Here is a 69,577-nt window from a genome sequence, read left to right on the forward strand (position 1 = left end):
TACTGCAGGAAGTAGTGTAATTCTCAATGTTATAACCTTTGAAGGTGGATTAGTTTCTCTCTCTCTGCATCTGAAGTGCTTTAAGAGTATATAAAGGACATTCAGTTTCACTATCACACATTAGCAGGTAGATTACATTCAAAACTTAGCTGGACACTTAGTGTGTTCCTCTAGCTGCTGTCACTAGCATGCCCTACATTTTCTGCTGGTATAAATGGGACAAACTGTCATGAAAACAATAGAACTAGCCTAGTTACGGTAGACGAGAATTTGACTGAAAGCCTGGATTTTTTTTCCTTGCATCAGAATGAAGAAGGAAAATAATTCTTGTATTATCCATTCTGAAGAAAAATGCTATGGCAATTTTTCTATTTTTCTCAGTCTCCTAGGACACAGAAAGACAAATCACTTACATCAGACAGGTATCCTGGGCCTCATGGTAACACAGGTAATAATAAGTAAAGGAACATTATTTGCTAGTGTGGTTACAATTTTATCGTTGTATAAAAAGGCTTTATTAACTTGAACAGAATATACCAAAAATACAGTTCACCGTGAACACATGCAGGTGTCTTTACATTGCTATAGCTATTTCTATATCAAAGGTTAACTTCGTTTAAAAAGAAAAAGCAAGAGCAAAATTTCATCTCTACCTACTTAATTTATCATAATATGAAAATCACATGGGCCAAGTGTTAACAGTCGGTAACCTCCAGGAACATTGTCTTGGTCAACGCAGGCCTGATTCTCATCAGCTGCCGAAGCTTCTCCTGACTTCTGCTGAGATTTCAATCACAGCACAAAGATCTATTTAGTAAAAGGTGTTCATTTGCACTCCTGGTGTATTGTAGCAATATACATAAATCACAAATTTTTCCTAAGATACCTTGGGCTGGATCCTTGCCTGGATCCATGCCAAATAATACTGGTTGAGGGTTGACGGGTGAAGGACATGAATATAGCCTTTTATCTTTGCCCCAAATTCATATTCCAATGCAGTCTCAGTAGTGAGTGTAATGAAATCAGAAGTCTCAGTTCAGTCCCTAGTGGCATTAGTTCACATTATAAAATCATTACACATCATTTGACAATGTTGTGCACTGTTAGCATAGAGAAGAACTTGTTCTGTATCTCTGAGGGTGGTGGTCCCTGCAAAAATGATCGGTGTGATGAGGAGGTGCAGTGAGGAGTGCAGCTGGCTGGTTGATAATGAGGACTTTGATGTTTAGCATTTTTAGTCCCTTAACGCTCATCAAGACCAATATTTGTCAGAATAAAAAGAGAGAAAAAAGTAAAACTGTTGTCTTCTGAAAGGGCAACTGAGTAACATTTAGCTAGCACAAGTTCAAAGGGAAATCTGATGTTGGAAAATATATAGAATCTATTAAAACACCTTTGTCTATTGTTGCTCTGGAACTTCAACATAGAAAAGTGGACTTTTTTTTTTCTCCGCCCTTCCTCCCAATTTTGAGCACAGATTTAAGGCATAACCCCTGATTTCACACACTTGTGATGATATTTTCCTAAGGCCTTGGAAGGCAAAGGAGCTTTGCACAATTTTCAAGTTAAGCAAAGGAGCAAACTTGCAGGTCTGAGATCTAACTACATATCCAGGGAAGCAGGAAAAACAGACAGAACATACTTTCAATTCACAACTTCCCCAAAGGACAGTACATTTGTAGCCCACTTACACAACAACTTGCAATAGCATATCTTTAATTACTAGCAAGGAATGCTGTTGTTAATTCTAGTTCAAGAAATAGGTCTATCTGCAGGCCACAGAGCATGTTCTTTCTCAAGCGAGATGAGCTGCAACTGTAACTGGAATATAAAGAAGCAAGGACAAATCACTAAGCAGTTAATTATCTCTGCAGTTTTAGTTAAAAGTTACATTGGCTTTTCAGTCACAGAAAAATCACCAGTCCCAAGAGCACAGGTGGAACTGTCTGGACAATTGGTTAGAAAACCCAGCTCCCAGGGGTCACCCAGCATCATGACAGTAAAAACTAGAAGTAGTGAAGTCAGGTGAAGCTGAATGGAAGCCTCTGATTAGCTATAACTATGGCTCCCATGGTGGCTCCCTGAAAGCTTAACCGAGCTGAGTCTGGACCACTGCTGTCCTGCCTGAGCCACAAGTTCCTGTGCTCTCCCAGATGGCTCACGTTGTGGTCAGTCAGAGCCAGTACCCACACCACCATTGGCATCAGCGCCAGCACCAGCGCCGCTGCAAGGAAGGGAGCAGGAACCATGCTGTAGTAGAGCAGGAGTCTCCTGTAGCAGAGTACAGGAGAGGCTGTAGTACGAGAGGCGAGAGAAGCACAGCAGCTCTACTTGACCAGCTCCAAACCACCACCACAGACACACCATCTTAGGTAACCGTGTCCTGTAAAATCCAGGGTCTGGACTACCGTAAGCACTGCAGTAATAGAAATACTGCACAGCAGGCCACATGGCCTGTTGGCAGATTCTTCTGCCAGAAGAGAAGACTTCCCATTGGAAAGCCCAAGTCTTGAACTCCACGTTAACCTGCTGCAGCATCAGCCAGGGATGTGCAAAAGCCATAGCTCAGGCTTTGAACATCCTTTGCTTCTGGATGTGGAAGCATTTCCATAAAGCAGGCTGCAGTTCCTGGTATGTCATCCAGTTCTGAAGTTCTCATATTATTAGGAGGTTTTGTCTTTTACGATTTTCTCTGCCATGTTCATTCTTATTTTAAGGCTAATTTTCTCATGCCGTTTTGCTACTCCACTATCTAGGTGTTTAAACAGAGCACCATTTAAATTGGTACAATAAAATCAGAGGAACTGACAATGCCAGATATGTTTTAGATAACTATAAGCAGGTTTCTTTGCTGTTCACTTCAGTGAAATGCTTTTCAAAACAAAATTACAGAAATATATTAAAATAAATGATTGTTCCCCATTGTGGCTGGACTCGAAATGTGTCTGCTTTAAATTGGTCTGCTGGCAGCTGCAGTCTGGGGGAGGGAGGGGGACGGGTCCTGCAGATATCTGGCTTCATTCACCATTCACTCCTAAACGGTGTAACAGTTTTATGGCCTTTCCCTAATGATCACCTATTGTGCGGCGGATTGCCAATCAAGGATCACTTAATGACAAAACAGAATAATTTAACCCCTTTTCAAATGACAATGCCCAGGATTGCCCACGTAAGTGTCTCGACACAGCAGAGGCGTACAGAGAGTTCTTCAGCTGAATGGGTGAATAACGCCAACAGGCCGCCGCTCTCCGGAAGGCCGCCCTGCCCGAAAGGCCGCCCTGCCCGAAAGGCCGCCGCTCTCTGGAAGGCCGCCCTGCCCGAAAGGCCGCCCTGCCCGAAAGGCCGCCGCTCTCCGGAAGGCCGCCCTGCCCCAAAGGCCGCCGCTCTCCGGAAGGCCGCCCTGCCCCAAAGGCTGCCCTGCCCGAAAGGCCGCCGCTCTCTGGAAGGCCGCCCTGCCCGAAAGGCCGCTGCTCTCCGGAAGGCCGCCCTGCCCGAAAGGCCGCCTTGCCCGAAAGGCCGCCGCTCTCCGGAAGGCCGCCCTGCCCGAAAGGCCGCTGCTCTCCGGAAGGCCGCCCTGCCCGAAAGGCCGCCCTGCCCGAAAGGCCGCCGCTCTCCGGAAGGCCGCCCTGCCCGAAAGGCCGCTGCTCTCCGGAAGGCCGCCCTGCCCGAAAGGCCGCCTTGCCCGAAAGGCCGCCGCTCTCCGGAAGGCCACCCTGCCCCAAAGGCCGCCCTGCCCGAAAGGCCGCCGCTCTCCGGAAGGCCGCCCTGCCCCAAAGGCCGCCCTGCCCGAAAGGCCGCCGCTCTCTGGAAGGCCGCCCTGCCCCAAAGGCCGCCCTATGAACTCTGAACTCCTCCTTTGACTGATCCAACCCTTACAGCGCTTGTGTCAGTCACTGAAACCCGCAGGTGTAGCCACCTAACAATCCCCAATAAAACAACTCGCAGGAGCAAAACCACGGGAATTAGCAAGGGCATTTCAAAGGGATTAATGCAGCGTAGTCGCGAAGGATGGGCCCAGCACCGTCTGCCGCCATGCTTCGCTTTGCCCCCCCACCAACCGCGCCGCCAGAAGAGCGGAGGCCGCCCGGGCCGCTCGCGGGCACCATTTGCTCACGCCCAGCAGCACCCGGCTGCTCTTCCATCTTCCTCCCAGAATTACTTGATTTTAGTGTCCCAGGTATGGTTTCTCAAGAAGAGCCTGGTTCTGAGGCTACTTTGAAAAATGTAGCTTGGGTTGCTAAATCACGTAGGTATTTCTAGAAAAGGGGTGTTGCATTGCTGCCTGCAGGCTGTGCCCAGAGGGACCCGGCAGGGCTGTAGCCAAGCATCCACCCAGAAACAAGTGCCCCTCTGCTGCACGCCAGGGAAAGTAGCGGTGTCGCTTCATCTAGATGACCAGCCACAGGCTTATGGAAATGTCCATATGACGGTTAGAGATGGGAAACCAATGGGCAGGAGCCTTTACGTCCTGAACTAACTGTAGTTTCCATGGGACTCCTTAGAACGGACTTCACAAGCCGGAGGATGCGCTTGCAGGTCGGCTGCGCCCTCTGCGATGGCCCGGTGGGCGCTCGGAGCTGTGCGGAAACCAACGCCTTGCTTTCCCCAAACCCCCGGCTGGGTTACCGAGCCGGCACGGAGCACAACGCAGCTGCTTTGCACCTAGTTGCCTGCCTCTGAAAGCGAGCGGCAAGACTGCTTGCACAGAATAAATACAACGCGTTGTGTAGTCTGGGGACAGCACGGTAATCGCCCTGCAGTTTCCCTGGATTTTTTTTTCCTCTGAAACCAATTAAAGCTAAGTGCAAAAATAAGTAATGAAAAATGTGTTATTAATTTCGATTTGATATTGTAAATAGAATCACTTCTGTCATTTTATGACTCTTGTGTTCACTTCCTAAACACATTCAAATGATTTGATTTCACTAATATTCACAGAAGGTGAATTTAAAAGGCAAATCAATATAATATAACCACTTATTGAAACCAGATTTTAAATTTGCACACTGCTTATAAGGTTTGCCTTATAAGAACAGGCACAATATCTTGTGATTTATTTGGATAGTCAGAAATAAGCCATCTACATTCCAGATCAAAATTTTAAAATTATGATCAATTCAGTGAGAAAAATGTGGACAATGTATTTGTTTAGTAATAAATTTAAAGAAATTTGAATATGGCTGTAGATATACTGCAATTACCAAAAGAAGGTAGGTTGATCAAATAAATTATTCATTGTGAATCATTCATGCAGCTCTATTTTAAATAATTGAAATAAAGGCTTTATTATTGTTTCTGGTGGAAAATAATATCTAATTATGTAATAACATTTTAGATAATTAGTATGTAATGGGAGCTAATCTAATGTAAGAAGAAAATTGTAAAATAGATAAATAAAGATTGATTTTGAACTGCCATTGAATGTCACTGAGCTTAAGATAAATTTGGATACTATAAACTTATATTGTTTTAAAAATTATATACACATCATTGCAGATTGTTGCCATTTCACAGACTATGGAACTCCAGCCATTTAAACATAATAAAACTAAATCATTTTTTGAATTTTTTTTCCATTAAATTGCTCAGGATGGAATATTCCAAGCAAAATGGATTTTAAATAGCATTGAACACTTTGGATGAAAATTTGAAGGATCACTGGTTCTGTGGACTAGAAACATTTTTGATGGACAACTAGGTAGAGGCACTGTTGGCCAGGATTGCTCAGCTCCCCGCCTAAGCCCACTGCAGCTGGGGAGCTGAGACAGGCAAGGCCCAACCTAGCAGGCTCTTAGAGAGAGCTGGCTTGAGCTGTGCAGGACAGTGCTGCTCCACAGGACTCGCAGCTGAGTTGGGATAATGAAAGGCACTAAATAAGATGCATGATTTTGGGATCCTGCTCTGACATGAGGGGCTATCTTTAGAAACCAAATTTTAGTTCAAAAAGATGAAATGCTGAGTCCTTTCTATTCCAAGGATAGCTTTCCCAGTGCTACTGGACATGTTATCGTCTTCCCTGGGTGACTTTCTAAGGAGGCAGAACCACTGAAGAGATGCTCTCTTTGACACTTAGAGCTAATAAACTCTCTACCAGTACATGAATTATGGAAGAATTTGGTTTTAATCAATGAAATCAGTATCAGAAATGTGTTAAGCACAACACAATATTGTCTAAAAAAGGTCAACTAAAAAGTAGTGTCAGATGTGATTAAAAAAGTATCTTTTACTTCACTTTCTTGCCTCAATCTAGTTCTTCAGTTTCACTGCAACTGATTCTGCCCAGTCTATAATTAGTTAGCAAGTAAAGGAAAGTAAAGTTTAAGGAAAATGAAAATGAAAAGTTAGCAAGTAAAGGAAATCATCATCACTTTAAACACCCTTTGGTAGACTAACCTTAGATTGCAGGAGTATTAAATTCTTCTTCATCTTCCCACTTCCCCAGAATGGCTGAGGTTGGCCATAGGCTGCCACTCTGGCACCCCAAGCTCCTCAGTAGCCTGCACGCTTGTTCTATGCTTCACACTATCTTTATAAGACAAAAACACTGGATCCTCTGATCCAAAGAGTACTCTAATCTGCAGAAAGTTCTGCTCTAGCTTTATGAAGTCACCTGATCTAACTTCAAAGCTGGCCATGCTTTAACTAGACAGCTGGACCAGCTGACCTCCAGAATCCCTTCTGACCAAAATTATTCTAAATTATTCTCTAATCTTTCAGTCTTCTGTATGCTCATTCTTTAACCCTCCTTTAACCCTCTTCACTGACATTCTTTTTTATTGCAACCAGACTTTGTTTCTATATCACATTGCACAGGAGAAAGAGAGAACCTCATCACCCTTTTGTCTGCCATTTTTTCTAACAATGCCTCACAGAAGCAGACTGCACACTGGCCCCATCTAAAAGGGCACATAGCTCTGCTCTCTTAAGTAGCTACTGTAGTCACATATATAGAAGTATGATGAAAAACTAGGGCTTCATCCCCAGTAACCAAACAGATAAATCCTAAAAACCTAGTCATGGTAACCCAAGCCAGAATTGGAGGTGGAATTCCTGTCTTCATATCCTTCTTCATGTTCTTCTTCAGACATATTCCTGTCTTCAGTATTGTGTGTGAAGCCATAGGAAGCCACATATCTGTAACATCAGAATGCCCAGGGATCCAAAAGGAGATCAGCAAACCTGTCCTTTGTAGTCACCAATTTAAATACAGGACTACTCAAGAGTGTCCAAAAAGTCTACGAATCCTCACCAGGTTATCTGAACAGCATGGTCTTTCTTATGCAAAAATGACACAGCTCCACCTTCACAATAAATGCCTTTCTGACAAGGTCAGTAGAGGTGACAAGAAAAGGAGGGAAGGGAAAGCAATGATACACCTTTTTGAGAATAAGTAGGACGTATGTTCCTAGGCAGGCACGTCACTGCCCCTGGGATGCCTTTGCCTGAAGAAAACAACCAAGTATGAGAGCTGCCAAGGCAGGCAGGTTCCCAGTGCAGAACCTCCCAGCTGCAATCACACTGAAGTAAATCTGCACCTCGCTGATGCATCACACTGATGGAGAGAAGAAAGGGCCACACTGCAATTGCTGTGCCGGCTGTCTCAAGACAGGCACTTCCCACAGTTTCTGGTGTAAAAGTACTGATCTCAAGTAAGGAATAGAATCCTACTGCCAGGGGTTTCTTCAAGTTTTTGTTAGTTCTCTTGTGTTTAACATAAAACACACTTGCACAATCTCCTAGAAACAGTTACACATCTTGCAAACTAGATTGGATACTTCAAATAATTGCCTAAAGTGTCCCTGATAAAACTAAGAAAGAGAAGTGAGAGAGGACAAAGAAATTTTTGAAGAAATCTAGGTAGTCCTCATTTTAGTTGTCAGTTTTGGACTAGATATATTGGATGGATCAACACACATAGCATGTATGTTACATTGAAGAGCTCTTCTAGAAAAAAAGAACTGAAAGAGAAGAAGTTAAGGCAAATATAAAATATTTAAAATATTTTCAAAATGAGTCCCCAGCTTAACTATGAGATGTATGTAAGGCACCATCTTTCCCTGCAGGGAGGGCTCTCACCATTTCCCTGGGACCCTACGGTATGGGTCATTTAAACTATCAGCCATCAACCACAAACGAAGCCCCATGATGTAAGGTCCTAGCTACTGCAGCACAACACACGCATTGCCAAGGAAAAATCTGCTGCTTGTCTTCATCTCGGGCCTTTTGCAGCTGACATTTGTCACCATTTCAAAACGTACTACAGCGAACACCTCAGTCTAAATTTGCAGATACATTTTAATTAATGAGGGGAAGAGCGTTTATCTCCTTTAAACAGCGCTTCCATCCCGGGCCCGCGTTACCTCTGGTGCGAGGTCGCAGTGGCCGAGGGCGCGCGGAGGCTGCAGCAGGGCGGCACGGCCCACGCCGGTGCCGCGAGAGCGGCAGCCGCAGCTGGCAGGGTCTGGTGCCTCCTGAGAGCTGCCATGATGAAGCATCCCGCTTTGCGCTGTAATCAGCTTGCTATACATGCATTACTTCCTAATGAGAGCCGTGTTTAAACAAGTGTATAGAACACATCTGTCCGGGCTCTGGGATTTGAATCTGTGTGACCAATTCAGCATCTGAAAGTTAAATTAATGGTAAAGAGTTTAATTGTGAGTAAACAATACCACATTAAGGAGCAGTAAACACAGCAGTAGGGACTAAAAGACGGGGTATTCAATCACAGATGTGGCTGCTTCGGTGCTTTCATTAATGGTCTCCTCCGTCTGTACCTTATGACTGCTTTTGGCACTGTTATTCATTTAAACAGACTGTTTCCTTTTCCAACTCTTGCTTCTACTTTAACATCCTTTCAAATACACAAACTATTGGCTTGGATATGTCATGTGTGCATAGGGCTGTGCGCGAGTGAGCGAGCTGCAGAGAGAGACTGTGCCCAGGTGTCTCAGAGACAGCACAGGGCCATTTTGATTGACTCCTAATGCAACAAAACTCCACGCAGAAGGAAACAATGTCCATGCCTGACCAAGAGCACACCCCCGGCAAGGGACCAGGACGGAGCCTCAGCTCCAGGAGCCTGAGAGGGCAGCACAGGGGCTTGCGAGATATCTACGCTATTCTTTCAAATAAGGATGTTTCTTTCTTTGAACGTGTTATGGGACAGACGTGCACAGAGCTGGGCAGCCTGCTCACAGGCTCGCTTGGGGAACAGGGGCTCAGTAGCCATGGATGTTCAGCCAGGCTCCTACGGCCCTTGAGCAAGTCACCTCATCTTTCTGGACCTAAAACTGAGGGAGTCTGAGCAATTACTATCAAGATCGTGGTGCCTTAGTTTCCTCCTTCACAAAATGGGAACAGTCCTGACTCACAGCCCTGGGGATTAACTGCGGGCCGCAGAGTCCTGTGAAAGGGTAGGAAACACAGAACAGCTGAGCCAAAGTGTACAGACGGAGATACACGATTCCTGGTCAGCATTTTGTTTCTTTGGTTTGCCTTTACTCTGCTTCTCATTGCTTACTGATTTTTGTTTCCAGGTGACATATGAGCAACAACCTGTATTAAGACAACAGCAGCTGAAGCATCGCTAAAGTCAGCATCACTATGTATCATTAAAAAGGAGAAAGCCACTGTTTGATGTGCCTGTTTACCCCTCCAAGAAACGCCTTTGAAAAATGCAACCATGTTGAAACGGAACTAGTACTAGGTGGGTGGGCTTCAAAAACACTTCTCTGCATGATGTCCAGTAGGAGATTCCCCATTCAAATAGTGAGATGGATGAGCTGTCATCAGCCCCCTTCATACCCTGCTTTGTAGGGCACTCATAAAATGGGCAAAGGACAGTTCTGGTTTGTTCAACACAACACAAAGCACAAAAAAAACCCACAAGATGCACAAAAGGTGATTCATGTGAAGAAACTGGAAGTGCAGTAAACTACTTGAAACATATATTTCTCGAGCACTGAACCACTGAAATAACTCAGTCATATGTATCCTCTGGCTGCTGAAAGACTAACTACCACTTTAAAACAACAGAAATTCCCATATATTGTAAGTATAAGCTTTTAATTAATTTATCATATTGTATGTATCAACAGTAAGACGGAACTAGAGCTTAGCAGCAATTTATCTTCAACCTGGTTTTGAAGCCAACACAAATATTTCTTCATTCACCCTGCTTTTGACTCACAACAACATGTAAAAGCAAAAAGGCCAAAATCACTGCAGTCATTAAGTTCACTAAAGGTGTAACTTGGTTTAAGTCAGTGGCACTGACTCCTCTTGTGCCAGCAACTGGGTTTCCTGTCTTTACTCGTGATATTCTGCCATTAAAAGAAAATGATGCAAGGATAATTATCAATGAAAATACTAGTTTTGAACCCGAGAGACCCAAACTTCTACACAACATGACATAGGCAACAGGCCTGCATGGTTTTCTGAGACTGTTTTGACTGCAAGACAACAAGACCTTCCCCCTTTATGGTTAAGGGAAAAAAAAAACTCTGCTCTCTCATCAAAACTACAAGCACACACTACACAAACAGAGCACAAAGATTCCCACCCCAGGCACTCACATTCACTCAAGTCCACAGCTGCAATCACAACCTCTGTTTTGTGCTAACACTAGTTCACTGCAGCAGCCATGAAGCAGGCAAGGCTCCAGCTCGGTTTATCCTCCTGCCTCAATCTGACATTCTCACCAATTGGTTAATTGGACTGAGAGAGTTTTCTTTTTTAAGCAGAAAAGAAACAGATATGCAAAGGAATGCCTTTCCTATCCAAGTTCTTCTGCTGAGATGGTTACCAAGAATATCACTGGGGTTTTGTGCTATATACAGCTATCTGGCAGGGCAACCACAGCCACCACCTACTTTCATTTGGTCACTGCATCAAGATTACACAGACAGTGGTAAGTCACAGGCCAGGAACTCATGGTTTGGGCTTTATGCGAACCAGTAAACCAGGAAGTCCCAGCATTTTCACCATTCAGCCTCCCACAAGTATTAACAAGGTGCATCTCTAAACCTGGACACATGAAGCTTGAGGAATGGTTCCAGGAGGGCAGAAATTGCCAACAGATATCCATATAAAAGGAGACATCCTTCCTGAGACAGGAGGTCTGTATTTGTATTCTCCTGTTTACTCAGTCTTCCTCTGATTATTTCATTAGCTCTTCACTTTTTAATGAGTATAATCCCACCACTCCCCAAGCACACACACACTACACAGCCTGTCCCTAGAAATGACCTCCCTGCACCCTTTTATAAAAGCTCTCTCACAAACAGACTGATCCACCCTTTACACACATATCCATGTAACTAACACAATTTTCCAATTTGCCAAAGGGCAAAAAACTCTAAGCTCCATTTATTTGCCTCGCTGCTGAGTGATCTCCACCCCAGTGGCTGGGAGTCAAGCAGAGAGCTGAGGGGAGATGGCATGCTTCAGCTAAACTCACCTCAGCTGCAAGCACTGGAGCTGCCATCTTGCTAATCAGCTTTAATTTAGCTGTCTCACAGCTTCATAAGTAAATAAAGACTTACTTAGTGTCAGAAATATCAGTATTTAACTGCAGAGTTAAAAAAGTATGGTAATTACCAGAGTGCCACAAGTCACAGCTCTGTACAATCCTAACAGATTGTAGGGTTTGCCTTTTTGAACCTCTCAGCACGTTTAGAAACTTGAGTAAAACAACAAAAGGTGTTAATAGCTTTAAGGGGAGCACCATGCTGATAGATTACCCATTATGGTTATCCACTCACAGTGAAATGGCAAATAGGTTTGATCAATTCGATTTTAATGTAAAGTGGAACTTGAAAAAACAGCAATGAGCACAGAGAAGACCTTTTGTTGCTAATGTGTCTGAAAAAAAGCACTTAATTGAGGTCGTAATAATATTAGCAGTTATCGCCATCAATAATTCAGCTTTATTTATTACTACATGGTAAAGTTCTGTCAAACAGGAATCGTTCAGGCTTTGTTATACATGTTAACATGAAGCTAGCTGTTGGATGATTGGTATATATTTCACCAGCTGCTCAAAACCGCGGGATAGCAAGAACTAATGATATTCTTTCTTGGTCCTTGCATTACACAATAGTTAATTTGCTGTATGCAGAAATATATGTTACAAATATAATAGCCCCACATAAAGTATGCGTAATAAAAAAAGCATTATATCTGAAACAGTGACTGACTAATCTTGCCTGAGCTATCTGTCATAAGAAAAACAATTTCAATTCCTGCATGATTTAGTACTCCTACAGCAGAAGAAACATAAATTCTGCCTCTTCACACAGTTCTAGTCACCTGTGATTAGTTATCTTTAAAAAATCTAAATGAACGTATAATTGTACAATTATAGATGCTAACTCCAGTGTTAAAATTTAAAATGTATTAGTCTCATAAAATGCCTCATTAATCTCTGGGTCTTAAAGGACATACTTGTCCTGTAATGAGCCAAATGTAGGAAATATGTGTGTGACGGTGGATGGGGGAATTTTAGCTGGTATTTTTTTTTTAACCTTAGAATCACTTTATTCATACAAAATCTGTTTATCAAACACAAAGAAGTTGTCAGTGACAAAGTCAGCTGTAGTTCTCTGGTCATTAACTATGGAAATAAGCTGTTTTGAAGAGATTAGTTTTTCCTTATATTCATGGATTTATAACAGCTATATAATTACTGACTGGAACTGCAAGCAGAAAGGTTGGGCTGGAATATTGATCTCGCCCTGTCTATTAATGACTGCTTCTCCCACCGCGCTGATCACAGGAAGTGCTCCAACAGGGTTTTAACACCTTCCTTAAAAAAAAAAAAAAAAAAAAAAAAAGCAAAGGAAAGGAAGGGAAAACAAAGATCATAGGGGCACCTGCGAAAAACAAAGCTTATCCCACTTAGAGACTGTCAGGCTGTGGCATTAGGCACTGTAGCATTTGGTGATGACAGTTAGAAAGCCCAAATTTGGGGGTGGAGCGAGCATCACGGCTTGCAGGGCAGCAGCAAGGATGCTCATATGGAGGTGACAGAGTCTGGCGCTGAGCAGGAGGGAGCCAGAGCCCCTTCAGAGCGCTAATCCACTTGGCAGCCCTGTGATGGCTTCTTGAAGGAGCTAAAGTAGACTGACACAATGGCCTGCGAGGCATTAAAATGTAGGAATTAAAAACTGTTAAATCGCACAGAGGGATTCTTAACCTCAGCCCTTTGGCAACAGAGTGATGTTTCTTCCCTTTTCTCCTTGGCCCTTCTTTAAGGCACCATACACCTTGGATTTATTTTTTTCAAGATGCCTCACTGATCAGCCTTCTCTAACTCTGGAGGCCAATTCCTTGCCATACTCAAACCCCACTAATGATGGCCATAAAATGCCTAACCGACTGCCTCAAAAAATAATCTTGCCTTCTGCTCGTCCCTGTACTGCCTCTTTGTTGCTCCCTTGCAGCCTGCCCTACTCGATAGCTGCGTTGGCCGTATCACTCAAAAGCACATCTGGATTCATAGATTTGAACCTTTTGATCCTGCAAATGTAACAGCTCCAGACAAGCCCTACTTTGCAATTGGCTCTGTGGAGATCCCCGACCCAATCTGAATGAGAAAGGTGAAGCTATGTGTTGTTTAAATGAACAGGCAAATGTTCAAAACGATTTTAAACTGTGGACCATTATTATTTGCCCTGAAGCTTAAGTGGATGTGTTTTTTTCTTTTTCTTTCCTTGAAACACAAGTTATCCTCAGGCGCAACAAACTGACATGTGGTTCATGACAATAATAGGGTATCACTCAGCCAGTTTGCAGAGAGCTGCCAAAACAGACTCTTCTTCCTTCCCTAGCTAGTGGGTTGCTTTGGATTTTTTTGTTATTTTTAAACAGCGTGACAATTTAAAAGTTATTAGAGTATTAATGCTGCCTTTTAATGAATGATGCTTTATTAAACCACTGATGGGGAATTAACACAAGTTTACTTCTGAATGCAAGTCTCTCTTTTTTTTCTATTTTACTATCCATTATTTCATTAAATCAACACTGGAAAAGACCAGCCTTGCCAAATTTCTCACTGCACATTCAACTGTTTGCCCATGACAGTATTTGAATGTGCTTATTATTTCTAGTAAAGCCCTTATCATTTTCACTGTGAAATTTAAATCACCCTGATCCAACTCTTCTTAGCTAAAGTCAGCTTTATCAACCACAAGAGATGTGGGATTTTAAAAAGATCTGAGTAAATTCACATTGTTTGGATAAACTCATTCAGGGGGTTCAGCAAATGGAAGCTGAAATAGATACGTATTCCAAGGAGGCTATGGGCTGCTCAGAAACAAAGAAGTTAAAGCATAATTAAAAAAAAAAAAAAAAAAAAAAAAAAAAAAAAAAAAAGAAGAAAGGAAAAAGTTAATGGTATCAGTCTCTTTTTAATGAGGGCATTTGCAACCCAGGTTTCCAACTGGCCTTTCTGTCCCTCCACACTAATTCAGGTGAAAAGTACAAAAACCATAATATTGTTTACAAAAGATTTAAAAATGTTCTCTGAAATCTACTTTGCCGTGCTGTCTGGTCAGTGTTGTGCTATCAAAAATGTTAAGGGCTGTATTTATGCATTATCCCACAATTTAAGTAACTGTGTATCATGTATATTTAAAACCATCTCTCTGTAGTTTTAATTATCTCAGTCTGCAGGGACAAAACGCAGCTCCCATGCCTGAGACCGAAATGAAAGTGCTGCATGCTGACAGCTAAGATGTCTGTCCTAGCTTGTTGAGATTTCCTGTAAAATTTGCATTGAAAAGGCAGCTTTAAAATACTTAAAATAAAAAGAGCATTTGCATCTAATTTGCTACACTTGCAGTATTAGAGTTTTATCTGAATAAAGACATGTCAAATGGATTTATATAGTTAAGCTGATAGCTTTTAAAGTCAACACAGTAACATCAGCTAAATTCAACAAAGTAATGGCATCAGCTAATGGCATTTATTAGTTTATCATCATTTACTTAAAAACCATAACACAGATCATTTTATTTTCATATTACTGTTTGTGATTCTTTGACTCAGTTTGTATTGATTCCACAAATTATGGCAGAAACTGACATTTATCTAACACAGTTTTCCAAGCTATGAATGTTGGCTTTAGCGGGAAGCAATTGAACTCTTGCCACACAATGGTTTGAGCCACGCTAGAAACAACCATCTTCAAACAAACATGTTTGGCAACCATTTTAAAATACGATTGTTGCTTGTCTGAAGATGACAGAAGGGTTTTTGTTATTGATAAGACTCTTAGTACTAACCACTGCCTATGTAATCTACAGCTTGATCAGAGAAACTGCTAGGCACATTCACCCTAACCCTACAAAGCACTGAAGTGTTATGCTTTATTTTAAATATATGCATAATAGCAACCAAGCCTTTACACAGCTCTTCTTCAGCCAGCAAAGGACCTCACAACAGAAATCATCGTTGTTTACTCAGAGGGAAACTGAGGCACAAGAGAAGTGAATCCAAATGACATCCAGCACTATAGTGGTCCCACTGCACAACTCAGTCTTGTGAGTTCCAGTTCATTGTCCTGCACATTATGTTTTACTGCCACCTTACACTCCTATTGATTTCAAGAGCTCCTTGCCATAAGCAGATGCTTATGATAAAGATTGCTAGAGAAGGGAAGGAATGAGAACAGTTTCTGACTGTGCAAGGCTTATGAATTATACTCCCAATTCTGCTATAACTCTCTGTTTTCCCATCTTCTTAACAATAATTACTCAGGCCTAAAAATTTACCAATACATACTAAGTAATATTTTATTGCCACCATAAAAACTAGGCGCCCACACAGTTTGATTTGTAAATATTCTGGGTGTGGACACCTGTGTGTCATCACTCAGTTTTATAACTTAATTGAAAATGGCTTCAAAAGTTTCCAATCATGAGATCAACTCTCCTCCTCAGTGACGTCTACGCCTGTTCTGTAGTGGACAAAAAAACAACTGAGGTTGGAGATGGGGTTTATTTTCAGAACTATGCACGGAGGTCAACATTCTCGCTAATGGGAGGCCCATGTCTAATTCCCCATGTCATATCCTAAACCTTTAATTCCTAAGAGATCACCAGCCCCTCTCTTTTTCTGATAGCAAGGCCATATTCCCAAGAAAAGTGACAATCACAAGTCACACTTGGCAAGAATTTGAAACGATCGTGCTTTGTTCATGCGATTTATTATAATTCTCCCATACCAATGGGCTTTGTTCTGGTGTGTCCTCACTCTGAACTCTGGCTTCTATTTCAGCACACATTTTTAATTCACTGTCCTTGGGCTAGAGAGCACAAATCTCTGGCTCCCCAGAACAGCCTGATACAGCTGGGGCAAGGGATTCAGAGGCACAGCCCTCCTTCTTGAATCGCCATCCCACAGCTGGCCAATGTTCCTCTGTGTAACTAACAGGTCAGGCAGAAACGAGTCAGACAACTAAAAATTGTACTGACCTTTATTTAGAGCCCCAGTTTGACCTCATTCAAGTCAATGGGAATTCTGTTCTTACTGTAACAGCAGCTGGATCAAGTATTTATGAGGTTTTATTTTATTTCTTAGAAGATTACTAACGAAAACCCACTGCAAAAAGTTATGCTGAAAAAAAATGTTGAGAAAAATTGTTATTTCTCTTGCAGTATAGGCTGTGCTCCTTTGGCTCAAGTAGCATAGCTGCAACCTAATAAACGTGTATAAAAATCTTATGGCTATTTCAGTCATGCAGGACAGAGTGACAACCCCAGAATGACAATCCCAGAATCTTTCACTGTGCCTGGAGAGCAAATGCCTCCTCCTGGGAGCTTGAGGAAGGCAGTGCCTCCAGCAAGACTCCTCCTGAGGAGAATATTGTGCCACTGGTCTTCTGAAATGAAAGCAGAAAACCTGGTAGCTACAGCTCTGCAAGTAGCAGCAACATTTATGATATAGGGCAGCTTAAGGGAGGAGACAGAGCTACATTCAAAGTCAGAGAGAGAAAAAGCAATCCCTTGATTTTCATCCAAATGCAAATAGAAAGCCAACAGAGCTGCTGAAGAACTAGTTCCTGCCAGCTTCACCTGAGAAACTCTTTGGGCTTTTCGCACAGTACTAGTTGGACCATTCCTACAGCTTTGGGGCACAGCCCTCAAGCAATCTGGTCCAATCTGAAAACCCCAGGGCATGGGAGAAGTTTCCCATCCCTGATCACAAACATGGACTAGAAGAACTACTCTGAGCACAAATCCCACTGCAGCAACATGAAGCAGAGCAATCTCACTAAGTTTACATCTTTTCAGTTATATCTACCTATGTAATGGCGAGTTTGTGTTTTTATTTCAATCTTTCGGTATTTCAAACAGCTCATTCGTAACTTGCACTAGCAATGGCCATTCTCTATCTTCATTCTCCCCACTGAGGCCCTTCCTACCCCACACAGGAATGAAACAACAGCACCACAGCTGGTCTTCACACTGTAGCAGCCGTGACAATGTCAACCAGATATAGAGCCAGATCCTCAGCCGACGCAAATTATCATAACTTCATTTACTTCAGTGGAGCTTTGGTGTTTTCCATCAGATAAGGATGTGGACTTTAGCATTAATCGTGTGCAGAGTGAAACCCCACCATTTCAAGCTTCATTATGAAACAAGTGCTACATTAGCACTGAGCATGGAAAATCTCAGAATTTCCCATTAATGATCTTGAAGATTATGTGTAGTAGGAAAAAAGAAGTGGAAAATCTGTCATAAATATCACTGAATATGTTTAATAGCTAAAAGCCAGGCTTTAATACTGTGGCCTGAAAAACTGAACACTATTCTTTAGCTTGGAAGTAGGGGAATTGGTTTGTCAGCATACTATGCCTGGGAGACGGAACACCAAGGAAAGACACAGTTCTCAGGCCTAGAGACAGCATAGGCTAGGGGAAAAAAAAAGATGGGCAAGCACAGCCATATTAAAATATAATACATATAAATATGAAAATGGCTTTGAAAATTTCATTATATACATTAAACATTGATTGTTACAGCCTGTTCTTCTCTCATCCTTGGAATCCTTTCAGTCATTATGCATCATTCAACGGAAGCAGAAAATACCTGTGATGGTGATTTGCTTTTCGATATCTCTGGTGACAGCTAGAGAGTGGAGTCTGAAGCAGACTCCCCCTACTCCCTGATCATGTGCAGGAGGGATACAGAACATTGTAATCCTGAGAAAGCATCAGAGCTCTTCTGCCTGAATTGATTGCTATGGCCTTAACTCTATAACCACAGAAGATATTCCTCAAATCAATCTTAACTACATTTTTCATGGCCCAACCTATACTCATGCATTCCCCAGTCTGTCCTAGCACATGTGGTATCTCCCAAGAATACCTGCAGTTGGCTTTGGCTTGAAGAAAGACTTCTAACATTGTTCTGATCTGAAAGCAAGATAGAAGCCCATTTTCTCTCAAAGCAGCTATGAAGATGTTGATTTGACCACTGTGTCCAGTGTCTCAAAATGCTCTAATGAGTCTAATCCATACAGACACAAAACCTTCAGAAATGTCCATGAAATGAGAATAATGAATGTAAGGAGGGCATAAAAAATAGTAAAGAAGGCTGTAGTTGTGATAGGTGTTCTACAAGATCAACTTGTTTCCTTAGATGTGAAGACTGTGTGGAGTAAAAGCATCCCGTCTTCTTCCTTCACGGGAGATGGAAACTTCTATTGAAATACATGGTATTTGCAAACAAACAAACCTGCGAATACATTTTTCCTTCACTTTAATTGCATTGGGTGATGGGTAGAGAAGTTCTTTGTTTTGCTAATTTTCATTACACTCCCAAATCATGTTGCCACACATAATTTCACCTGCCCTTGTCTATAAAAAATCCTTATCTATTGCCACGGAAATAGATCTCACATTCTACCCTTCATGTTCTATCCTTCTCTCATGGTAATCCTTGAATGTGAGGAAGATGGCCTTTTTCTTTCCTTCCCATCTTGCCTGTTAATGTTACGTTTGTACTCTTTTTGGAGTCAAACTTTTACTAAACAAAAAAACAACAAAACCCTCGTGACAATTAAAGGAATAAATATGCAAAATACATAAACCTCAAGCAGCCAAATAGGAAGAATAACAATAGAATAATAATTAAAACATTACCATTCACCTTATGGAATCATAGCATGCTCCCCTTCCCCTCTCCTTTCTAAATTAAGTCTTTCATTTAGAGTTGGAGGGAGCAATAGAAATCTCTTGGTTTCTGCTCCTAACCATTAAGGCCTCACATTTAGAAAGTATCTTCTGTCCATGCATGGCTTATGTGAGCTCCCGTGTATGTGTTTACTTAAGGATGGTTCCCACACAGCCATTATATTGCATTTTTAAATACCAAAGAGACTGGTCTTGAGAAACAGTTTTGCTAGCTTATCACCAAATAATGTGCCAAGTTTAAAAAAGTATCTTCAGTGCTAATCAGTCTTTCCTACTATGGCCGACTTCTATTGTCTACATTTGAGATAATGAATATTAAAATTGCACAATTCATCCCACAGGGTGTTTTTCAAATTATACAGTGCACAATAGAATCCCTTTTCTTGCTGTTGAAATTCCACCTTCTTTAGGGTGGAAACAGAGAAGATATGGATGTAGAACACAACACTCTGCAGCAAAGAGGGGAGGAGAAATCCACGCCAAATGTAACAGGGCAAACCTTTAATCTTACAGAAAAATGAAAAGGCCGTAGGATCTTTGCAGCCTAATTTGATATCATCAGCCACGGTGCACAAAATCAAACATGTCTGTATGCAAACCATAGCTGGCAAACCGCATGCAAACAGAGCAGGTTGCGTAAACAACAGCAGTATCAGCATGCAAGCTACTGAGGCTCATAGGTATATTTTAATGTCTGTGCACGGCAGGATTATTCAATACCCACATGAAGAGAACAAGCACTTACTTGCATGTTCAGATCCAAAAGCCAATCCTTCCCCTGAAGTATGGAATACAATCCCAGAGAGGTCAAAGGCAGAGTCAGCCTGGCTAGGTGCTGACTGTGGATCCATACTGTCTGGGAATTCCTACCGTGGTGCTTAGACTGCAAGGCTGTCTGCTCTTTGGAAGCTCGGGAATGCTATAGGGTTTCACTGTAGTTATCTGTGTAATAAAATTATATTTCTATTTGTTAAGTAAATAACTATTCTTTAAAATGGTGTAAAATCACGTAACAAGTTATTTTGACCAAAACTTTTGAAAGTGCCCTAATTCCCAGAAACCAGCAGCAAAAGTCCTAGTAGTTTCAGTGCAAGAAGAGGCCTACACTGAAGATGTCTTCAAAGGTTTTAAAAATTTTGCCCTGCAAAAACTGTAATTCCAAACTGAAAATGCTTTCCAAAACCCTAAGCCTAAGCCTCCAGTCCATTTATAACTAGACAGACAGAGTATTTAGCTCACTTCCTTGCCCTTTTCAGACAAGAAAAACTCTCGTTTTTTATGTAACAAACCAGAAACGTAGCAGCAGCTGCCAGTGGGGTAGGCCTGGAAGCTCGGTACCTTCCACATCCTGCAACTTCAGTGGTAACTTGGCACCCCTTTTCCTTCCACCCAGAGCTCCTCTGTACATTGCAAGATCAGGCTTTTTAAAAGAAATGGGAAAATACAGCATATTGTGTGAGTTTCCTCTTTTAGATATACTGTATAGGTCATAATTTATCCTTTTTAATAAAAAAGAAATAAATTTACCTTTTGAGTGTCATTTCTGACCACTGCTGCCCCTTTGCTAAAGCCACAGGGCTTCACAGTAGACAGCCTGATGGAATTCCAGTTCACAGCTTAATTTTCCTCCTGATAAAAGAGACAAAAAGTTCCTTTCAGTAAAAATAAAATTTAATACAGTCCGCAAATTTGATATATTACAACCTCCAACCTCAGCTTAATTGTTCACAAAGGGCTAACGGTACCGCTGGCAAGTAAATGACTTCTACAGAGTGTTGCAACCCTGATAGCTCAAGAGAAAGGGAGCAGCAGTCTGACAGATAATCAAAATTTTTAATGTGAACCATAGTGAGAGAGGTTATTCAGAGCACACCCAGACTGTAAGAGCCTTCCACAGCTGCCATGGTAGCTCCTTAGGATGAGAAATGCTTAAACATCATCCTCACTCAACTTCGTTAAGTGTTGCTGCCATTAGTTACCAACCAATACAGAGTCTGACACTTTACAGCAACAGACAGCAACAGTCTGGGATCTACAAAGATAGAAACATGGTACTTAAATTTCTTTGAGGCCAAACCAGCCCCCCACCCTGTGGCCCCAAAGAGCTGTTCTTAGAGTTTGACAAGGTACCGAGAAAGAGTATGAGGACAAAATGAAAGGAGTCATGCAAGAATATCCACCTCTGGCCCACAGTGTCTGACCTTTTAAAGAGTTCTGCAGAGAGCAGGATTTCAGCAAGGCAGCTGGGTCTGCCTGTACATATACAGGTTTGAGAAGGGCCATGCAGGTCAGAGGGCAGGGGCAGAAGTGAGGCAAGTGGGGTCTGTTTGTCCTGGCTGTTTTGGCTGGAGAGTGTCAAAACTGAATGCTCTGCACACTATGGGTGGACACAAGGATATCAGATCTCTGCTCCTTGGTTAAAGTATGTTATACAACTCAATTTCAGATCTCTCTTCCTACTCATGCATTGTGCACTACATGGACTATTTAATAACACAGTTCTGCTCCCCTGTTAGCTGTTATTCTGGTGAAGCCAACAGAGATCTGCATCATGCAGAATCTGTGTGATGAGATAATAAGCCTGTGAAGCTTAAGAGACCAAACTGACAATATTATTAAATAATCCCTTGTACCAGGAGTGTGCAAAGTAAGTTACTTTGTGGTTAGGAAGACAGCATTACCAGTAGACAGATGTAGCTCGTTGTCTTTACCAGATTGGACAAAAGCAGGAAAACCACAGGCCTAACCCAGCAGCTGGTTTGGTAGCTAAAAGAGTGATGGGCTATGGGGCTCATGCAGGTATGCAGATGCCCACCTTCATAGTCTAAAGCAAACTAAAACCAATAATTTTCTTGTCCCTCCAGGATATCTAGAAGCCAGCAGCAACAAAACATATTTATTTTCTCACTGTTAATCCGGGTAGGTTTTGGAGCTGTATAGTATCACAAAAATAGCATACCTAGTAAAAATACAGGTAGCAGCTTGCACATATTGTCTATAAAGGGTGAGCACTTGCTAAGTGCGGAATTATGCATAAACTCACACCTTACTAAGCATAGGTCATTATAAGAAGTACTTATAGTGCTGAACACCATTCCCTCATCTTCTCTCTTGGTTCAGTGTGGAGATCAGCTACGCCAAACCAAGCTCCTGCAAAGAACCCCTGCAGTCACCAGAGACCAGGCACATTTATACTTGCATTTGCTCTAGCAACTGTTACTCATCCTTTTAGTCTGCTTTTTGGTGGGCTAGCCTTGCTAGCCTGCTGCTCACAAGACAAAACAACGCAACTACTATCTTAGCAAAAAAAATGCATGATATAACCCACTGGTCAGCTGGCAGGGTTAATGCCTAATGTTTTCCTCCTCCTCCAAAACTGGAAAAAACCCTGACCTCTGTGTTACCCTCCACCTCACTTCCGAAGTCAGGGGACGAAGCCCATTCTCTGGGATTATCCATGTGAACACTCATCTGCAGAGGCAGAACCACAGACCCAGCACTGTAACTCTGTTACATTAACATAACCATGTTGTTTGGCTTCCTGATAGCAGGCAAAAGAGGTGGTGAAAACTATACCTGCCTTCATGTCAGTGAAGGTCAACTGAGCTACCACAGCATTTGCAAGCCGAAAGGGAAGAGCATTTTTAGATGAGAGTGGCTGTGGCTAAACATAGCCAAAAATCACCAGTCTCTTCCTAAATTAGGGATGCTGATATATTCAGCAACCAGTATTCGTATTGGTTGTCTCAGTAGCATTGGAAAGCAACTACCAAAGCCTTCAGAAGTTCATATTTCAATTTTAAAGCTGAGGCTATTTTAGCTAATGCCCCCAAGGAATTGTCTGGTCAAATGTCAGAGTTTATATTGCTGAATGAAATCTCTATGTTTATGAGATCTTGTCAGTTTGGCAACTACATTAGGCTCTAATTTGAGCTTCTCAGATCATACTACATGGTGGATATTTTGTCTTTTCCCCTCTGTTTGGAACATACCTCAGCCTCATCATATTCCTATGAACCACTGAAAATCTCTCTCTCTCTCTCTCTCTCTCTCTCCCTCTCTCTCTCATGTTTGAATATCAGTTGAATTGTTGTGGGATTTTTCTCCCACTAATTCACTTATTTAAAAAAAGAATCTTTCCATTGATGCTGTTTCTGTATGTGTCCAAATCTAATATTGAGCAAATTAGCCATTTATTCTTTTTTCTTTTTTAGTAAAATGATGCCTAGATTTTGCTGTCTCATGACGAATGCCTAGCTTCAAACTCCATTTTAACTCTTTGGCCCAAGGTTGGAGTCTCCTTCCTGTTTATCTCCCTAAGCTTCTGTGGTTTTTTTTTTTTTTTTGTTTTTTGTTTTTTTGTTTTTTCCCCCAGTCACTGCACTACTTACACTAGGATTTGGCTCTCTTGTTTTGACATACAGACAGTACAAGCATTACCTGTTGCTACTGTAGCTCTGACAACTGGCTTACATGTCAGTTGTGCCCTGCCTGCTTTCTGGGGCTATCACTGCATTGATCACTCTCTAGTGACCACTGCATCCAGAGCCCTACATAACAATTTCATTCATTTGGCTCGAAGGCATTTTCTTGACCCGCGAACTTTAGAAAAAGCTTTTTCAACTGCAATACTAGAGCACCTGCTCCTCTGCCAGACCTGAACCATTAAATCTTTTTCTCTTTTTTTCCCAGCAATGCATTTGCACTAATGTTTTCATGTTTCTGCTAGTTTGGGGCACCTGTATTTCTGAGCGTCCGGCTTGTGACATCTACAATCTAGTGTCAGTATTACACACACCACTAATCCCAATGAGGTGCACAGGGGCAGACAGAGCTTGCTGCTTCAGAAGAGCTGACATTGGTTTGTTCAAGATGGACACCAGAACTATAGAAATGTGTGAAGACACTCTTGATTAGACTTTTACGTGGCCAAAAAAGCCAGACTGCTACACTTTATGGAAGACAAGCACTGATGATAGTGATGGACATAAATGTAAACATACCTGTTGCAGAGTATTTTCCTGCCAAAACATTTAGTCTATGTGCCCTACATTGTGTATGATTAAGCTGTCAGCAAGTTGTGTTAAATGCTCCCCTTTACAAGTGGGGATATAATACACTCAATCTAATGAAAAGCTACCTCTTTAAACAGAGCAAATCCACAGTCCTGTTTCCATGAAAGATTGTGGCTGAGACCTCCCTCCCTCCCCTTCATGTCCCTGCTCCCCTAAGCACTGCTGTGTGACCTACGATGGCACACAGCTGCAGCACCGCTGTGCCAGCCTTGCTCACCCATAGCAGCTACTATTGCTCCTTTTACACTTGTAGCCTGAAATAGGACAAAGCAAAAGGAGTATTTTAGTTGCAAGTGAGAGCAAAAAGGTTCACAGTACACCTTTTCCTTCTATAGTCAAGGTGTCAAGGTTTTTCCTTTTTTTTTTTTTTTAGCTTTGTTCTTCTCATATTTCTGCTAGATCCTCTCCGTCCTTGGGAAAGCAATGGGTGCCAGGCGCTGACAAGACAGCACTGAGCCAAGCCTAGAAGTTACATTTTCATATTATATTTCACGTAATGATCATCTGTACTTTTTCCATTTATTTGTCTGAGTAAGTTCCTCTATTACCTGTTTGTTTGGGTTTTTTTAATTGCTGGCTGATACCCAAGCAAGTAAAGTATTTCAGTTCCATCCCAGCTCTAGGTTCAAATAAAAAAACATGAAAGAAACAGTGTAAGGTTGATCACACACTTGTTATTAAGTCAAAGCTGGATTCAAGTGTTCGTGTGAGGTAGAATTATCTCATTCTTTTTGTCTGTGTCTTTCTGTGATCTACCAGTCAAGTATGTGATTGGATTTCAGTTCAACAAAATCTTAAATTACACACCTATTGTGCCTGAGCTAAGCCTAGTTTCACAGCACTGGAGAAGGCTCCTCACTGCTCTTTTGGCACTGTTCGATCTGGCTTCTGCTATCATCCGCAGGTTGATGAATGAGTAATAGGATTAGAAAGTCTCATCTCTGAAATGCTGTAATTGTCACATTTGGTGAATTGACAAAAGGCCCGGGCGATGGAGAGGTGCTCCGTAATGTAAAGTCATATGTTCAACCTGCACTTACTAGCCAACACTAAGAGAACAGGAGGAATGAAAAGAACCCTTCCAGCTTTCCATTTGCTCAACATACACAGACATCCACACACTCTAAATTAACCTTTTATGCATGAGTTTGTTGGAAAGCGGAGTGCTCTACCTCTTCACGGATCTTATCTCACTGTAAGGAAGATGATATGCTTGTTGATTCTTTGGTTAGTGCAGGTGATTAAAAAGTCTGGAAGGACCAGGGAGAAGGGAGCAGATCTTCCCATCGACCCTGGGAGTCTTACATTCAAAACACCAGGGGAGAGATTTTCACGCAAGTTGGCCAAGCCATCGCTCAGCAGCCAAGGAGCTGAGCCTCTCTATCCACAGTGACTTCCCTGTCCAGCCAGCACCACGCAGGGTCAATGAAATACTGCTTCAGAATGCCACACATTTCTCTCTACAGACCACCGTACACTTTCAGTGGCTCCCATCCTAAGTGTAATTTCAAAAGGGCAGTTTTACAAAGGGATTTACAAGCTGAACTCAGGTAGTCCCTTTAGTAAGGCACACTAGGAACCTGCCTGCCAAAAGAGCTATGTGAGTATAGCAGTGAAAAGCCTAATAGCAGAAAACAAACCGAACAGATAGGTAAGAATTTTCTATTGTTTCTTTCTCCTGTTTTTCCTCTTTTAATTCCTACTGCCTACATGCAATGGCAGAATCCCTCTTTTCAAATAGAAGGATGGAAAATTAAAAAATATAGTAGGGTAGCTCTCCATTCTGAAGTACTATCGGCACTGCCTTCTCCCGAGAAATGGCTTCATGCAGTGCATACAAATTAACAGAGAACTTCATTCTTGTTCACCTTTTATTAAAAAAGAATTTCAAAAACCAACATCATTTTTGCTAAAAAAAAAAAAAAAAAAAAGAGAGAGAGAGAGAGAGAAAAGAAAAGGTGTCCCCGAATGCTCCACAGATGCAGCAGGAGAGGTCAGTATTCACAGTCCCCTGTCTCTGTCAGTGTCAGTTTCATTTTAATTACAAGTGCATGTTTTGCACATTGTAAAACTACCCCAGCTCTGACCACCACAAGAAAAGGAACATTTAGCTCAGGAAACAGTAGCTGACCCTGTCTGCTCTTTTTCTTCCTTGGCATCAGCTTAGACTATTAACACCTTGTGTGTGTTGCCTGTGTGTCCCACATATGTGTGCTCTGCATCCATTTCATGCAATACCTGTCGTAAGTGCATACCAAAAGCTTCCTTCTGGGAATTCTCTGCTTTGTTTGACTCCTCTTCTTGGTGGCTTGCTTAGCTACTGAATTCATCCGCTTGACAGAGAAGCCTTTCTATGTACGAGAAGCTTTGTCCTTGGAAAGCTGTGACATTAGACTTAAACACATAGAGGCCTTTTTCACCTCCCGGTTCACTTCTTAATTATTCATTCCCAACAGAGGAAATCAGGAGAAACCTCGGCAGCCAATGTAAACATTTTGTAGTGGAAGGCAATTTTTTTTCTCCCCAAGAGCCCAGTGTGACCATGATAGTTAAGTTTCTTACTCAGAAACTGGTCTATTTTTTGTACAAAAAAAAAAAAAAAAAAAAAAAGGAGGGGGAATAAAATCCCTGTATTTTTTGCAGGAAAGAATTGATCTAGAGCAAAATACTGCCCATTTGACAGTGACTGCTTTTCTCTGAGTAGCTTTTGCTAATCAGCTTCAGAGAAAAGGGCCAAGTCAGTCTCCAACGTCATTCATTTACAATTTTCATTGTTTTCCAACTCGGCTCAGAGCAGCAGTCCTACAAGGCTAACTCCTACAAGGCTAACTAGTACCTTGTAACACAGGATAAGAGCACTCAATGGCCATTGCTTTAGAGATCTTCCACCTAATGTGGCAGCTACTCTAAAGAATTACTTTCTTGCACAGGGTATCTCACAGTGGGAGCACTTTCCCTAGTTTCTCGTGTACAAACCGAAATGGCTGCCTTTCAGAGCACTCCGTTATTAACAGTAATAGATGCCCTGTGCAAAAAATTTGCAGAACCAGGGCTACAGCCAATATTTTTCCAGTCTCACTGTAACCTTAACTGAAACACACAATATTGGCCTGCTCCCAGGAACCATCAGTGGTAAGCGCATACAGCAACGGGCCACCCACTTGCTGTTTTCTTAGAGGAAGTTTGCCAGGAGTGATATGTAGCTTGCACCACCTTCCTGAAACATTACCACACTCCCAGAGCCTGCACAGGTCCGCCCTTACCAACATCTCTCTTTTCAACCTGTCCTGCTCCACCTCCTGCTTCTCCGCTCAGCCCAATCTTCTCCTCTGATTGCTTCCTTTTTCTTCATCACCTTTTCCTGGCTTCGTGCCTTTTTTCATGTTATTCCTAATGCCTGGGACAACCTCTGATTAATGTTCAGCAAACAGCCTCCTCCGCAGATCAGACCGCACCCAAGCGTGCTCTGTTTTCTCTTGTTCGGCATTATTCTGACTCGTGCCTTCCACCTTTTCAAAGCAAAGACTCTTGCTTTCTCGACAGGGAGCAGCATCAGTTGCTTCTTCCAGTTTACGTAACAGTTAGTGGCTGGGCTGTGCAAGTCCCACCAAAGGTTCTTACAGGAGGACCCAATAGGACAGTTTATGAAATTGGCTACTATTATCCATAAACAAAGCCAAAATACAGCATCATTCTAGACCATTTAACTATCCCCCAGAAATTTGCCAAGCACAGGAACTTGGGTACCACTGCTCTCTGCACACTTTGGGAAGGGGCACAAATGGCTCCACCATCTGCTCCCACCTGTTCTGGGCTAAGGTTTGGATGCAGAAACAGAACTCAAAATGCAGCAGTAAACATGGGCCGACTGTAGACCTTGCTGGAGGGTTGTTTCACTTGTGCTATCAAGGACTATTCTACTGGCCAGAAACACCGGAGACCAGCAGCATCACATCTGCAGTAGGTACAGCCCTCACAGCACTGGCTCCGTAACCCCACTCCTAGCTGGTCAGGCAGAAAGGGATTCAAGAGCACCCTGTGCTCGGAGGCCCTTGCAGGTGCCTACAGACGCACACAGCTCTCCTTTTGTCCCACATGTGTCCCTAAAGCAGAATGTGTCAGAGCCTCTTAAAGCAAAAATCAGTTCTCTACAGACATCATCAAACAGCAAGGCAGGACCTCAAACCAAAAGATGCCCCAAATCTCTGTGCTGTGTGGCAGCTCAGCCAGGGGCAAATAGAAATGATGGTTTGTCCAGAAGTTAAGAAGAACAAGCTGCCTTCAGGAGATACTCTAAAATCTGGAGAGAACACTGAAATGCCACAATGACAGGTATTTCAGAGTCATTAATACAACAGATTATTTTAAGATTATTTAAGTCTTCAAATCTCACTAATGACGTATCCATGGATATCAGAAGCCAAGAAGCCCATCTTGTGTTTTAAGAGTATTTGTATGACCTTTGATGACTACATATCACCTACATCACCTGGTCACTATTTTTTGGAGAAATAGTGGCATTATACCTTTTTTCCCTTCACCAGTTCTCTTAGGAGTCATTAGGAAGTGCAAATATCCTAACAGCTACTTTGCTAAGCAATGAATAATGCACTTGAAAAGCAGTCAGTTTTATGGTCTGTTGCTATATGTCTTTTTCCCTGCTCAGATTTTTATTTTATTTTTTTTCCCAGCTATTTAGGTAGGTTACCAGGATAGCCTGGTTTGGTCCAGTGTGCCATGCATGTGGTATAATCTTCTGAAAAATTTGTCTCCAGTAATCATGGTCATTGGTGAGGCAGCATATAAAATAAACTGAGAAATAAGGGTAATTTCTTTTAAACTCCAATGTCTAACAAATACTGTATCATTTTTTAGCTCTTTTAGAATGCTTTATACATACTTGACCTTTTTGGCAAAAATGAACTTCCCCCTTTGAGAAAAGGTAAGCTAAAATGGAAAGCAGTTGGGTGACTTCTATGTTTATACATATTAAATTCAGTCTTCTCAAGAACAGCAATGCTCCCAGCATTACACTGTTTGTGTATTAAAATCTAATTCTGAAAGTTTGACAAAGCGCACATTTAACACAGGTCAGCAGTATATTGACAGGATGTTAATTTTAAATTGTGTCAGCATTTCCTGTCTTGAGTGTTAATGTCAATTAGCACCTTGCTGCATAACCTCCAAGTCCTACCTTATTACAGGAAAGTAGCAAAGCAGGCAGCAAAAGCCGTCCTATTCAAAACACCACTCACTATCAGCCAAACAAAGAGCTGTCATAACAAAACCGGAGAGGTGAAAGTGCCTAAGCTGCTATGGATTTGAGGTTAGAAGCCTTAGTCTTTTTCCTTATTCCTGATATTAAAAGTGTAAGTGTGTCAGCTTGGAGGGAAAGGCTAATTACTTTGAGGCTCTTTGAAAAGTGTGTTACCATTCAAAATCTCTAAGCCTGACATAAAGCCCTTGGCTTTAGATTGCACAGTGTATCGCTCACTGTAGGTCATCCGCCGGTATCCTTAACACACTCTGAAATGTGCAGTCTTACTCTGGGAAACGTGAGCATTCCTGCACATCTGCTTTTCTTTCAGTATTTCACACAGGCTATGGAAAGCAAGCGTTGCAGTTTCCAGCATCTCACACTGTGGTCTCATTCCCAAGGGTCCAGCGAAAAGGCCTGGTGAATTTGTACACATTTTACTAAAGCACTGTGTAAGGCTTCCTTAATGAACTTCATAAAATTCCCACTCTACTTTGTGATTTGACAGCAGCTCACAATATATCTGTGTATATGAAGGCCTAGATGCACATATAGCTAGGCCTGGTACCTTTTCTTGTGCTTACCTACTCTAACAAAATTCAGCAGTGTAGATACCCAGGGTAAAAACCTGACTTTCCCTGAAGTCAAGCAAAAGCCCTGACACAATTTCACTGCCTTCTCAGAATACAGATGTGTTCCCTGAAAGACAGCACAAATCTCAAGACATTTAGTCTAAATTTTGAAGAGTGCTGGTGGTATCATTGTCTTTTATGAAAATTAAATTTTCATAGAAAACAGAAAATGTAACAGTATTTCCAATCAGCTCTAATCCTAGGTTGTTGCCTGTTCAGAAAAAAATGAAGACAAGCATTTTCACCAACAACTCAATGTAAAGCATAGTGTTGAATGTTTGGAAGCTCATGTTAAAAGACAGTGGGTGCTCACATTTTGAACATAGGTTGCTTACTTTTAAATCAGACCCGGACACTTTTCTAAGTATTAGTTATAACTAGCTGGTGGAAACTTTCTCCCTGTGCTCCTCTGTGGTTTTTGTTCCATATACCAGGAAGCAAAAAATTCCAGCGTGGGCCTTGTGGGCATGTGATCCATTTTCATGGATCTGAATGCAGAACTGGGACTTTAAACTTCGGTGCAGCTGGAGAAGAAATATTTTTCATACAACTTGGGAAAGTCTATAACCATCCATTTGAGCGTTACGGGAAAACAAGAATAATAGGGAAGCATCACACAAAATTATATAAGGTTAGAACCAATAACTTCCATAAAAATCAAAGGTTCAATAGGCACAGCATTAACAATCCACAGTGAGCTATGCTGGCACACACTAATGCATCACTTTTGTTACTATATTTGTTTCTTTTGAGTCTGGATTCAAGGTGCGGCCAGGCATTATGCGGATTTGGTGTAGAGATGACAAAGGCATTATGCCCAGACATTGCGCTGGGTGCTTACGCTCTGCCAGATTCTAAACAAATTGGCCAAACAAATTAATGCCACACACCCTAAATTGGCTGAACAAATTAATGCAACACGCCCTTTGCACAAGGGTGCCTTTGAAGGCCAAGGACTGCGCATGTTACAGCGAGATGCATTCTACTAAATAGGGTGTTTCAAACAAATGTGTTTTGAGAGAAGAAAAACAGCACATTATAGTTTCAAGTTAGAGCACGGCTTTCACCCGAGAGCTTTTCAGACACCAACACCACGTGTTGACATTTAATTACTAAACTCTTAAAACAAATAATTTGTATGAGCAAATGCTCCTCAATCATTTCATAATAACACAACTAGTGTTTCTTGGCAGTTAGAACAAAACCAGAAGCATGTTGAAATCACATACACAATGCCTTGTTCTGACATGGAGAGAGGTGCCAGATAGAGCAGTGTGAACCCTCCAGGCTGTGGGAGCTGACGGGAGTCAGGAGCTGAACGCTGCAGTTTTGTTCCCAGGGGCTGGCAGCAAATCAGTCCCAGCAGGTTCACTCCAAGGTTGCAGTTTACCGAATTTCATTCTCCAAACAAGCCTCCCTTCTTCTGCTAAAGGTCTTCTCTTCCAACCAGCCCCAAGCCTCCCAGCAGAGGATTAAGGGAGGGTGCATTCTTGAGGCTTGTTAGGTGAGAGAGGGAGCTGGCAAAGTAGGAGGCTGACAGAGGAGCTGCAGGTATGTACACTTTGCTGCTGTGTGTATACCAGAATCTAACCTTCAGTGAGATCCACAGCAACACTTCGCATAGCTTTGTTATCAAGCAGCTAAGCTCAAAACTATCTCTAGTAGAGACATAAACCCACAGCTTCGTCATCTCCCTGCCTTTGTTACAAGGCCTATCTCCTCAGTGCGGCAGAAAACACTGCTTTCTGAAACCATGCTGGTCTTCTTTAAGTCCTCCTTTTTCTCATGTTACTTAATGTTATTTTTCATCACGCTCTTCAGGATAACGTCTTAGACTTGTCAAGAGGTTTTACATAAGAAAGAAGAAAAATTACTCTCCTAGAGTGGGCTCCAAATTCTGAGGCTATCTGTTTATCTATGTAATCCCTCTGTATCTGGGATTTCTTGTAAGACCAATATTAGAAAGATATTAAAGGAAACAAATCACTTTCTAATGAGACTTAAAATAGGTGCAGTCTCCTGACTTTGCCAGTAGGAAACACAGCTTCAGTTTAAATAACAGCTGCTGTGTTTCTCCAGGCCCAATTCTCATGAGTATCTTTCTATACTGAATCTGCAGCTAGAAGATGTCTTTTTCCAAACACCATGCAAGTGGATTTTTTTCTTAATAAAGCTGGAGTTCCCCAGTTTAACATGAAATGATTTTTGTGTTGAGTCATGTCACTAGAATCCGCTGGGCCAGCCCAGTTCCATTTCCCCTTACCTGCATTTGCAACCACCTATTCACATTGTCCTTTCTATCTTCCTCCCTTTGCTCACTCTTCTACTCTGATCTTTTTGTACCTTTCCCTTCACTCAGTGATCCCACCATTCCCCAGGCCTCTTCTTCCATGTGCCCATATCCCCCAATACATTACCCTTCCAGCACTGCTAGCAGTCCCTTTCTCCTGTTTCTACAAGTCTGTCCTACCTCTCTTAAGTTACTGATTTATAGTAAAACAAATGAGAGGAAACCCATGAAAGCAATGGCCAGAAGCATACAGATTTCAATGGCGCAGGACCAGGCCAGAGCTTGACATGCAAGGTTTCCTTATGAAGGTTAAACTGAGGAGTGCTTGATTGTGAAAACTTCAGCTGAAATGCCTTTTTGGATATTGTTTTATTAACAGTCCACGTTTGCATCAGCGGTCTCAAGCTCACCATGCCTTCAGTTAGTGGGCCTCCAAAATTCTGAGACTGTCCCAGCACACTGCCCTCCTCTCTAATTAGGAGCCACCTATTGTGTTCCATTTTTCTCTCTGAAAATTGCCATTGCAACCTTGCTATCAGCTCAGTATCATACCATTAGTCAGGAGGGCAAATGTGTGGTGTCCTTGACATGTCAGCTAGAAATGTCTGGCCCCTCTTTCTCCCTAGGGAGCAAGCCTATAAGCTCTGTAATGCATTTAACCTCTATCACCTCAGGGAGTAAGTGTCTCCACAAGCAGTCTGCTACCAACCCATCCCTGAGCTAACTCATTTACTTTATTTTTTCTTACAATGTTCAATAAATTACACTCCACCCTTTAAAAATTATTATGGTTAATATATGACTTGCTAAAGAGTTGCTTATAATTCACATAACTCTATGTTATAGCTTTAATCTCCTAACACAGAACATTAATAAATGTGGCAAGACTCCCTGAATTAATAGCCTGGCTTGTATTCACATATTTAGGCATATTTGTATTTGTGTATTCTTCTTACGATATTACAACATATAGGCCAGATTCTGATCTCCATGTCAAAGAAGAAAAAAAGAAAGAATTAACATTATAGGTCATCAGAAGAAATATAATGCTTTGTTAAAATTATTAATTTCTATTGCAAAACAGACAACAGCTGGCTTTCACAATGCATCTACGAGCAAGAATTTGATCTGAGTTTCTGTTTAGTTTTCATTTTTACAGCCTGATTTTTAAAGACAAGTGTATTCCTTCTGCAATCCTCAAAGGTTTATTAAATTTGAAAAAGGCCATATCCCCTGGTTCTTGATAGTTGGTTCAGTAATGAATCCAGCTGCTCAAAAGAGCATGTTTAAAATAAGACCAATTGTTCAAGCAAAAGCAGAGGATGTGCAAGAGCCAGTTCTGGGCAAATATTGGGAAATTCCTTGTAACATTCATTCCTATTTTTATACTTATCAACTTTTCACCTCTTTTTTTCTGTTTGTTTTACCCAAATATTCAAAGAGCAAACCAAGAATGTTCACCCTAACATGAAAAATGTTGAGGACCCATAGAAAACACATTCCAAGTTTGCAAACCCAAGAACTCACACCAGAGAACACTATTATTCTTGACAGGAAATTTTTACACATAAACCAAAAAATATGAAGTGCCATGAGATTTTCCTTAATTGAGTTCTGCCTGAGAGAAATGACAGTTGTTGCCATTGGGAAACCGCAAGTTTGAAAATGTATGTTTTTCAAAGCAATACAATGCAGAAGATTAAAAAGCCAGCCCCTTCAAATTCGCTCAGTTATTCACAGCATCAAATAATTTTCATAAATACAACAAGGAATGTAAAAGCCTTTGATGCTGGAACAACGGAAGCCACAGTTCTTCTACAGTTCAGCCCCCATCTCCCGTATTAAATCCAATGCCAGAGTTCATGCAACTTCATGTTGGTAGTAGTGTCCATTTCCAGGAAACTACTAGCAGCACCAAACCTACGTTTCAAGTATTCTGCGCAGAGTACGCCAGCTTCTTACTGTACATCACACATTTCTCAGAAGCACAACCAGCTGCTGAGCTAACTTTACTCATAGCAAGAAATAGACAAATAGTTTCCAGATCTACTACTTATGCAAAGGTCTTAAAAAAAAAAAAAAAAAAAAAAGTAGTATTTCATGCTTCTCACTTCATTTTCCTTGTTTGATTGGTAAAACTGTGTTAAAGTTCCAGCCATGTAGGCAGGTGGGCTTACGTGGGAATCTCAGTTAACACTTAAACAGAGGAGGGTACTGTTAGGGCCCCAAGTAGTAGAGAAAAGCCTGAAACATGAAAGCTCCAGAGCCACATGACACACAGAGAAAGAACCTCAGCTGTAATCTTTTGGGAGTTTCACAACCAACTTCCTGATTTTCATTGTGTGCACAGTTGGGAACAGTACCCAGTTACGATATTTGCATGGTGGCACTGGCGATACATTGTGAATATAACGAATATATATTTTTAACTGAACTTTGTGCTATTTATTAATTAAATCAACTCCTCTCAATTTACCCAATATTGTATGTTAAGTCTCAACTGATTTGGAAACTTCAGGAAACAAATAAACTACCTTTGAAAGGGAAAAGAGGTGAGGTGCTCTGAAGATATTGACAATCTGAGGAAAAGGATCTGCATCAGATCCTACTTTAAAGCATTTGGCCTCAGGAGGGAGGGTTCAGCAGTTGAAACTCATCCTATTCCATCAGTAGCTTAGTCCAGAGCACAGGATTCTTTTAAAGCCACAGTTAGCATATATTGGCTATAACCTGTTACCAGGAAACATCCACATATATCTGGAAGTAACCTTGTTCACACTTGCAACCAACTGTAGGCTTTTCTTGACAACGTATGTCCTCTAACCACACATTTGCTCTCTTAACAAAGACTACAATCCCACTGAAGTTAATGGATCAGTTCTAAATACAAACTACAAAGGTTTTAAGTGAAAGTCTGCTTCAGCCCAGAGGAGGCTTTGCCAGTGTACAGGGAAGGCTGGCTGTCTTCCACAAGAAGAACTGAATGAACTGGAGAGCCGGAAATACTGGTAAAAAATGGGGCCACAAAAAAGTGAAATGCAGTCCTAGCACACATCAGGCAAGGCAAGGAAAGACAGAAGAAATGTCCTGTTCCACACAGTATCTGCAATGCCGGGTATGGAGCTGATCACCTAACAGTGGCAGAATTAAGGCAAATTCAAACAGAAATGTGCACAGAGAAAGGAGAGTAGGAAGTTCAGGAACATGAAGAACATATTGTAGGATGGGAGACTAAAAGAACAGTTTTTTAACGAGGAAAAGGGAGCTCTTGTCTCAATATGTAAATAGGTACATTTAATAAAAACGTACCGAATGCTGGGTGCAAACACCCGAAGTACAGATCAATTATCCTTCCTTTTCATGAAAAAAGGAGAATAAAACATCTGGGGCTGAGAAGGCTGAAAATGACAATTTCCTGTAGCAGCCAAGAAGAACTGGGCCAGCAATATAACCCCACGAATGGTATGATGTAGCTGCCAATGGTAGAGGCATTTAGGCTTAGTGGGACTAAGCAGGCTACTTCCAAATCTATGTTTCTTCAGGGACTGCAAGAGTCCCACAGCCAGCCAAGAAAGGCTGGTGCATAAGAGGAATGGGTATGGAGCCTGTAGGTCTGGCTTAGAAAGGGCGTCAGGGAAAGGCAGAGAACCTTTGAATTTCAGCCTTTTTCTTTCTCTCAAACTAGCGAGTTCATTTCTAAAACCTCAAAAACCTCAGCATCAAGTCTTTCAGGAATGGCATCCTTTCAGAGAGTCTGTCAGAGATGTGGCTCTGAATTCTCCAGTTTGAATGTCTCTACTGAGGAAAGACAAGTATTCCTCTATCTACTTTCATTTTCTAAAACAAAGGCCCTCTCAAATGCTAAAATGGCCAGTAAATGAACCCTACGTTCCCATCTTCTTTTTCAGCTGCTATGATGCAGAAGGTGAAATGCTATTAAACTAGTTTACAACACTGGGCAAAAATTATTTTCTGCTTAATGAAATATCTAATAATTGGTCATAAGGCAAATGATATCAATGAGCAGACATTCGGCTCTGAATGAACGGATCACAACCCAGAGGGTTTTATCTGCATCAGCCTTTGCTCTTTAAGAGGTTTTCATTTCAGAAGAGAATCAGTACTAAAATTATAAACTAAGTATGACAGAACACATTGACAATAAATTTGGAAGTCAAACAACTACTGGAACGAGGAATCTTTGTGCACACTGTAAGTGGCGCTTGAAAGTCTCGCAGCATCATGATTCAGTTGTACCAGTATGCCTGGGACATGCCTTGGACTTTGCGGACAAAAGGAGAGGTGAGTCTCAGAAGACAGAATCCGTTAGGGCTGCGGGTAAGGAATGGCAACTCTGAAGACTAAAAGCAATATAGAAGGTAAGAATAGGGGGAAACAGAGGTGCCTGTATGGGATTGCTCAGCTATCAGTTGCCAACATCCAGCAGAAACAAAGATCCAACAGAATTTTGTTTTGAAAACAATACACCCAAAAACCACTAAGAAACCACCATTTGCACCGATTGAAGCTATTTCAGCTGCAAGCAAGTATAATCTCCAAAGTGTAAAATGTGTCTGCCATGTCTGTCTACAGTGCACCGTGCACTGGTGGAGCCCTGCTGTTAATTGCCTCTGGAACACTGAATATAGCCAAAGATCGAACCATCCAGCACATTTAAAAACAAGACTTGGGTGCTTTAAAAGTCTTGTGGGAAAATAAAGCATTTCTTGGGTAGTGCTTGTGATTAAGAGCTCACCTCTTTCAAACCCCCAACGCTCAGTTAATGTTAACTTCTTTCTCCTACCAGCTGCATATATAATTTAGTCTTAAATAATATGAGATATCAAGCAGATAATGATAAAGAAATCTAAACCTCAAACATTTTAAGTTCATGTAGCTCTTTGAGAGCTTCAGCTTTACTTTGCTAGCGAACACCATCAAAACGTAGAGAGGAACACAGTATTTTTGTGTGTCATGTCAACTAAACTCTTCCCTGACAGCTCTTTTCAGCATGCACACTACATGGCACAACTGTAATTACTATGTGATCTGCCACAGGTGCAGTCAAGGGTGTTTATAAGGAAACCAAGATGGTAAGCCGCATTTCATTTGCAGTCAGACATGCCTGTTAGCAGATGAAGCCAAGGTTTTAGGTACAGATTAGAACAGTAGCTCTGTCCTCCGGGGAAGTCACCTCCACCTCAAAACTTAATGAGTTATTTTTCAAATTTGTTGTGCATTAGTTATTTTTAAGTGCTTTGCCAAGTATTTAGGAAAATAGTTTCTCATTGAACAATGAATTATGAGGTCCAACTGGAAAAGATATAATGCATACCCAAGGCTTTATCAAATTTACTTAGCAATTGGATGAACACCACTGAGAAGGGAAATAAGGACATCTCTTGCAAGGCAGAGGGAGGATATTCCACATTACAAAGGCATTGGAGCCCAAGGGGGACAGTTTTCTTGGCCGTACTAAATCATTCTGCTTGACTGTGATAAAGACCGCCCTTAAGTGACAAATTTTACTGATAATCATTAGTTATTTTCCTTCTGAGCCCTGCACTAGTTTACATTTCTATGATCAATATGGCCCTGCTCCAGTGATGGGAAAATGATGAGGCAACACACAAGACTGGCCACGATACTAACCACAGGGTCAAAAATGGATGCCTGCCCACTTCTTATCTCCTGGCACACCTTGAAGATAGTCTCTTCTTTCCCCTCAGGTTTTTCCACTTCCCTCTGTGACTGGGCCATCCCTGTCTACCATTTCTCAGTGAAAGTCTTCCAGAGCTCTTTGGAAAGCTGGCTGTGCTTTTCCTGCAACACAGTACACATCAGTGGAAATGCCAAGAAAATACAGAATTCCTTTGGCAACAGAGGTGGTATATGCAGGCTTGATGAACTGAACTCACAATATGCTGTTCGAGTTTAGGTAAAGCTTTACGTCTTGCTCAGCCTTCCTGTGGACTACCACGTAATCAGTACTTAAACTGGGCTGGTCCTGTAATTCTAATGCAAAATTCCCTTTAAGGACAGCAGGACCTTTCCCTGCAAAAGGACTGTGGTTTTGTCTACAGATAGACATTATTAACTAATTCCTATCAGTTTTCAAAAAATCCACCACAAAGCACTAGCTGGAAGCATTAACCTTTTATAACTCTTGTGAGGGCCTTTTCATATTGCATGCCATAACAAGCTTTTTTACACAAATACAAGGTAGCCATACAGAACATCCTGCTACATTTCTTGACAATGTTTTGTTTGGATTTTCTTTTATCTTTTGTTCACCTATACAGCAAAGAAAATATCAGGTTAAAACAGACCTGATTTGGAGCAGACTGAGTTTCACATTAAAAAAAAACTTTAAAAGAACAAAGGAAACAGATGCACCCCTAGCAGACTGAAATGAAAGGCCAGCTATCCCTGTTATGCTGAAGACATCCACTTTTATTACATTACATATGATACAAGTCCTAGCTGTCAAAATCCTCAGGAGCACCTAAACAGATAATAAACAATCAGTGAAAGACTTATGGCTACATGTTTTTCATAGTATTGGAAATCACCTGGGAACCATATTTTAATGGAAAATACAGCTTGATGGAGACAAGCTTCATAGATTTATGAAGAAACTGCAGCACAAATCAAGTGGAGGGTTTAGCTTTCCAAAGTGATGTGGAAGTGCTAGAAAATAGCACCAAAAAAAAAAAAAAAAAAAAAGAAAAAAGAAAAAAAAAGAAGAAGAAGGACGAAGAAGGACATGCAAAGAGGTAAGAAAGAAGTGCCCTTCTAATGATTTATGCTGGAGAGAACGAATATGCCTACTTGTGATCCCGTTACCCTTACTGCTCTTTGTGATTGTTATTCTTCCCCTAAGAGAAGCGGTCATGTTACATACTGACAGAAAGTTACACCTCTTCAATGTGATTTGTCCACTTAAAACAACATTTATCATGTTGCCAGTTTATAAATCATTTAGGCCAACTAGATTAAGGCTATAGGTAGCCAGCACCCCTAACTGATCCTCATCCCAGATAATTCACAGACCTGCATTTGTTTACACTAAACCTTGTCAGCCAAAATAGTAGAGCCTGGTGCCAGCTAAACTCCAATTCCTTCATCTGAGTGAGCATAAAGAACGAGGTACAGTTTAACACATTGACAAATAGACTCTTGCTTTAAATGCAAATCTACAGTAACCCACACCACACCAATGTCCTGAATGGCTTCAGTAAAATGGACAGATCTTGTATTATACACTGGCCAGGAGCACAGCCTCTCCACATAAAAAGGAGATGAGCTGAAGAGGTGCAAGGTTGGTCCACATATTTTACCCAATTTGTATACGAGGATGTAGAAAATGTCCATCTTTTAACCTATAAAATACGCTGCTCCCTTGCTGAACACACAGAGCCACAAACCATGCTGCGCTCTTTGTTCTACACTCAGTGCTGATTCCAGTAAACTCAAATTGTCAAACTTGGAATTGGCCTTTTGTCCAATTAAAGCTCTTAAAACATTAACAGGAGGCTGAAATACCAGTTTGGATACATGATACAGCCCACATCACTGTATACGGTTACTGATACGCAGTGGGTGCCAGGCACCAACTCACAAAGTGAACTACACAGACATGCATGTTATGAGAGGAAACAGCTGGTATACAGAAAGCAGCCCTCAACTACAAGATGGGATTTTAAGTTTGAATAAAGCCTCCAACCCCACATTTCTTATATTGCTGGGAAATAAAACACAGCTAAGCATTAAAAGAGGATAAGCTTTCTATCCAGAGGATTTCAAACTAACTGAGAAGCAGTTAATAACCTGAAGCCTAATGATCTTTATGTATGAGACCTAGCACAAGGAAAGAGGAACTAGATGCAAAATCTTGGTCATTTAATGTCTTTTGCCTTAGATGTGATTTTTAAGATCTACACAGAAATCTGTATTAGCCTGTGTAAAACACCAGCCAGCCAGAGCTCTTCTGCAGAACTTCGTAATCTGAAGCTCTTGAATGCTCTTTATGGGAAATTCTTACCAAGTGAATTATTCTTAATCCAAACTAGAGATGACAAATTACAGGATCAAAATCACCCTATTTACCTTAGAAGATAAAGGATGTAGACTTAGCATACCCAGTTTAGATACTCTTTTCCACCCAGCACCAAGGTCCCCACTCCTGTTTTTAATTATGGGCACATGGTCCAAGGTATCAGGTTAAAGACTTGGAGAGGGTCTCTTAGTGATGCTCATGCACATGATTTTGACACCTAATCATCATGTAAGCTATATTCTGTCACAGCCATCTTCATGACAGGGCCCTGTGCTATTTTTAACCATTGCCATTGCTTTCTCTTCCTCATCTAGCTGATTTTCGCTCCTCTGTTGTTTTGGTGTCTCTCCCCACTTCAGCCTTCTGCAGCATCTTCTAATTCCTAGTCAAATAATTCCCTTCTATGCTCTTCTTGATCCCATCTTCTAAAATGCCCAGCACTTAACACCCAGAAGGAGATGTTCAAAGTCTTGTGATTGCTTCCTGAGGAGCTCACTATATACAGATACTTGCCTGCCTCTGAGAGCCTGTCTTGGAGAGAGATTAAAATTGAATACTCCATGAGGTTAATAAGAGAATGGAAGTAAACAGCTGATTTTTCAAAAACAGTTGCTGGTTTGGGGCTAAGAGTAAACAGCTCAAGATGCCCTGGGCCTGTTTTTTTCAGAACTGCTCAGTATAATAGCTCGGCACAGTCCTTTACCGAAAGAATACTGAATATTGACATGCATCTCTGGATACTTACTGTTTGGGGTTAACAGAGAAGTAATAAATGAGGCACGATAACTCATTTACCAGCACAGCAAGAAAAAGGAACCCAAACAGCTTAATAAAAATGCTAGCTTGTTAGAACAAGTAACTCTTGTCTGAGAAGTACTGGTATGAGCCCTGTAATATGAATTGTTCAGTTAAAGCTGCCTTGAGCACCACTGTGGGAGAAGGGGACAGTCACTGAAAAAAGCCATGTGTAAAGTGTTTATCATTGCAGCACCTTTAGCCAAAAGCTGTGTGTCTGCTCTTAAAATAAACACAAGAAGGGTTTTAGGATGACCTCCTGGTTGCCATACACTGCTGGTTACGGAGGTCTAAAGAGAAGAGCTTCCGGCAGCATGAGTTTGAGCAGGCAGGCCTGATCCAGCATGAAGGAAACCCAACTCCATGAGTCAAGTGGATGTCTGCTATCAAAAGGAGGTACTTGAGACTAGGGGGAGATGGAAGTACAACTCCTCTGTAACTGTGACGCTGAGCACTCACAATCCAGGCTATACCGACAGGAGCTACCCGGCACCAACTCCTCCAAAGAAACACTTTGGTCACCCCAAAAGCAGAAACTTACACATCCAGAGGCTCTGTCTGTAATTATTATTTGGTTGTGCAGAATATGAATCCACTGTGTAGGCCATGCAAATACAGTGAGGCAGGAAGAACCAGCCCCCGGGCAGCATGTTTGACAAAACTGCCTCAGATAGTGGGGGAAGTCCTCCTTTGGGAAGACTCTCTGGACAGATGTACCATTAAAAAATGCTGAAAGGGGCTGTAAAAATGTAGGTGTTTAAGCAACAAATTAACTGTTTTGCAGATTCTGGGCAATTCTACAGAAAACAGCTTGCAATTTTTCACAGCACAGGAAACTCTGTTCTAACAAGTTTTATAGTAAAATATAGTCTTTTAAGTTTATAAATCTTCAAATGTAACACTGCATCAAAGATCCTCTTCAGCACTGAAGGTCTAACAGCACTTCTGACCAGAGCTAGAGCACCTAGTAACTTCTGGGATGAGAACTCCAGTCTCTCTACTAAACTGCTCTGTTGCTCTCATTTGGTATAAAAAATGTCCTTTCTTGCTTTCTGTAACCAGAATACTGTATGGAGACAGTGTCTATGATCCAGTGTGCCACAACCCAAGGCAGAAGGACTTCCCTTTGATGGTAAAGTGGTATAATCCATACAAATCTGGAACTTTGGATACAGCTTCTCAGCACAAAATATGCGTTAGAAATGTTAAAAATATAGATGAGAAAGGGAGAAAGAATAGAAAGGGATAACTATCAGAACAAGAGCATAATGGAATAACTTTTTTCAGACTAAACGAGTGGATTTCTGTTTAACAAATGAATCATATGAGTTGATTAAACAGATTCATTACCCTGGAAGTTAAGCTAACATTAGTGTAAACTCAGAATAACTCCACTGGCTGCATTTATGCTCCTCTGTACTCACATCAGCTAAGAACAGAACTTTAACCCAGGAGTTTCATTTCAAAGAAATGCCACTATGAAGCAACTGTCCAGTGCTCTGTCTGCAGGTCTAAGTTTCTCTAGCCCCTTGCTTCTCCATTATATTCTTACTGTGCTTTTTCTTTCATATGGGATATATTTCTGAACACTGAATGCAGAGGAATTACAATACCTGCCTGTTCCAACACTCAGTCCAGGATTTCACTCTGTACTGAACGAAGCCTTCCCCCCCACCCCCAATTAGGGCAACTGATGTTAAAAAAATAAATGACCAGCAGAAAAGAAAAATGCAAGGACAAGGGGGTGGCACTGCTCTCCTGCAGTGACTGCTGAGACTCCAAAGCGAAGGGTGTGCTATCCCTCCTGTCCCAGGGTCAGCAAGCCTGCCTGGGCCCTCAGTCTGCAGCTGGAAGCAGAGAGAGGTCACTTCGACAGTTAATCTAGAAAACAGGGACTGCTCCTTTCTACTGAGAAGCTTCAGAAGCAAGTTTGGGGCCAAGCCTTTGGGCGGTGGAGTGCTTTGCAGTGAGGCATAAAGCACTAGCAAGGCACAGGTAAATTAAAGTGAAAGATGGGAGAACAAATCCCAGGCTAGCAACACTGGCACACTTAGCTAAGTTTGCAGATTTGGGACTTTTGGGGTACTATTTAAAAAACAAATTGTTTATGCTTTGCAGATTGTTCTTACCTTCTGATGAGGTTAGCATGCTTTATTCAGTGCTACCAATATTGAGCCTCACCCAGGCATGTTCTTCCTTCCTTGGGTACACACTCAATCTCACTCAAGACTTTGACTCCAGAAAGGTAAAGAACAGTGGACATTGCATTCCTTGACATCACAAGGATGTTTTTTAACAAAGCATTTAAATATGTGACAGAAAGCATTTAAATATGTGACTCATGCAGAGCCATGAGTGATTTGGAAGCAGTATGCATCCGCACAGTGGTCCAGGAGAACAGCCATTAAAATCAAGCAACTTCTATTCAGGCCCACTCTGAACACAATTTATACACCAGATGTACCAACAAGGGACAGTGCTCAGAAAGACAGAACGTGATGTGCAGCAGACCACACTTTGCGTAAGGGAGCAAAACTTTTAGCTGAGGATATCTGCATTACTAATGGAATTTAGTAATTCGAACTTTGATTTATCATGTAATAGGAAAAACTTCTTGTGAAACCTTTTCCATGGGCAATGATTTCCCAAGAGAAACAAGTAGAGCCCTATTAATGGAGAGCTTTTAAAACAAGACTTGATAAAGCCCATGGGAACATATGTATACACCATAGGGAATAATCCTGCTTGGGAATAGCACTGATTAGGTGACCTCCCAGGTCTTTACCATTTCCAATTGCACTGCTTTTAAGAACTTGGCACTGAATTGCTGTACAAAGCGACACCAGTTTTTCCATTCATAACTTGGCCAGGAAAACTTTTTGTAACAGAATGAAAATTAAATAGACCTCACAGAACAAGGTTTTGCTCTGTTTCATTGTATTTTAGCAGGAAGTCACTGCTGCTTGGTTTAACAATAGAAAAACCTTCTCAGGTGATGGGAGGAATGAAAAATGCGAGCAGTTAAGAACTCCTGATCATTGAGGAGATTTGAGAAACAGAGCTCGATTAACTGCTAGCTAAGAGACGGGGGAGAATATTGTTGCTTTTTGCCACTGTGTTTCAGCATAGCAAAGATATGCACAAGATGCCAATCTCACATCTGGATCTGAATTTCAACAGGACACAGCTAGGTAGGGTTTGACATTTAATTTGTCAAGATTTCTTTTTATAATTGGTTAATACTAATATCTGTTGTAATCTTCAGACTGCCTTTACTGAACTTAAATTTCACAGAATATCACATCACAAAGCTCAATGCATCACTGGGACAATTACCACAGAATCCAGCCACATGTGTTCATCTTCAAGGAATCAGGACATTCTGCCTCCTGTAAGATTTCTACAGCCGTTCATCAACCTTTGGTGTAGTATTTCAGACTTCTGAAAGCACAAACACAGGACAGAGAACAGCAAGTTAAGATTCAGGGGGAAAGTTTTAAGAAGTGATTCTTGCTTGGCTATTCTGCAAGAGACAGGCCGTACAAAACTCAGGCTTGAAACTTGTCTTTTTTAAGTAGAAAACAATTGTTTAAACAACCTGAATTAAATGGGAATTAAATGCTCTCCTGATAGTTAAAACAGTCCTTCTAGCCTCTGCAGTTACATGACCTTCCTAAACGTCAAAATGTTCTACATGTTTTAAGCCTCTTGGAGACCCCAAGTCTTGACCACAGACCACTGATCAGCCAGAGATCAGAAATATATCATAGAAAAGAGCAAAAGCTGTTGCAGTAATTAACTTGAGTTCAGCCTTAATGTGAACTGTAATGAAGATTTCCAGTAGGGGAAAGAAAAATTCTAAGAACTGATAAAGTAAGAAAATCTTTAATAGATCAGTGCTCTGCAAGTGCTTTCAACCCACCAAATCAGAAGAGGATAAAGACTTTGATTGCCTCAAAGTTCAACATGGTTAATATGTTAAGGCAGGTGATTTGGTTCATTATAAAGATTTTAATTATCATCAAAATCTGAATATGTTTGGTATTCAGGCTTCTAGTCCAAAATCAACTTTCAGTTTGACTCAGGGCATGCAATATGTCTAAATGCTGTACTGAAAAGGTGTCTCTAGAAAGTACAGTGTAGCTAGTTAATTTTTGAAAAACCAACAGTGATAATGGATTGCTTCTGAATTCATTACTGAAGCCACACAATATCTGAGTTAGATATCACTGTGCCTTTATGAGAATTTAGAGTTTGTGTGTCTTATCCCAACAAAATCTGCACAGGTAAAAGTGAGATAAAATGTGTGATAAACATATAATTAAGTGAATTAAAATATTCCTATCAGTTTTTGCTTTGAATAAGAGTTCATTCAGTTTCCAAATTCACCATTTGCTGTTCATCAACCCTAAATTAACATGATACTGCACCAACTAGAAATCTATGCACATTTATTTTCCCTTAGGATTTGTACCCCTGTTATGCAATGATGGGGAGAGAAAGAATCAAGATCTAAAGCTAAAGTGAGAATATTGCACGAGAACAAGAAAGCCCTCTACTATTAATTCTACTCAGTCTCCTAGTGCAGTCATATCCTTCGACGTTAGAGGCACACATATATAGTCTGGGAAGTCTTCCAGATTTCTTTTTAAGGAAATGAAGTTCTCAACACTGGCTGCATTAAGAAGGGTATTTTTGGTTTTCCACAATGCCAACAGCAAAGCTGAGTAGAGCTCTGAATACATACTTGGAGGCTGTGCAGTATGTAGCTCTGCCCTTGTAGAGCTAAAAAAGCTGTCATCACCATACCAAGTACGCTATGCATCCAAGTTTCCCAACAACTGTGCTACATCACATGTTTGTGCACTTCTCTAGAGCAGAATCCATCCCAGGGCCGGCCACTTAGAGCATAACTCTAATCCAGGATGGGAGTTTTCCAGAAAAAGAGTATTTTCAGTTATTGTGCCTGCAGAAATCATCTTTAAAATGCACATTTATTTCATGAAAACACGACACTGAGACATGTTCACTGTTAACTCTGAAACCTAAAGAATTCCTAGTCTGTCCCATTACCTACTTCTCCCTGTTGCAGGAACATTTAGTCAATATGATAATGCCACTATCCAAAACTGCTTCGTATTCCTAAAGTTTCAAAATTCTCATTAGCCCTTCTCTCGAGTGCCAAATCCTTCCAGCATTCCCTACTGCTATGAGGAATTTCCATAAACTAAGAATGAAAATATTAAGTGTATTTAAAACAAAATCTGGGGAGATTGTATCAAATGAATTAGGCTAACTAGGAATCTATGTACGTTTATTTTCCCCTAGGACTTGTACCCTCATTGTGTAAGATGGAGAGAGAAGGAATCAAGATCACTAGAAGGGCTAAAATGAGAATATCGACTTACACACAGCAACACTGATTTGAGCTGGTAGAGAGTGCTTCATTCATTTGAACCACCACAGACTAGCATGTTGAATGCAATATCAAAATACTGTTATATTCAGTACACAACACATTTTCACATGCCAGACTTGAGAGTGTTCCCATTTCAGAATGCAAAGAAGATATCACTGACTTTCTAAGTTGTCATTTGTTGACAGTGGAGTATTTGGATTGAAATATTTCTCGTGAATAAATTAAGGAAGTAATATAAAAATTGACAGCTCAGCTATAACATTTACTTGTCCATAAAAAAAGTCACTCCACCCAGCAGAGTGGGTGAAGCAAATTTTACAAGGTTGAATTAATGTAGATACTGACAGAAATACAACTTTTTAAAATCAGTGTAATTTCAAAATAAATTCATAAGTAGTAAAAAATTAAAGCACAGTTGCTATAGTGAGTGGAGTGATATGATCTGGATTAATCTACCGAGACTGTAATCTCTTGGCAGGCTTGCCCCAGAAATTCTTTCACACCTGCAAAGAAATCTGTATCAGGTTGCTTAGAAAATCTTGCTTATGCAATATATTACAGTTGATATATCAACAACCAATTTTTTGAGCCACCACCTAGGACTTGATATTCAGATGTGTCTGAAATGATTTGAAAAAGTTCAGCATATGTTGAGTCAATCCATTATTCAGGACAAAACTTTCACAAATGACACATCATCAGAAGCAAAAAAGAAAAAAAAAAAAAAAAGGAGAGAGAGAATGTACCAAACACTTGAAAAAAAATGACGAGATTCTGAAATGGAAAACAGCTCATTAGAACGCTGAGCCCATTACAAATATAGGACATAAATGCCAACTCAGCAGAAAAATTAAGCGCCAGCTGAACTTTAAGCATAAATTTACTTTCAAAACAGTAGGTGTCCAAAAGTGAAACATCCTGTATTCAAGGAAATGTAAAAGGACAGTGAGAACTGCTAAGAACTCCAAATTTGAAACTTACAGGTGTCATGGGAAAATATAAGTGTAAAGCAACTACGTAACTGCAAGACCTGGTTTAAGAATGAATTCATAAAAAAAAAAGAAAAAGAAAAAGAAAAATATAAAAACACAGAAAGTACTTTACTGTGTGCCTTTGTCCTTCAAAGGAGCATTCTGTGAATCTCTCCACCTGATGGTTAGAAGTTTGAGACATAACCACTCTGTTCAGAGCCCTGCACAGGCACCCACCTTGGTAATAGCATTTCTCTGTCATAACCACATTAGAGCTGCAAATGTCCATGCATACATACGCAATATTTGGGCTATTCAGCTGCTGCAGGACTACAATGCAAATTCGTTTGACCTATGCATGTAGTTTGACTGTTTTCACAGGACTTCATTCTCTTCTTGCCAATATGCTCACTGATCATTTCTTCTCTGACTGTCTGTTTGCTTACTTAAGTGGTAGCAGAGCACTGACCATGACAAACAGCTTGGAGGTTTCCAAGCAGTGGAGTATTTCCTCCTTTAGTAGCTTTGGGATCTTTATAGTAACTCTTTATCAGTAGCTTCCTAATTCCTGTGCCTTGAGAACACCCCATTGCTTTACGGTTTATTCTTCCACTGATACATGTACATCACTCACCCAAAACACTGCCTCCACCAGCCCCTTGATGGATCTGCTCTGGGACTGCCTTGAGAGCACAGATGCTGACAGGACTGGTGGCATGTCCTCTTAAGGGCTACTCTCCCTTTCATTCATTACAATTAGTTCTTTGTGATGTGTTTTGAGAATGAACCTCTGAACAGACCATGCAAAGGAGAGGAGATCCAATCAGAGAAAGACCCCTTGCAAAGTTGCTCCAAATGTCTTTAGGGGTTGCTAAAATAAAGCTACATGCTGCTGTTGGGATGATACTGCATTTTGGCTCTCCCAGGCAACAAACCTTCCTTAAAGTCCATTGCCTTTCTGACTGGCAGAAAACACACATGTTCACAAGGCTGCTGCATCCACAGCAGCATGTGCAAAGATGGCAGGGCAGGTATTTTGGTTTAGTTTAAGAAGATTGACCTTAGTGATGACACTGAGCCAGCTACACAGATTATGTTTATCGCTGCAGCTTCATGTGTATTCAGAGGCCTACCCTGAGTTAATATAGTGTATTTTCAAAGTTACTATACAATGCATGTTTAGAACTCCAAATGCAATCCATTCCCTCTGCTCAGCATGAGAGAGAAATCTGGCAAATTAGAGATTTGTTTATATTCTAAGCAGGTAACAAGAAAACAACACACCTACAGCAGTTCAAGGAATACATTTCAAAGGTGGTTTACAGTACATTTATACTGTAGTATCATATTTACAGAATACACAAGACTTAACAAATGTAAGTAGTGCAAGTAGTTGTTCTCTAAAACCTTTTGGTAAAAAAAAATATTACTTCTACTGTCATTATACTTGTTTAGATCAACTTATTTAATTCAGAAATCACATTTCAACTCTTTTCTAAAATTTACATCAGTTAAGGTTTTGTTGATAGGCAAAGTCTGAATAGCAAATCTCTAACTTCTGATTTTACAAAACCTCCTCAGAGTGTAATTAGGTTTTCACTGTAGGCACATTAAACACCTACCAAACTGGGGCCTTTATCCATGGCTGAGCCCTCCAGACAACTGCCCCAGTATAAATGATAAGTAATCACAGTAAAACAAGATCTCAATTAATATAATTGTAAGCTGTTAACTTGGTCAGGATCCAAGGTTACAGGGAGATGCTGAGACACATCAGCAAGTGCATACAGATTATGGAAGAGATGTAACCTTGTGCTTCAGAGAGCATCTCAGTTGTGTTTCATATGTATTCTCCACAATTCTTACAAGGAATAGTTCCAGCACAGGAACAAAACCAGCCTTGCTCCAAGGGTATTGTATGTAAAGATTAACAGTGTCAAATGGTGACAGCGCTATCGTAAATTCCAAGCACACAAAAACTAAGATGTTAAATCCTATCTCTATAACTTCTGTTCCTCTCAATGCGAAATTCAGAAGGTGTTGAATGGAAGTGATCACAGAAAGTAGTAGCTTGATTGATAAAGTCCCTATCTGGTCATTTACGATCTGGCTGAAGGAGAAGCAGCTTTTGCCAGACAGAAAAGCAATTAATCTGCAAACAAGCCGAGGAACAGCAGGGCTGTGCATTGGAGTCTCAGGCTGCTGGGAGCTCATGAGAGGAGATAAGACTGCAGCCTGCTATTTATTGTACATTTTAATTAAGTGCTTGTTAACGGCAGTTATCTTAACAGTCATAAAATTACTGTTGTAATGCATTTTGTTTGAGGAAAAAAAATGGAGGGAGCCGAAGGACTTTATGAAAGCAGTCACAGATTGCTTTCACTTTAAATCAAAGAATAAATTCTGAAGAGGAGGGATGTTGCAATGATCTAAGCCGAGCCACTAATGGTTATTTAATATGGCCATCAGTGTTTGTAAGTCCCTAGCATACGGAACGTACACAATAGCCTCCAAACCCTCTTTAACACTTATTTGAGATGACAGGAAAAATGAAACCGTTTGTGCTTTCAATGGAAAAGCAATCATTGGTACATTATATTCTGCTTGCCCTATCATGCTAATGCATGGTAAAAATGTCACCAAATGTATTTAAGGACCTGATGGAGTGTTGCTGTTTGATTCCTGTTACCGGGCTGATTAATAAAAATCTTCAATTTGTATGTAAATGCAGTAGGGTTTCATATCATCCGCATACCTGCACCTGGAGAAAATAATAAACTGAAGTTTAATGCAGCAATTATAAGCATTTATGGAACTCTTTAAAGAGGCTGCCTGCCTCCCCTGACCATCAAGATGAGATATTCACAGAGGAATATTACTGATGCTCAGACAAGCAGGGCTGCAGATGGTCCCCAGTGCAAATGCTGCCAATGCAGATTAACTCACTGACTCATACTCACTTTGGTACTACAATGTAAGCTACTTATTGTTAGACAAAAGTGTCATATTTTTCCCTACATCTGAAATAAAATCAAATTGAATTGTTCTTTGGACTAGTGAGAAGGGTGGTAATTAACATTTCAAATGAGGTGTGTTTGCATCATTTACACTTTTCCTGACATCATTTAATTCCCCTGTGCATATGTTCCCATGACAACATCATCACCATAGATAAAAATTGCATCGGTACAACAGAAACTCTTTAAGATATACGACAACAGCTGTTTGTTTATTTTTCTTAAATCCCTCTAATGATCTTCAGACTTTTAACCAGTGACCCTCCTAATGGCTGATCTTTAATAAAACAAAGTATGTAGCTATTTGCATCTTCACAGATGGATATTGGAAAGGGTTTGTGGTTTGAGTACTAATGGAATAATAAGTACCATGTATTGGATACGGTCATGTGGAGGAATACATTACAACATAGATAGATATCAGCTTTGATGTATGCCCATGCACATGCTCTCCTCAAATAGCTATCCATGATTGAGTGCATATGACATAGATGTTCTTAGTTTGTTACAACCATTTACTAATCTACATTTGCAAATTTCAGCGAATGTGCTCAAAATGAGAAACAAACATATTCAACTGCAATCCCCGTGAGACACTACACTGGATAAATTATTGTTCTATTGTTTCAATGCTGTATTTTTATTGGAGTGCAATTCTTAACTATTAGCAGGGTACCAATGTGTTTTCATGACTGTGATGCTCTTCACAGATTACAGCCAGAAAATGAAATCAGTGAGCTACCAAAAGCACAACTGTAATTAGTCTCTTATTTAATAGTCTCAGACAAGGCTTTAACTTATCCCATCCACAACTGAGTGCTCTGTTGACACTGAAGAGCTGTTTTTATTCTGCTTCCCATGGTGCATGATCAAGCCATCCTCCTTAAAGAAGTTGAGTGGAAGAACCCTGTTTTTTTAAGCCAGCCTCCAGCTTGTCACCAAACAATAGTTCTCAAGCACAGCTGTGGCAGCATTTGGCTGGTACACAGCACATACCGCATGAAGAGCTGTTCCTCCTCTCTTCACCATAAAAGCAAAATGCATATACTGCTTAGATTATCATTCAATCTGTTAACTAAAAAGCATACCAAAAGCCACTTTTGGACATGCGCTTTGACAAGTAATTGCTCCAGAAACAGTTTCCCAGCATCATGCATGGACAAACTGAATATAATCCCTACCAGGAAAGCCCCTCCTACAGATGTAGCCCTAAGTCCCAATTCCAAGCAATACTCAGAGTAAGAAAAACTTAGGAGAGAAAAGCACCTGTGTTTGAGGTCTCTAAATCCAAAGAGATGCCATAATCCATTCCGGGGGAACTTGGCAATTACCAGCCAAACCTTTGTTATCATCCTAAACACCAAGGGCAGATGCAGGCAACGAGCAGCATAGCACCATGCTACAGAGGAAGAGTTGTCCCGTAAAGCTGCCCCTCAGAGTCATCAGTCACTACATCCACTGTCAAGTGATGTGTCAGATGATGACAGAAACTAACCTAAAGGACTTTGAAAGCCAGCACCAATTTCCTGAGAGGCTCACAGAGATTACCTGCTTTTGAGCTTGGATTCCATCCAGGTTGGTGAAACGCTGGTCTCCTGTTTCACCTACGGCTAGTGAACCTGCAAGCATGTAACTCCAGCCATGGTTTTAGATGTCTTACTGAACAGAAGTGCTGTCATTTCCACACATCACTCCACGTTCACCCAGCCTCGTTCTGCAAGGACAGGGAAGAAGCTGAAGCATTGCCCCTACCAGACAGAAACAGTGACTGAGTTAGATGATTAACCTTTGATCTAAATCCCATCAAATGAAATATGAATTCTATTGTTGCCAGCAGACTTTGGATTAGAAACCTCAGTTCTCAACCAACTCCAACTGCACAGCTATGCCTGTCTCTCAGGGAAAACGGCCACAGCACTAACTGTGCCAGCCCGTGCCTCTGCACAGCCATCCCTCAGAAAGGCACGGAGGGCTAGCGCTGCAGAGCCAATGAGCTGTGCAGAAGTAAAATTCATGATAGTCCACTTTGTGTGTTATCAACAAAACTGGCAGCTAAATTCACATGATAAAATCTTTATTACCAGTCATAACACAAGAAACTGAAAGCACGCCAGCTGACTTTCAGATCCCAAGCGGGCTCTGCAGCAATTACTAAAAAAACAAGTATATGCCATCAAGGGAGTCACTGAAGAATAAATACGGATTCTCACAATGGCAGTTAAATAGAAACATTTCTGACTACATTTGAGGTTACATGCAAATCTGCAAAAGTCAAGAAATTGAGTTTCAATGGCAATGAGAATTATATATTTTTTTTTTAATTTAAAGAAATTCCAAACTCATGGACACTTTACTCTCTCCTCCTCCCTCTTTGGGCAAGAATCATGTGGCTTCTGATATGGAAACAGGCTTACAAAGAAAAAAAAAAAAAGGATATCATTTTTCATTTTTTTCAGCTATGCCATCATACTAGGATAATGAATCTACATATATTACTTAAACATTGCACCTTGCCCTTCAGAAGTGAGGAGAAATTCAGAACTTAAAATATGGAAAGCATTACTTCTTAGAAGAGCAAAATCAAAATGATAATAAGAAATAGTCATCCATCATAGTACTCTCTGGAAAATGCCTATATTGCATCTCTGTGAATAAGCCATATAAAGAGTGTTTTCTATGATCTTGCACTGATGTCATACTGTCTTACTGATGTCAAATTCACTTTTAACACTATCTTATGTTCTTGACCTTGACTAAAATTAGCATATTGAATTGTCACCTCATTTATACAGCAACAACATAAACAAATGATGCTTTCTTATCATGCTTACTAGGGTACAGAAATCCTGCTCCAATATACACACACAAACAGAATCCACACTGACTTCTCAAGCCCAGCACATACCAAGATACATTCATAATAATATTGTGCAAATAGCAAATATTGCAAATATTGAAAATACGTTGAGATCCTGAACAAAGGTATTTTGTCATCATTTTTTAAACACAAAGCTTCAAAAAACATCCAGCAGATCAAGTTAGCATCTATGCAGCTTGCACAAGCCATATTCAAATATATTTTATAATGACAACAACTTCAAGTCTTGCTTTTTTTTTTTTCTTCCTTCCTAGCAAAGCTTCTAAAAAAACCTGATTAGTCACATTCAGGTTTGCAATATAGAAGCATGCTTCTTAATTACAATATGGCTCAGGTGACAGGACCCTTTTAGAGTTACAGTGCACAAGCTACATCATATCTCTGGCTTCAAAACTGTCCCACAGATTTAGGAGAACCATCTGATCTGCTAAATAGCAAGAATTACACCTCTCATGCCAACTTCAAGAGTATGTGGAAAGTCTGATCACTCATGTTCACCAACTGACCTGAAAAGCTCAGCAGAAGTGGACAGTGTACCTTTGCTGTTCCCTTCACTCTTTTGTAATTGCCTATAAAATGACTAAGTGGCTTTAGGTTGACTCGGGTTTCTGGAATGCTGTACCTAATTCCTTTTACCTACTCCTCACATACATATCAATGATTAGTTTTCTAATTTTATAAATCTTTCAAGAACATCACTATTAAGCCTTAAATATGCAGGTTCTGAGCCTCTGGGCAAGGGCACACAAACTATAGTTTGTAGAGCACATTTACCATGGAACATGAAATGCTTATTGATGGCTTGTAAGGAGCTGGAGAGCTACACAGTGATGGCATCGATTTCCATCCCTTTGGCCACTTCACCAACTCATTACACATAGGGGAAACATAGAAGGAATGTTAGTGTCATTCAGTTGCTGCGAAAAAGGAGAAAACTATCTAAAAAGTTCTGACCGGCACCTTAACATATAGCACATAATGTTAAAAGATCTGTGATGTCCTAATGTGCACTTTCCTATGGCAAAGCTGTTCTGTGAATATAAATTATTTTGTCTAGAAAAAAATACAAAATGTTCCCAAATAACATATTTATGTACGCTTTGAATTTGTAAAGAATTAACTAACACTGGATCCCTGGAGATCTGCAGGACTTTGAGACAGTAAGTCCCTTTGTAGTCATTTCTGGTATCTTCTAGATTTTCCTTTCCTCTTCACACCTCATTAAAGCTAAGGTCAGCTTCACACATTTTCATGCTGGTCTAATTATATTTGTTATAGCATAGGTGTTTTTAACTCAGTGTAGTACAAGCTGTAGTGTTGATACAGTAACAGCAGCATACACGTGCCCTAGTTTTGCACAACGTAGGGCCGGCATACACGGAAAAGTGACGGCATAATAACCTGGAGTACGAATTTGAATTCAGGCACACTATTAATTCCACACTAATTACTGCATGTTCGTATGAGGTGAGATAGCTTACTCTTATGCAAAACAGCATAAACCACTTCACACATATGCAGTCATATTGCTTGCTGAGGCTACATCTAGTAGGCTAACCAGTAAAATAAATTAAATGTGCCAGGGAATATTGCTGGGCATTGAAGCCAGCTGGTACAGAACAGCTCGTGCCTGTTCAAGATTTCTCTTCGCTTGCTGAGTGAAGCGGCTGCTGAGAGCAGTCCCCAAGCTACAGCTCCCAAGGCATGTGCAGCGGCTTTGCGGGAGCGGGGCGAGAGACCCTCGGAAGGCCACCCAGGACCACGCCGACTGCTTCGCAGTGCAGCCCATGTGCTCCTGTGCTGAGCAATGCTCCCAACCACTGCTTAATTTACTCGTGTAAATTCAGCCTAAAGAGTCTGCACAGGGGAGCAGTGTGAACACCAAAGCTATCCAGCAGTCACTCTATGCAGGTAAGCATTTTTTCACCCCAAAATATGGGAAATATCAGCACATTTGTATCAATTTAATTATCAGCAGAGTTAAAAGTAGTAAAACTTGTGTTTAGATAAAGCTTTAAAACTCCTTTCTTCTCCATTAGGAGAGTTTAATTTTACTGTACCTCTACAGTATTTTCAGTGGTTTCATATATCACCCCCTGTTGAGGTCCAGAATTCGGCATAGTTTGGCATAGTTTAGTGGAAGAGAATGGGTCTTATTAATCTAAGTTTTATTTCAGCTTAAAATGACCACTGTAAGGATGACAAAATCAAAAAATACCTTCAAATCATTTGAAATAATTCTTAACTTTGCCATAAAGGTTTATTTTATCATTGTGACTTTAATAAGAATGTTTCCCTTAAGAATTTCAGGGAGGTTTTTTTGAGAAAGCAACAACAAAACAGTGAGGAACCTTGGCAACATTGAAAAAAATCAATAATAAAGAGTGTCGTAAAAAAGCCCAATATGAACTTTTAAGATGACCAAACACTAATATCCTACCATTTGTAAGTTTAATTTGTTTTCTGCACTATTTTTAGCTCACTGAACTGCTATTATGTGAAGTATAGAGGAAAAAAAGAACATTTTTTTTACTTAGAGGAATTCTTGACTCGCCATCTCCTAAATGTGATATTCTTGGGAAAACAGGATAGCACTTTAATAGACAGAAAAAACAGTCCATAGCCACAATACACAAAACCTGATCTACAGCCCTAGCTAATCTACTACTTAGCATATGCCTAGTTTTAAACATGTAACATATTTCCCTAAAAACAACTCACTCCCATCAAACACCTCACAGGCCTGAAAGCAATGCATCAGTTAGAGCACCCTGCCAAACCTACACCCAGCATACTGTAAAATAACCTCAGTCTACCTCCAAAAAATCAAAAGTGAATACAATGTCCCAAATAACATTAATAAAGGCATAGCCCCAGAGCTGGTAAGAAGCAATAGCAGTGCTGTAAAGAACATTTTGGAGAAAATCTACCCTCACAGAAATCCACAAATGTTCTGCACTCTCTTCCATCGCAACCAGGAGTTCTCCCAATGGGCACACTTTGTCCGTGAAAAGTAGAGCTTCTCGCCCCCCAAAAACATACATCCTTTATATACTTCAAATTCACTAACTTCACTTAAAATCATACTGAACACCAGCTGGCAGTTTTTGTAAAAGATTGCCCATCAAACGCAAGAGTACAAACAAGCGCCACCCATCGATTCATGCTGCTTCACTGCTTCTGCAGGTTTAGTTTAAGGCATCAGCCTTCAGTTCAAGCCATTTTACAAACCTCTATTTTTTGAATGTGAAGTTTTGGACTAATTTTGAATTTCTTTTTCCTCATTTCAGTTTCAAACCACAGTCACCTATAACTCAAATCGCCCTTGTTCGGCTGGTGTAGCACGTCTACACGAAAACACCACTACGCACAACAGTGAAGGCATTCTAGTTATGTTTAAGCAGTCTCTATTAATCTGGAATTTGAGAGATTACATGTATTTAGAAATTTATTAAGAAGGAAAGTCTTATCTGCTGTACTTCAAAACCATGCATATATTTTCAAACACATCATGGTTATAAATAGATGGACCACTGACTTATAAACTCAAATTATTGGTTTTGCAGGGGGAGAGAGGGATGCTAACTGCTGTAAATTGTTTTTATATAGGACCTTTTATTGGACATTATCTGGCTAAAAGTGCCCCTGTACTGAAGAGGTAATGCAGAGTTAGCAGGATCACACTCGTAAATTGGGAAAGTATGGTAGTATGCTCTGGATTTTGCAAGACAAAGACAGAAAAAAAGTTCTCTTTGGGCAGTTTTAGCAAGTTTTGGGTTTCTGTAGTTTCCGTGCAACTGTGTTGTTACCTCTGTGCTACAGAACAGGACAGTCGAGCAGAAGTTTGTATTTTCAGTATTGCCATATAAACACTGGTCTTTGTTATCAAATTTTGAAATAAATTTGAAACAAACACACAACTGGCTCAAATTCAAGGGAATTTCTCATAATTTCACCTAATTTTGGTTGACTTTAGAGATTTAGAAAAGGAAAATAAACTTGTCAATTTTCAGATTTTCACTTAAAAAAAAATCCATGATAAGAAACCAAGCACTAGCACCAAGAGCAGGTGGCAGCGGATAGTGCTGGGATGGAGGCACCCATGAGTCAACCAAACCCACTCTCCTGGGAGGTCTATTGCTTGCTGGGGTCTTGATGCAGGATGTGCCAGTAACTGCCAAGACTGCAGTCTGCTCAGGCTCTGACTATCAGCTTTTGTTATGCAGGCACCAAAGACACAGCCAAGGGAGACCTGGAACAAATCAAGAGTGACTACAGGGCGCAAAGACAAAGGTCACAGGCCTTCAGGTGCTGTTCTCCTCAACCCCAGAGGGGAAAGAGAGGGCTTGGGTAAGAGTGGATGCCTTCTGCAAGTTAACAACTGGCTGTGTGGCTGGTGTTACATACAGTACCAGGGCTTTTATGAACATAGGGGTATCTCTTTGAGAAATGAGGACTGCTAGCAAAAGAGGAGACCCAATGGACAAAGTGCGGTAAGCGTCTTTGCCAGCAAACTTGCCAACCTACTCAGAAGGACTTAAAATTAAACTTAAGGACTTGAAACTGGCATATCAGGGGATGGTGGTACCAGCTTGCAGTTAACTTAAGAAAGAGGTTAACAGAAAACTACATGAGGCAAGGAGGTGGAGGAAAGCAAATAGCACAGTACAGACCAAAGACTTCAAAACAGCAGACTTCAGCTTACACAGGGTACTGGTAGCTGAGATCCTGTGGGAGACAACCCTGAAAGCCAAAGAAGCTCAAGAGAGCTGGCAGGTTTTTAAGGACAACCTCCTTCAAGCACAAGAATGGTCCATTCCAATACTCAGTAAAATAAGTAAACGTACCAGGAAATTGCCTTGGTTACACAGTGAACTCGCAATGGAGCTCCAATATAAACAGGACATATACAGGAGGTGGAAGCAAGGACAGGTTATGAAGAAGGAACATAGAAAAATCATCAGGCATGCAGGAATGGCATGGGAACACCGGAACACCAAAGCTCAAACACAGTTCAAACAGGCAAGAGACAAAAGCCTCTACCATCTACATTAGCAATAGAAGGATAAACAAATAAGAGCCTAGTGCTGAATGGGGCTGGTGATTTAGTGACAGCAGACACAGATAAAGCTGAGCTACTCAATGCCATCTTTGTCTGTCTTCACCAACAAGGTCTCCCAGGCTTTGCGCCTCAAGACAGGGTTCAAGGAAGAGAAGAACTACCTGCAGTGTAAGAGGATCAAGTCAGGAGTCTCTCCAGAAGTGTCCTACACATCCATGCAACTAGCTAGGATGTATCCCAGGGTGCTGAAAGTATTAATCTCCCTGTAAGGCTGCTCTCCATCACCACTGAAAGGCCTTGGGCAGTGTGTTAGCTGCTGCACTAGTCTTGCTTGCATGTTCCCTTGACTTTGAAGCTATACATGAAATAAACTCTGTGGTAGAAAGACTCAAAAGCAAATGTTGATATTTTGGTGCATTTTTCCACTGCGCATTTATGATTTGCATACACTTACATTTCACCAAAAATTATTTTACATTTGAACTTTCAGCAAAATTCCCAACATTTAAAAAAACAGAAAATTTTCCATTTAGTCAAAAAGCAATTTTTCACCTCAAAACCAAATATTTCAGAGGAAAAATGTCAGACCTTTAGTTGATCGACAGTTCTGAGGTGGGAAGGGTAGACATTCACAGTCCTTTTACTGGTTGACTCACTGACTTATTGCACAATTGTGCCATATCAAAAGCCATTCTGAAAGAAATGCCTCATGTTCACTTACACATTTCAAAATTTAGTGAAACAGCTCTATGGCATTTCTTTTTTAAAAAAGCAAGTAACATTTCTGTCTAAAGAATTTACACTACTTTAACATGTAGTTTCAAGAACAAGTTTCTCTTTAAGGCAGCAAGAAAGTGGTGCTATCTAAACAACAGGAAAAAATAGGAACATTGAGGACTTGAACTTCTGCAATTATATTTAATTCTAAACCATTATTCACAGTAACACATTTCAAAGGGATGGAAAGGCAGCCTCCTTCTCTATGGCCATCAGCTTCCCACGGAGGAAGCCAAAGAATTATGCACTGCAGTGATCCTTCCACTGTTCTCAGCATCTTGACTGAAACCACCGCCTTTTTTACAACACAGATATAATATGACACAAAATACCAATCTCTCCCAAGCTGAATTAAATGAATTAGTGAAAGAATTTATCCTACAATGAGAGCCACACTTTATCAGGCCTTGAATATGTTTGAGTTAATTTCTGTAAGAAGAGAACTACAATTCTGACCGCTTTACAGTTTGCTGCAACTGTTATATCAGGTCTGACACAAAGTATGTATCTGTAGTGAAAGCCAAAGAGCTGAGTAAAACAAAACTCTACCTTTGGATCTGCCAGTGCACATGCTGACAAGCCCTTTCAGGATATATACCAATATTTCATATATATACTAGTTCATAGGTCTTTGGAAAAAATGTAGTCTATGTGCAGAAAGATACTTTACAAAGTCCAATATAATATTCATTACTTATTCGGAGATCCGAAAGTGCTCTGCAGTCTTTACAGACAGAACTATACAACCAGGGAACCTTTTACCCACCACTGAACTCTGGTATCTCAAACACGGAACACAGCAACCAACTAATATGACACCACAATGCCATATATGAGTTGAGGGTGGGAAAATACAGAGGAAAAGCTAAGTAGTCATAACTTAAAGTAATTGCTCAGATTCTAGACAAGACAACAGAACTTGTATTCTTCCTTCCGCTGGAAGCGTCTAATCTTTAACGAAATGGCCACAATCCTGACATTCTGTCTCACTGAGAAAGTTACTATCTTCTCCTTCTGGTGTCCTTCTCCAGTCCCATCACTCGTTATTACATTGATTCAACAACTGACTCCAAGGGAAAAATAACTCTCACTAATTACCATAGAGTGGTGTTCATTCAGCACTTCAGTTTTCCTTGGAGGCTTCTTACCCAAACATTAACCCTCAACCAAACCAACCTCAGCTGTTTCAACATTCTTTTTTTTTTTTTTCTAATATGTATATAAAAAAGAAGAACCAGACCAGTTGCAGCCAGACTTCTTGGCAATTTAACATTTTTAACCAAAGTAATTTATAAATTATGCAAGTGGAATATTTATTTATGTGAAGAATTTTGTGGGTTTTTTTAAAGGTGGGATTGGAACTGCTTTTATATAGTAAGTGACTGAGAAATCTGAATGTTGCCTTGTATAAACTTCACAGTAGCAACAACATTACAGAACAGTTTTGCTTTTATTGAAGGAACATGTACATTTTAATTAAATATTTTAATTATGAGACAGCAGCTTATATAGCTATAAGAATTGAAAATGGTTTTGGTTTTAGTTTTTGATCTGTCCTAATATAAAAAATAGCACAATTTAGACATAACAAAATTAAGAGAGGTATTCACTCTGCAGTAAGAAGGAAAAAACACAGCAGGAACTAAACGAAGGACTTGAAAGAAACCGGGCTGGCTGCCTATCAGGTCCCCTCTATTTGCACACCAAAGGTACAGGACATCTGGGGGAGAGTCTGCACGGTGCCTTCTCGCTGTCTTCAGCGGGGCCCGTGCCCAGGGAATTCTCCCCCAGCCAGAAATGGGGCTTTCAGCCCTTTTATGCTATTCTGGCCTGTTTACCTACCACAAAGGGGTCAGAACACAGGAAGAAATCTTAACCCTACATTTGAGGCAGAGAATACAGCAAACTGACGGACTTGGCCACATGTGGGATTCAGTCATTAGTGGCAACTCTTCTAACTGGCACTAATGTAAACCCCAAAAGCAGAACAGAAATCCGCAGCTGAGCTACTCCTGCTTGAATCCTACTTTGAGGCCGAAGCAACGTTGGAGAAGTGCTCTGAGACCTTGTGACAAGCATCACAGAGACGCAAAACAGTTATTTCTAGGTTGTACTTAGAAAGTTACTGAACAGCAGGATGTCATAACTGTGCAATGTACACTATTTTCCACATATGTATAAATAACACATTCAGAAAAGTATGGTCATATGTATATGTGTACACACAGAGTGAATATGACTTTTTCTTCTTTTTTTCCTGTATGTTTGGAGATCCTTTCTCCCTTTCCCCAGCTGACCACTGAATTACCATTCAGTTGCAGCATATTCTGCTGTGCTTGGAAATCCTCCAACTCTGGACACTCCAGAAGCGTAAAGTCAAGTAGACAAAGGAGGAGAATACAAAAAGATGAAGGGAGTGAGAGGAAGGAAAGTATCAAATATCAAAATTCCAACAAACAATTACTTTTCTCTGGGATCAGCCAGAGGGTTATTAATACTCTAACTCTACGCCAAATAGGTAATAGTAGTAAATTAGTAACAAGTTAGTAAATATATTAGAACAATAGCTATAAAGCAGACTCCTTGCAAGCACAACTTTGAATATTTCACTCTGAAGCTCAAAGGAGGTATTAAACAGCACTTCGTAAAATGCTATTTTGTATAGGCTGAAAACATGAATTCTGCCTAGATATGTAACACTAGGGGAAAGGAAACAAACTGTTTTAAGCCACAGCATATTAGCCCCAGAGCTGGCCAAGTGCTACAGAATTTGAAATCTTCCAAAGAGGAAATATTTTGATAAAACTCATCTCCTGTAAAACCAGTTTAAAAATTCCCAGTACATTTTGTTAATAGAATCCCAACTTCAGTGTATCAGGTAACATGCCTCAGTGAAACAAAGCATTCTTGTTTTTCAGCCAACTAATGAGCAGGTTGCATTTGGTACTCTTTATTGGAAAAGTAAATTGCTATTAAAGGAACATAGCAGATAAGTCACTGGGGATAAATTGCCACATCCTCCCAGTTTGCTTTAGGAGCAGGCTTTTTATGATCTAACCTCCACAAAAGTTTCTTTGTGGAGATTCTCCTTCCTTGTGTCATGGGAAGAGAAGGCAAAGGTTTGTTCTCTGCCTCTGCTCAAAAGCTGCTCCTAACCCTGGAAGAACCTTTCAGGTTGATAGAAGGCCAAAGCCATTCATTCAGAGGCCTCAGATTCCCACAGCCAACTGGACTCATCTTTGACATGAAATTCCATGCTTTCATTGAGACAGAAGGTCCCTAGAAAAATTACATAGTTTGCAAAACTTTCACCTTTTCACTGAAACTTCTCCAGCATGAGTGTGCACGTTATTCCCATTCCAGCTCCAAGCTATAGTCACAGGCTGTACATACAGCAGAAGCTTCCAAAGCAAGTGATTCAGGAAGGGGGCTAATAGCATTGCAGCTGAAGTCTTTTAGTTGTTGTTGTGAAAGCAGGGGTTGAGATCTTCATGCAGATGCACAGATCTCAGAAGCATGACCTGGATGCTGGACATGATAGGCTTCAGATACGGAACAGCGTTACTATAATCCCTCTCTTATCATGAAATACTCAATTTTCTTTTCCATTCTTAGAAAGTAAAATGCTAAATTACCTAGTTTACTAGGTCAATGTCAAAACTTATGATGAAAAGGAATCTTCCTAAGAGAGTTTCTTAAAACCTGTATAATCAGGTTGGTAATGCTGCCCATCGGGAAAACCCGTTAGCAGAAATCTCTAACACATTTCAAAAAGCTAAACCTAAATGGATTGTGGGTGTACCTGTTTGTTAAATTGCAAGCAGTCCAGCTCATCTGAAAGAGCTGAAATACACCTGTGCATTGACTTTCTCCTGCACATTACTGTACTAGAGGTAGAATCTGTTAATGCAGCAGAGAAGGCAAATTTAACAAAGAAAGTAGATTACATCTTCCTTACAAAATCAGATGAACTTTCACAGCTTATTCAAAGGGTTAAATTCTACTCCTGAACTTCAATACTCAGAAATTCTATGCACTCTCTTTTTAGAGTACTCTTCCTTCCTTCCTATCCACTAACACAATAGGGAAAGCTTTGTTATCATTAATCATCTTCAGAGCCCTAGGGATTCTGCGAGTACAAACGCTGCTGCAGCCTCACTAAAAAATACACAGACACACACCACAGTTTCTGTCCAAGTTCACTCTTGCAGATTTTCATTAGTGACTGGATTTACGAGTTAGGGGACATGGTTAATGGTTCATCTAGAATCAAAGGAACTAAATCTTTAACAATTATCATGGCAGTCAATATTTTTAAATACAGGATTTGAGTCTTATTTTTAAGGAAAGACTTTTCTGTGCTATATCTCCATGAAGATCTAATCTGAAGAGAAAAAGAAAAGGATGGATTTTCACTCTAAAACCAAATAATCTCTTGCACTGTATGAAACATCCACAAGATATTAGAAAAGCTAAGATGTGCGTTCTAAACACAGATGGAAACACATCATTTCAATTAATGTCTTAACAGAGGACATTTCATACAAACTAAACATCTTAAATAGCTGGTACAGTGCAAGTTTAACAACATTTGACTAATTTACCTTGTCAGCCTCCTAATAAATCGCTCCAAAAAAGTCGCCTGTCTTATAATTTCTGGAGACTCTGTAGGAAAAGGATATCCTGTAGAAATTAAAGAGAAGAAACATGGCTGAGAAAACATTTGTAAATAAGTCATCAACATTGTGATTAGATCTCTAACTCCTTGATCTAAATGTCTTGTTTTTTCATGCATTTTGCCACATAAAATTATTTTAAAAACACTCAGTACAGACAATACAGAAATAAACAAAAACAACAAACATAGTAGTCCTGATTTCTCAACAAACAGACTTTTTATCTGCAGGTGCAAATCCTGCATCTATGAGTAACTGTTTCATCAACCTAATGTCTGTTCTTTATAAAAGTATAACAGTACCATTATTATGTCCTACTGCCTATTCAAAGCTGCAAAACAGGAGGCTGAGTTGTGGAAGAGAACTGGCTTTGTAAAACTCTTCAGACAACACTTACGAATTCCCCAAACAATCCAGCAACACAATTCTGTAACTAAAAATAAACCAATAGCTTTGACTGTGAGTCCAGTTTCAACATCTCCAGTGCCATGTAGTTTGTAGGCTGCATTTGTGCATAAAAGCAGACAAACATCAAGTGGTTGTGCAAGGGCATGTCAAGTTAAATGCCCCTACCAATCTGCAGAAAAACTATTTTCATATGTAATTGCAGTAACTGTGCATGCATGTTAGGCCCATGGCGTTTTTATTTGGCTAGCCATGTGCTTCTATAATACTGATAATTTCAATCTAATTTATTCTCATTGCTTACACAGCTAACAAGATACTATATGTACACACAGTGTGCTACAAGCTAAGACTTTGTGTCTTGCTCCACAGAAATTATAATCTAAGAAAATCAGAGCACCAGAGCCTGGGTTGGTCTTCACTCCCAGAGTTAGGAAACAAACAGTGAGGAAAAAAACAAGCAGTAAGAGATGACAGGAACAGTAAGGCGAAGTGATTGAGAAGAGGACAACAGAGATCAACCGGGCACAACACCTAGAAGAGTTCTCAGCAACCGTGGTGGCCTAAGACTGGAGACTTTGTAAAGTATATGGAAGTGCTGTGCACTGCAGTGCAGTTGGACTGTAGACACATTTGGCACCTGATTTCCTTTTTGAAATGGGATTTTCAACATTTTTCTCATTTCAGAACAGCATTATGAAGGTAATAAATTAAAGAGCAGGAAATGGTCAGACAGGATAGTCACTGAAGCTGTGGAAGTATTCAGGGTTGATCAGATACCATCTGATGGGTAAGGACAGAGATCTGACTAGGATGCAGTAGGAGATGCTTAGTGAGTAATAAACTGTCTCCCTAGCACACCAGACAACATCCATTCCCTGACCTACCAAGGCCCCTCACCAAAAGAAATTCAGTAGTAAGGCCATATTGACTGAAGAGTACTCTCCTACAGCCAGACTGCCTCCAGTAGGCTTTGAAACGGTCTGGCTGAGATGGGTGGTCTCGTCCAGAGGAGTCCCTTACCTTGGCATCTTTCAGGGCTCCCGATATTATGTCTGTCTTCTACTGGCTCCTATGCTGTGGAGCATGTTCTCCCAGATGTTTTATTCTGTTCTCCCAGATGCTTTATTCCAACATTTAAATGCTGTTTCAGATGTTTTTTCCTCATTTTGATTGATGTCCAGCCCAGCACATTATCCCTTCTTTTAAATTGATGTCACTTTCTTTAAAATTTTAAACATTACTCTAAACTGTGTTTTAATTGCTGTTTTTGTGTTCCTCAAGTGTGCAGAACCATAAATTGTTCAGAAAAGGCCAAGACATTTTATAAATTAAATCCTCACTTACTACTGAGTGATAATATTAGCTGGCAGCATCTGGATATACTTTCAAAGTGAAGACAGTACTTCCACAAGTCAAGGCTAAAAACGCAGATGGCATAAGCTAGCGTGAAACCTGCAGAAAGCTTTTTTCCCCCCTGTTCTTTGAATGCTATCGTAAGTCAGTGAGTGGGTGGAAAGTTAAAGCTTACATAGATCCCAGCATGCCAACCCATGCCCTACTGAGATACTTGACTGTCTAGTGCTTCTAAGCAGCTGGAAAAATGTCAAACTGTCATCACTGATTAAAATGGGATTTTATAGAAAGCATCACACATATTGTCAGAATTTTAGACTTCATTTCACACAGTGGAAATACAAAAAGTTGTTAATTTTGCTTCATGTTTCTCTCTACATTCTACTCATTTATTCAAGGCTGTACATATTCAGTGCTTATGGACAGAGTTTTGTTTGTTGGAAAGCCTATGTTCCTCCTGAGCAGCCAGGAATCATGCAGATGCCTGTGCATCAACATTTTTGCCACTTGCCATCTTCAGTGCCGCTGCTCTACACTTGAACACAGCTGATGCCGTTGACTTTGATCTCTTTTGGTCACCTGCAGTTCCCTGCTCTTCCCCTCTCAGCTAAGGAAGTAACTAGCTCTGTTTTAGCGAACACCTTGCTAGAGATAAGAGGACTGCACCACCAAGGATGTATGGAATCATCCTTTACCGTTTGCAGCCAAATATTAGAGAAAAGCTCCAGAGCCACTTAACAAGCTTTTTCTCTCACCATTGTAAGATAGGCAATTAATTTAATTCCCCTGATTTTCAGGGAAAGAGAATGATACTGTGTTTCCCCAGTACTTCCCCAGTTGCAAGCTTCCTCTGACACAAGCAACCTCTCCTCAAGAGCTTGCAAAGGTGGCATCACCAATCCTGATATTCACCCACCAGCCTCTCCACATGAACAAAATCCAGGAGATGCTCCAGAACATGAGAGTCACGGCAGATGGCACCTGCTCCCCAGCCTTGCTGAAGGGGACAAGCGCAGCTTTGACACCTCAGACCGGTGCCACACACTGGCCCAGCACCCCAGCTGCTCCCTGTAAAGCCTCCTGCTGCAGCGTTGCCTGCCACGTTCAAAAGCCAGCCGCATGTGGGCTCAGCAAGCGGGGTGCTCCTCAGCACCCCTCGAGACCCCGCCAGCTGCTCTGCCCAGCCCCACGCCCGGCACAGACGCCACACAGCTGCTTGCCACATTAGGGAGGAATCCAGAGCACCTGCCGGAGCACCTCCGGGAGCTCCCGGAGATCTGCAGGGACAGGGCCCTGCCCTGCTCCAGCCTCACCAGGGCAGCTCCCCCCGAATCCCCCAGCGCTCAGGGGGCCAGGTGACCCAGTGGACACGGAGGCTGGGAGCGCTGATGCTTACTCAGAGCAAGTGCACGGCCACCCTCGTGACAGGCAGCAGGCATCCAGCCACCTCCACCTCCACCTCCACCTCCACCTCCACCTCCACCTCCACCTCCACCTCCACCTCCACCTCCACCTCCACCTCCACCTCCACCTCCACCTCCACCTCCACCTCCACCTCCACCTCCACCTCCACCTCCACCTCCACCTCCACCTCCACCTCCACCTCCACCTCCACCTCCACACACCCACCACCCCCACTGCTCTGACCAGCCCTGGCCTGGTACCTATATAGCCTCAGGGCAGCCGGGATTGGCTGGAGCGAGGCAGCAGGTGGAAGCGCAGGATTGGGCAAGAGCAAAAGCCTTTGCACGGGGATTGGTCGGCAGGCTCGGGCTGGGGGCCTGGGGGACTGGGGGCAGGGCAGGCAGGTGGGTGGGTGAGTGAGTGGGTGCACTAGGGGCCTGCGGTCCGGGGTGCCTGGGGCTGGGGGCCTGGTGGTCCGCCCGTCCGTCCGCCTGTCCGTCATTTTCTATGTATATGTATATATTACTCTGCTATAACCCTGGCCCCCTTTGCCTTCTCGCTGAATGCAGGGTGACACGGGCGGGAGATTATTGCCCAAAGTTCAAGCAAGATCACAATGCTGGACTTTGAAAAACTGCCTAAAGCGGACGTATGTCCTGGGCAAGGCGCCTAAGGTGGCTTCTCAGTCCTGCCCTTCTCCCACCCCCCTGGACTTCCAGCCAGTTTCAGGCCATGAAACGCCTGGAAAATGCTGCGTATCTGCAACGCTGCGGTTGCAGGTACTGCGGACTGGTTGGCGATAAGGGATAAGAGAGCAAGTCGGACCCCTCTCCACAGTGTCGCTTCCCGTTGGCTGCTGTACGAAGCAAGCGTGACAGCTCCTGCACGAACCATTTGCCATCCTCCCACTTGAACTGGATTGCACCCGTGTGACTAAGAGGCCAGGAAAGCATGGTCTGGCTGTCCCAGAACAAGTACTCCCATAATTACCCACACTCACCGTCTTATAAAGGAAATCTATTTTAACACATTCGGCTTACAAGCATGACAGTGTATTGAACTCATCCTGGGAGACATGAAGTGGAAACAAACTTGGATCACTGGATTCTCCACTGACATTTATGCTGGGAGTTCATGGAGATAATAAGCTCACCTCGGAGGAAACAGGGCCAGTTGGTAGGGAGGGCAACCAACAGGGCAACACAAAAATGAAAGCACTGTCACAGCAATTATTATTCCTTTTCCCTTTTATTCAGTCACTGCATCACTCTAAGTGATAGGAAATGGCCTGGATGGAGAAAATAGAGTGAACTTGTTACAAAACCTTCCAAATAGAGCAAAAGAGTGTAAATACACAACTTACCTTTAACCCTTTGCACTTCAAGCCCCACAGTTTGCGCAGTCTGAGTACCTAGCTCAGGGATACAGGTTGACTTCAGAGACCCAGCTTTGCCCATTTTCAGCACATTTTTCCTGGAGCCAGCCCTTAAGAAGGTGGTACTTCAACCAGACGTTGGGCTCAGCAGCTTTGCTAAGTTGAGGCCTGCCACAGCACACGCAAGGCCCTAGGCTCAGACTGAGTGCCCAGGTACCTCAAGGAGTCGGAGGGCAGATTTTGACATTCCTGGTCGCGTTTGGCCAAACATTACTTCACTGGAGACTGATCATCCCTGGAAAGTAAGGTGCTGTTCAGGAGGAGTGAGGACACGACTTTGTCTCACAGGTATTTCCCGTCTAAAAGCATATTTTTAAATTTGTGGTTTGAGTTCTAAGGCTCAGTCATAAATCCTCAAATAAACAACAGCATAGATAGCACTCTGCCCCCCGTAAATGTGTGCTTTCTCAGGGATTGTACTCCGACAGATCAGACTGACCACATGCACAAATCAAAATATCTGTCAGCAAATAGAGCTTCTTTCATGTATTTTCCGAAACTGCACACCTTTAACACATTTGCTGATACTGAAGTATTAACCAACCACTCTTTTATAACTGTGAAAAGCAAATATTGACTGAGCGTGGAGGTACGGTAAATAAATTACATTTACCCTGACAAAGTGTTCATTGCCTTCCCTAATTACACACAGTGAGAAACATTTAGTCTGGCCATTCAAGAGCTGGATAAATAGGCTTAACAGTTACCAAGACAGTTAGTACTATGAAAAATAAAAATGCATCTTCAAAGATTAAAGAGGAAATAGTGTTATTCCATCCATACATGACTGCAATTGTACTTGATACATGGAGTTGTCATTTGAAATGGTAAATAATTTATTGCTATTAGGCAGGTTTACAAGCATTAA

At 41.1% G+C, this 69,577-nt stretch overlaps 1 long non-coding RNA gene across 1 annotated transcript; it reads right to left on the minus strand.

Moving 5' to 3' along the window:
- Positions 1-20,072: 20,072 nt before the first annotated feature.
- On the minus strand, positions 20,073-44,726 carry LOC134146190 (uncharacterized). Its single transcript, XR_009959798.1, has 3 exons — positions 44,646-44,726; positions 20,729-20,830; positions 20,073-20,143 (listed from the first exon to the last, which is right to left on the minus strand). It is a non-coding gene; the product is annotated as an uncharacterized LOC134146190 (long non-coding RNA).
- Between the last annotated feature and the right edge of the window lie 24,851 nt (positions 44,727-69,577).

Source organism: Rhea pennata, chromosome 13, assembly GCF_028389875.1.
Source record: "Rhea pennata isolate bPtePen1 chromosome 13, bPtePen1.pri, whole genome shotgun sequence".
NCBI lineage: Eukaryota > Metazoa > Chordata > Aves > Rheiformes > Rheidae > Rhea > Rhea pennata.